The sequence below is a fragment of the Gordionus sp. m RMFG-2023 genome, chromosome 4 (genome assembly GCF_954871325.1).
Source record: "Gordionus sp. m RMFG-2023 chromosome 4, tfGorSpeb1-WG-v2, whole genome shotgun sequence".
NCBI classification, from domain to species: Eukaryota; Metazoa; Nematomorpha; class Gordioida; order Chordodea; family Parachordodidae; genus Gordionus; species Gordionus sp. m RMFG-2023.
In genome coordinates, this window is record NC_088778.1 from 20,152,850 (window position 1) to 20,224,938 (window position 72,089).

General features: G+C 25.6%; 2 protein-coding genes across 2 annotated transcripts in view; both read left to right on the forward strand.

Annotated features, from left to right (window-relative positions):
* Window positions 1-18,694: 18,694 nt before the first annotated feature.
* LOC135928699 (uncharacterized) lies at window positions 18,695-35,118 on the forward strand. The gene is made up of 7 exons (XM_065465156.1): window positions 18,695-18,754; window positions 18,795-18,891; window positions 18,943-19,278; window positions 29,704-29,823; window positions 33,923-34,061; window positions 34,732-34,806; window positions 34,852-35,118. The coding sequence occupies exons 1-7, from the start codon at window positions 18,695-18,697 to the stop codon at window positions 34,937-34,939; spliced, it is 915 nt and encodes a 304-aa protein (XP_065321228.1). The 3' UTR covers window positions 34,940-35,118.
* Window positions 35,119-68,932: 33,814 nt separating this feature from the next.
* Window positions 68,933-72,089, forward strand: part of LOC135929129 (putative lipid scramblase CLPTM1) — a 20,433-nt gene continuing 17,276 nt past the window's right edge. Inside the window, exons 1-6 of the mRNA XM_065465644.1 lie at window positions 68,933-68,977; window positions 69,022-69,252; window positions 69,407-69,565; window positions 70,013-70,127; window positions 70,170-70,252; window positions 70,293-70,413. Of these exons, the coding sequence (XP_065321716.1) occupies window positions 68,969-68,977; window positions 69,022-69,252; window positions 69,407-69,565; window positions 70,013-70,127; window positions 70,170-70,252; window positions 70,293-70,413 (718 nt within the window). The 5' untranslated portion in view covers window positions 68,933-68,968. The remainder of the gene's footprint in view (window positions 68,978-69,021; window positions 69,253-69,406; window positions 69,566-70,012; window positions 70,128-70,169; window positions 70,253-70,292; window positions 70,414-72,089) is intronic.

The window sequence follows — 72,089 nt, forward strand, 5'->3', positions numbered from 1 at the left end:
TTTTTGTTCTGGTCCTACCCGAGCCCGACTAAAAGAAATAATTATCTTGTTTATTAAACGAATTTTTTCCATACTGTAGATTTTTCATTTGTATTTTCTCTGGTCTCAAATTCTTAAGTTCTAATCTTAAATATTTTTTTCAGCTCCTGTAGGTAGGATGTTTGTTCAGTCTAGGAAAGGTTATTTTTGGAGAAAAATGAGCGCTCTTTTATATAAAAATTTTGAAATTTTTTGCTAAAGACAAATAAAAATTTATTAAGCTCTGAATTTCATGAAAAATAAATATGCATTTTTCAGTGTAAATATATATTTCAATGTAAATTCTTATATTTTTTTCGGTGTATTTTGCAATTTGTATTTCCTATTTTAATATTAAATAAATGTTGTATAAAGTAATTTATATTATAATAAGTTATTTTTGAAATGTAACAAATTACGTTTCACAAGTAACTTTTAACAACAGTACTAATTTGAGCGTAAATAATTAATGTACAGCAAAGATAAATTAAAATAAAATATATTTAAACCATTTTATTTATTTATTACAAAATTTGGAATGTTGAACGAGAGTTGGGAGACTGAGATATTTTACCCATGACCGAAAAAAAAAAATTTGAAATTTTATACGGGGAAAAATTATTTAGTTTTCAAAAGGAATTAAATTATATTTGAAAATATATGTCTTATTGGGATATGGATTCATAAGAATTCAGAATCTCTCAATTTTATGAGAGTGAAAATCTGATTGATCGGAAATGTATTCCAGCATATTGAGCATCTACCCTATGAATTTCAGCTTATTCTTGCCATTAAATTTTGTGTATTAATCAATTTGTATAAAAATAAATATTAGTAAAGTGTGGATCAAATATTTACGGTAAAATTGTCTGAAATTGACAATGTGAGTATTCCATACATTCTGGAATACATTTGGGGCCAAATCTGATTTTCCAAATTTAAAAATCGTTATGATTTTTAATTTAAAAATTAAAATTTCCATGATTCACGGGAAATTTAATTCACGCCTGGCAAAAAATTTGAAAAAGCCCTTCACTTCTAATAATTTAAAATTTATTTAATTTACTCCGTAACACATCGTATCACGCGTAATTTACTAGTGTTGTTAAACAGCTTGTTTTGAGCCGATTTTTAAAAACGGCTAACTCAGTATTTTAGCCAGAAAAATTTTACCTAAGCCTCAAGATTTCGATATGTCTAGACCTTTGTTTCTTCTTGAGCAAAATCTTCAGGCTTAGGTAATATTTTACTGGAGGAAGTATTGAGTTAGCCGTTTTTAGAAATCGGCTCAAAAAGTCGTTTCAATACTATAATTTACGGCTTGCGTCCCACCTCAAATCTGGAAAACAGTAATAGAGAACAAGAAGAAAAAGAAATTCTAGAGGATACTGGCACTAGATGGTCTAGAAGAGTAGCAGAGACCTGATTTATTGGGTATAAAATGGAGTCTTAAAAAAGGATATATGTTGAGGTGATGATAAAACTCAAGCCTTAATACTTAGTAAATCATTATTATTATTATTTATTTCACAATAATTATCTTAAATACTTATTATCTATTTAGTTATTATTAATATACGTTTAATTGTTAATTTGTTTAAATTGATTTTGTTACTTTATACGCTTAAACTATACTTTGCAGGGGCACTGGCCATAAGACCAGATGGGAATTTTGCCCACAAAGCCACGAGAAAATGTCGATTTTTGAGGCCGATCAGAGGAAAATATCAAAAAAGAAGCTGATTAGAAAAAAAAAATTATTGTGTTCACATTATGTTCTTTTATCATTTATTTATTTTTGATGATAATATCACATTCCTTGACAATTGTCATGTCGTTTACTATAATTTAATGCATAAAATACCAGTAACGTCGCTTGACGCTATACATCATTACCACATTATTTCCTTTGTTTTTTTCCAAATGAAGTAAAAACGCTGTTTCAGTAGAGTGAAAGCTAAATTTTGATTAATTCATTATATAACATTTTTATACATTGATTTATTGTAGAAAAAATATAGCCAACATTTCTTGTTCTTAATTCATTGAAATCAAATAAAATCCAGGTCGGTGAATCAGATAAAAAGATGGATGCTTGAGTGAAACAGAATAATTCATCTGGCCAAAATAAGTTGAGAAAGCTGCAAAAAATAGGTTAGATAAGGTGGTAGGAACGTGAAAAAGCCCTTAGGAGGATATATGATAAAGAGAGCTTGCTCCCAATAACGATAAATGCACTTCAATTTATAATAGATAATAAATCATTTGAGACAAAAACTTGATAATTTAAGTAAATTTAACACTCTAAGTATAGCTATAGTATATTTGGAAATTTTTGAAATAATTGGGCCACTGTCATATCTTCAAACTAAAAAATTAGGTACTTTGTCAGCATGGGAAATGATTCAAAATAAAGCAATAAAATGGCTTCTAATTTAAATGAAACACTTTAACATTTAAAGCTCTCGGAGAGTGTCATACAGAATGCTCTGCCAAGAAATCGAATAGGACGAGCGAAGAGAATATATAGTGACAAATGCCAAGATAAATCAAATCGATTGATCTTTATAGGTTCGGAGTATTTCGTCGTATAATTGATCAAATTATAGGCAGCTTGTCGGAACGGCTCTCTGCGAATTTAAAGCTTATTTTGAATGTGCAATATTTATATCCTAGACATTTTGATGAAATAAATAGTAAAGATATATATATTGAGTGTTAAATTACGTAACGAATAATGTTCATTTGCCAGTGTAATCAAAGATTTGGTAGAATTAAATGAAACGGACGGTAATCATATGTACAAGTGAGGAGTCAAATGAAGAAGATGAAATATTACAATATGATAATAACTCAAAGTATCATAATAAATGTAACAAGTGTTTAATATGCGTGTTTGAAATTTTTAAAAGATGCAATATGCATACAAGTGACATTAATTTATTTTTGGCATATGAATGCATTTTAACTTTGTCTACGCAGATTAATTGCGAGAAAACATTTAGTAAATTAAAAATTATAAAAATAAGCTGAGAGCTAATATTGACAAGAAAAATTAGAAGCGTTTTTAATTATGTCAGTTGAATGAGAACCATTAGCGCAGATTGAACTAGAAGATATTCTTGTATATTTGCGCAAAGGTTCAAAGTTAATGAGAGATTTATATATATTTCCTTAATTCTTTTTTTTGAATTTTATTAATATCTATTTACAATATGATCGGTACCTGATTTTATAAGTGCAGCAATTTTATACGCTGTAATATTGTATAATAGCAATAATTTTATATGTGTAATTAATTGATTTGATATATTGAGTACGTTTTTTTTTATATTTAACATGTGATGTATGATTTGATTTTATAGTGCAATATCGATATAAATCTAATATAAAATATATAGGTGCAATGAATTTTATTTTATATTGGTAGTGAATATGATTTTAGATGTGCATTTTTTAAAAATAAAATATATGATTATCGTATAATACTATTCTCTTTTTACTAAAAATGTAAATCTTTTGAACTTACTTTCAAAAATAAGAAGTAATAAATATCATGTAAATCGAAGAAGCCATATAAAGAAAAAAATTGGAGTATGGGGGCGAAGCCCCCATATAAATGAGGCCGCTATAAAAAATGCCCACGAGGCCGTAGCGTCGCCAGTCCGCCCCTGGTACTTTGTATTAATCTAAATCGTTTTAAACATATATATATGTATAAATAAACTATTATAAAAACGGATAACTATTTTTGTTCAATAAAATAAACTTTAAAACTTTTAACATTCAATTAAATTTTTGTTTTAAAAAACCTATTAAAAATTTTTATGGCGCCAAATTTTAAAGGTTAATTTCTGAAAAACGTCAATAAATCGAGTTATTTAATAAATGTGAAAATTCACGTATTTTAAAATTAAAGTTTGATTTTAGAATAATCTAATGATAAAAATGAATTCACAGCATCATTAGTAAAGAGGAAAGGTTTTCTATCACTTGCTTTTAAAATAAAACTTTTAAAATTTTGGCGCCAAAATTTTAAAAGTCAATATTTAAGCGGCAATGGTCATATCTAAATGAAAACAGTACACTCAATTGAACTATATACTTGAAAATTCAAATATTGCAAGGCTATTGTAAAGCTGACTCCCCACATTTTCTTTGAATATGTCAAAAACGGTGATGGTACAAATCGAACTGAAAACGATATAAATCCGTCCTCTAGATAAGCCATCAAAAATTCAATTCCCGGTTGTTAAGACAATGTGATAATTTGTATAAAAAAAATAACTAAACTACATTAAAAAAATTTCTAAATAGTTTATATTTTTTAATATTAGTAATTTCTCAAATTATTTACCTGACAATCTATGTCTATTTGGCCTATTGAGAAGATTTGCAAAGCTGGCGTTTAACTGGAGCCGAAGAGGGTAAAATACTAATCTATTTTCTATTTAAAAAAAATTCTTTAATATACTTATATTTTTAAATTAAGGGAATCAAAACCATCGCCTTTAATTTAATACCTTCGTCAAATTTCATTAGCTTCATTATTTTTAGTAGGCATGTTATTAAAAACAAAATATTTATGCTCTTCAATAAAAGTGGATAAATTTGTCACTGGTTAAATGCATTAACCTTGTCCTTTAAAATAGTATGTACTTCACCAAGTAATAACATTATTTTTATCATCCTTATCTACCCATCTAAATTTATAACAAGGATTTAAAATGTTGGCTAAAAAGATTATTTATATTCATAACTATGATTAAAATCTTTACAAATCTTTTATTCAACCCTATTTCGATGACTTTAACAAGTGGTAGGCAAAAATGTAAGTCGGTAAATCATGTACACTTCTTTTTGTAGAAAATATAATTTGGACCAAATCCCCATAATAACAATAATTATAGCCTTGCAGCTTATTAACTATTGCTCAGGTATACGTTTCTTTAGTATATTCCTCAGCTTAGGCTATTATTGGTGTTGTATTGAAGCAGAAAAATACTATTGAAATCTATTTATATTATATATTCATTACATACAAGTTTGTTAATCGAAATCCCGATCATGAACTTTTCACATAAAAAGGATCAAAATCCAGGATCGAGATTTTTATAAAAAAAAGATCATGTTCCTTTTCTTATTTTATAAATTTCTGAAAAATATTTATATTCTATGCAAAATTAACTAATATAAAAATAAATTATATATCGTGCAAATTTATTGTAATAGATTAAAATACATTATTAATATATTAATTCAAAATTAGTCTTATAAAAATTTATAAATTGATTTCATTCATATATTTAGCTTTACTAAAAAAGGGCTCCACAGGAGTGCTTGATGGCAAAGTATTATATATTTTTATTTATATCAATAAACAATCATCATTTGAATAAAAATAATTATTAAGGGAAAGCGCCTTTTTCGAAGAATTTTTCCCAATCAGTTTTTTCTATACAATCATTTGAATTGTAGTTAAATTTGCAGATTTCCTTAATGGGTAATTAACCTACAAACAGATTTTTGCAGATTGATATGAGGCCAATTAAGGTTAAATTGGGTGAATTAATGCAACTATCCTCACAGAGTAAAGGAAATCTCTATTTTTAAGAAATGATAATTAACATTATTATCGGAGCTAAGGAAAAGGTAAAAGGTTCTCATTTCTATCTATCACTTCAATAACTGTATGTGCATTTTCTTCTAGATATATAATAGCATAGGCGTAGCCAGGATTTTCAAAAGGGGGGATTACAAAATTACTGGGGGCTTCGCCCCCAGACCCCCTTTTGAACGGGCCTTCGGCCGGGTTACTTTAGTCTATATATAGTCATAAAATATTTTTACAAATTTTAATAAAAATAAGCCTGGAACAAATATGAAATATATTTTTATTAGTTTATATAAAATAAAAATATAATAAATTACTTGTATTGTATATACATTAATATAAAAGCATGGTAATAATAAGAAATTTATTTATAAAAAGTAAGTAGACATATAGTTGATTTTACTCTATTATATAAAATAGCAGGCTTGGGCGGGAAGGGCAACGCTGGCATCCCCTCCCTTGAAGGATCTATTGTGGCAGATATTATGCTCAAAAGTTAAGATTTTGATAAACCTATTTTGGTCTTTAGATTTGGTCCTTTTCGAATTTGTGCTGACCCAAGGATCCTTATAAAACTATCGAATCCCGATCACGATCTTTTCAAAAAAAGAGGATTGAAATCCAGGATCGACCTTTTTTTCTATTTAAATTTCTGAAGGAAATTTCTGACCGATGAATTAACTAATATATGTTATAAATTTATTGTAATTTAATAATAATATAATATAACCGATGCAAAATTAACTAATATAAAAATAAATTAAATATGGTAGAAATTTATTGTAATTGAATAATAAATATAACAATTATAATATATTTATTTATAATTAAAATTAGCTTTTAATAATAAAATTTTTTCTAAATTATTATCATTTAAACATCAGCGTCTTTCATTTAGAACATGTTTAACTTTACTAAACAAGCGCTCCACAGGAGCGCTTGATGGCAAAGGTGTATTATATTCAATAAATATTTTTTTTAAATTAATATAAGTATTAAAAATATTTATGGAATCATCATTTTTTAACGGAACAAGCATTTTGTACAGTATTTTCCCCAAAAAAGCATCAATGTCATCCATACATTCATTTGAGGTGTCCGCATATGGTTGTTCCTGCATATTTTCCAAATAAGCAACTAATCTTTCTTTTACCATCATATTTTGTGGCAGATTAATATAAGGCCAATTAAGTTTATATTTAGGGTGAATCATGGCTGCCAAAATGTTACTGTCTTTATACAATGAAGGAAATCTATATTATGAAATGGTAATTAATTTATTATTGAATAAGTGTTCATTTTATTCATATAAATCAAATCAAGTGTCTGCAAAACTTAACCCTTTTAAATTTTACAGTCAAGTCTGGCACATCATCTGTATGGTATTTATTTATATTTGGGTTATATCATAAATAGTGATTAAATGTAAACTTAATACTTAATATACAAAGAAATTAACATTGTAATTTATTTACAAAAAATATTAATCAAAATATTAACTTAAAATTCAAATAATCTAATAAATTTTTAATGTCTTCAAAGGCCCATTAATATTTTACTAGATATCAGAGGTTTAGTAGAACTGGCCTGTTAAAAATATTTTACTAAATTTGCCAGATCTTTGCAATTTTTTAATATATTTTGCTGATATCTGATAATATAAAATAATTGCATAAAAAAATATTACCTTTTATCAATACCTCTAAGAACACTATCTACAAGGGGCTGACAATACCGCAGGCAGCTAAATATCGTTAATTTATCTATCAATATCGATAGAACGGGAGTTAGATATCCCTGCTCCATATTATCCTCCCGTTTCAAGATTTTTAACGAGATCGCCAAATGTTCCATAACCTATAAAATTTAAATTTATTTAGAGAATATCATTGTATTACTGTTGCATACTCTTTAACAAAAAAACATTCCTCTTGCCTAAACATTGCAAATCCAATTTGATCACATGCTTGTTCTACTTCTGAAAACTTTTCAGAAAGCATCTTATCTATTAATTTCATAAATTGGTAATAAAAATTCCATCTTGTCTTGTTGGGAGCTATTAAATATCTTCACAATTTCTCCAATAAAATATCCGCCATTTTTGACGACATATTTTGTTTATTAACTAAAGCAAAACATTTTGCAAAAGTGGATCTAGATATTCGTTTATAATTGAGATCACTATCTGCTGATAGTAGGAATAATTGGGTCATCAACGGATAATATGTCATCCAAATTTATCAATTCCATATCCTCACTACTATCTTCTTCATTTTCTCCAAAAACTCTAGAAAAAATAAATTTATTTAAATATTTTTTGCTAAATATAAATATTACTTAAATGCCTTGACAAAGTTGGTTCCATTGTCAGTCACCATCTTCACCATCTTCACCACCTAATTATGAATTTTATAGAACTTGTGGATACCCATGATTTCGCTGGCCAAAACATCATATGTTTGCCTCCCAATTATCCTCCTCAGTGCCAAAGCGGCTGACCTTCTCTTGAGGGTTAACGGATCCAGCCAATGTGCAGTAAGTCCAATAAAAGCCCTAATAAATAAACATTATAAAATTCATATAAATATAATATACCTTCGATGACCACTCCAACAATCAGCAATGGTGCATACATAAGAAACTTCAGATAAATCACTTATAAGATTTGTCGTCATATAGGAGAAGGAAGTAGATATCCTGTTGCCCAGTGTTTGGCGACAAATAATTTTTGTCGCAGGAGAAAAAGTTTTAATCATTTTTTCAAATGAAGGATCATCAACCAGAGACAGTGGTTGGAAGGTGTCAATAATAAAATCCATGATAACCTTGTCTGCTGTTTTTCGCGATACAGCTGGAATGTTTAGATTGTTAAAATTTAATTTAGATTGTCTGGATTTGCAACCAGAACCACTTTGGTTTTGCAGTGATATATTTTTTTGTGCAGAGAATTCGTTGAGGTGTTTGGTAATCTTTTAAATTCACTGTGCCTTTTCTTTATAAAAGAAAAAAATAGTATGTATCAAAGTTGGATGAAAATAACTTCTCCTGAATCAAATTTCATTTTTAAAATTTTATATGGAAATTTAAAGTTAAAAAAAACAATGTACAGGCTGAATGTAAAACCTATATAAACAAAAAAATGATAAAGGGTTCAACACAAGTTTTGTTAAACATATTAAAGTATATTATTTAATTTTATATATGGTTAAAAAGGTTCATATAGGTTATTTTAAATTTTAAGTTTACAATATTGTTTTTGTCTATCATTATTAAAAGTTGCCCAAGATGATATGGGCTAAAGATTTTGATAAAATATTTTCCTATATATGAATATAATTAGCCTTTTTGGCATTTAAGAACTATGGATTAAGGGTTCAACAAATTTTGTTAAACATATTAAAGTATGTTTTATTAGTGGTTAAAAGGGGGTAAGTTATCTTAAAAATTTAAGTTTACAATATTGTCTATCATTATTAAAAGTTGCCCAAGATGATATGGGCCAAAGATTTTGATATATTATGAATATAATGAGGCTTTTTGGCATTTAAGAACTTATGGATTGAGTCAAATGATACAAAAAATACTTTCAATTCAAAATATATTATTAAAAAAAGCCCTAAAAATGTTGTCAAGAGGATTATATAATCAAGCTCAAACTGAAACTATAATACTAATTGATTAGATTTAACATATTATAATAAAGAAATAATAAAATAGATATTTATTTTTCTTTTGGTGAAACATTGCTAAGTTCAATACAAATAACATTGAACTGGATATTTTAATTATATTAAAGAAAGTCAAAATACATTATAAAGGCTTAATTATTAGTTATTACACTTCCATTTATTATAAATACTCTTCTTTTGAAAATTAAACTAATATAATAGTAATATTAAAAAATAAATGCCTAATTATTATATATAAATAACAAAACCAAGATTAACTCTTCATCGAATATTTTATTAATTATACTGTATTTAATAATTCATTATTTTTATAAAGAATCTGTATCTAGATTCTATTTCTGTAGGACCTGCTCAACTCAGGAATGTAATAAATTAAATTTAAACATGTTGACATTAAGATTATCAAATAAAAAAAATTTAAAAGAATTACTTGTAAATGTCTCTTTAAGTTCGAGGATGATATTTTGGAAGATGAAATTATCTTCTTACAGAGACGGCATTTGGTGCTGATCATATTATAAGAGTTGCTTTCATCCATTTCACAAAAAGTAAAATACTTACGTAATTTCAAAAATGGTAAAAGATTCTCATTCTCACTTATATCTGCTGTTACATCAGTAGTAGAAGCAATAGAATCTTTTAAATCTATAATGGACATTTACATTTACCTATTAAAATAAATATTAATATATTATTATAAATTTATATTAAATAACTTGTAAGAGCTCTAAATCTCGTAAAATTTAGGAAATGAATAAATATATCTTATAAAATAAATGGTGGAATGGAAGTTGATAGAATATGAAGATAGATATTTTTTTTTAAATAATATTTTAATTTAATTTTCAAAATTTTTATTTTATTTTTAAGTAAAAAATTAATTTTTAAAAAGATCGGGATCGAATTTTAAACAAAATGATCTCGATCCTCAATTTAAGTCAGAATCATAAATCTCGTAAAATTGACAAATTTGCGATCGAATCCAGGATCGTCGATCTTTTGATTCGATCTTTTAACAACTCTGAGAATAAGTTATAAGATACTAGGTAAAATTCCACTTTTATAGACATATTTGACAGTTAAAGAATATATTACAATTATTTGCGTTCAATTATTTAACGCCATCTATTTATTTTAAGTAAAAATGATATTTAATTTTCATATTATTAATCCCACAATGTCTTTAAAAGATATTTTCTGATGTCCTTATCAATATTTTATAATTTTCTGTAAAATATATAATTCGCTATATTGGTAAAAATTACTTGATTGTCATTTGATAATTAGATATACTGTAAATCTACGACATATAATACTCCACTGTTTGTATTGTGCTTTAATATTTTTTTAATTTATGACTTAATTTTATCAATAGTTTTATAATTATATTTTACTTTTATTGAGATAAATAAATTAAAATTACTCACTTTATAAAAAAATATATTTGATATATTATATTATTTAGTAATTTTATGGAATAATTATAATACATTTCACTTCTGTCTTAAGACTTATTTTTGGCTTATATTCCATTTATTAAAAAACATTTTTGGTTCATTTTACATATTTATAAATTTATTTTCCCAAAAATCTATAAATTATGATGAATAGTTTTATAAAAAAATATCAACTTTTACATTCTTTCTTTTAAATTATTATTTAAGATATATGCATACATATTTGAGGGTCAGGGAGTGGGGGGAGGACTAAGGGGGATATTTTTTTATTAGCTAAAAATGATATTTACAAAAAGTGATAAAATTCTGAAGGGGGGGGATTTCCCCTTGCCCCCCCCCCCTTGGTTACGCCTATGTATAATAGACATTAACAAATATATACAAATAATTTATTTTATTTTTAATTAAATAAAAAAAAATTGAGGTTGTATATCAAATTTGTAAATGTTGTTTTCATAAAATTTATGAGGCAGTCTTTTGTCTTTTCTATTTTTGCAGGAGTTATACACTTTATACCACTAGTCTTAGGAGTTTCAACCCACATAAGTCTCCCTCAATTTTTCTTAACATTTATATGAGTAAATTTAACCTTTTCCCCCATCATTTCTTAGGGTTAGCTGGTATACCTCGACGATATATAGATTACCCTGGTAGATTTACATTCTGAAACAGCGTCTCATCATAGGTTCAATTATATAAACTATAGCCTTAATTATATTTATGTGAATTTTGCGGGATAGATCGAAAGGTATCTATCACTTCAGCTTATTCTACTCGTCTACTTTTAACTAACTTATTTATAGTTTAAAAATAAACCCCTGACGTGCTTTATTCTTACAAGATATATTCTCCTCCTCCTCAGAACTTTTAATTATTTTACACCATTTATTGTAGGTGTGACTGTGTCGCTGTAACAATCTCTAAAACCTGTGTGACTAAAACAACACATAAATATAACTGAATTTTTTGGACCACCACCCCCATGGTAGTTTTAATGACTATAGCATTACCCAAAGGTACTCTACTCTAATGAAGACTCCCATTGACCTGATCTTACCATTAAAGTTATAGGATCTCAATGGTATTGAACTTACAATTACTCCGACTTTATAAATTTAATTTGACTCCTATATAACACAAGAATCAATTTAACTCTTAATAGACAACGGCTCTTAGATTCCGATAATCACGTAATTATCCCTTATAAAATTATAACCCGGATAATAATCTATTCTAGAGACGTAATTCACTCTTTCGCTCCCATATCAGTAAAAATAGACGCAGTGCTAGGACGCCTCAACCAGATTTTTATTATACCTAAAAAACCCTTAATCACTTACGGGCAATGCTCAGAGATTTGCGGAGTAAATTATTCCTTTATACCTATTTGTTTAGAAGCTGTATCAACTAGAAATTTTATTAATTGGATTAATAAACAATAACCACAATTTTTACCCTGTTATTTTGAAATACTAAATAGCTTAACCAACTTATCAATCATCAACTTCTTAAGTTGAAGATGTCCCTTAAAAACTTTAGTAAAAAATTTCTTTTTTAAATATATATAGATATTTAATTATAGTTTGCTACTCAATAATTGCCTGCTGAGATCTATATATTCCTTATTCTTACCCAAATCTATTAATGATTTCCTTTTTTTTATTATAATATTTCTTATTTTATTCTAATTAACATTTGCTCTTACCAATAAGTAACTCATATGATAATAAATTTATTTTCCTCTTTCGATGCCTACAGTGTCAAATTCTATATGTATCTCATCTGTTTTCTCATAGCAGGATGGTTATTTATTATAAGACAAAACAGATGAGAAAATACATATAGAAATTGAATAAAAAAAAAATTTATTTTATTTATATACTTTTTAAATAAAAAATAAATTTTTCAAAGGATAGAATATATAACAAAATGATCTCGATCACAATCTTAAATTTAAGAAGAAATCATAAATTCGGGTAAATTGCTAATTTTAAGATCGAATCCAAGATCGTCGATCTTTTAACAACTCTGATTACATAGATATAAGAAAATTACTAGATCAAAAGTATCTTTTATTTAAAATACAAGTATTTCTGTTTCTGCCCAACCCTAAATATCATAACCAATAATATTCACAATAAATAAAATCAAAGGGAATAATAATATCAATTAAAAACTAGGATTAACATAATTGTTTAAATTTTATAATACTATTGAATTTGATAGCTATTAGATTAAATTAAGTAATATTAATTTTTTTAAGTATTCTATCTTTTTGAATTCAAATTTGATTAAGATACAGATATTTTAGAAATGTATATATTAGATATAAGATCTTTCGAAACATTCAAAATACAAATACCCGCAATACTGCCTAATCAAATTTTATTCGCAAAAAATTAAAGCAATATATTTTTCGCAAAATTCATTACATGGACATTTTATAATATATTTTTATTGTCTGATTAGCACAATTTAAATATTTGCTAAGACGTAGGCTTAATAAAAAATTACCCTCATAAGTTTTTAAATCATAAGCGAAATGTCTAGGGGTATTTTTATTATTAACTATTAAGTAAGTTGGCTAAATCCGAACCTTTTATGATGTGATGAAAAAATAACTTGGCGATTTCTTGGTCTCTCACTCAGGGTCATAAGTACGGATGGAGCATTTTGGGTTTAATGTTTTACCTCGATAAGTGTACCTCCCCCCGCCCCCCTTCTACATAAATTATGCCGATTAATGAAATACGTTCCATAGAGTTAAAAGTAAATACTAACAGATATCACATAGATTACTCTTTCAAATTAAAGACCATTTTTGATTTTTGGATTAAGCTTATTTTCCTATATTAAATTTTATGTCATATTAAAGGACTATATAAAAACATTTAAATTATGGTTAGCTAAAATTATTTTTTCAAATATTTAAAAATAAACGGAATTTTAGAATTTTTGCTCGTTTAAAGGTGGTCATCATATCCCAGGAAGTAAGCCGAGTTGGAAATGTATTTTTTTATTAGTTTAAAAAATTTAAGGTGGTCGGATTGAACTTTAGTTGATTTGGTATGGAATTCAACATAATATTTCTGATCAATATTTTGTTGATTCTACGAATAATTTAGTTGCTATATATATTAATTCTAGTTTATACAATATTTAATTAAAATCATCAGATATTGTAAAAATTAAAATTTTTATTATAATATCACAGATTACAATATATTAAATTTTTATAAATCGGCAAATATTATATTATTATAAATGAGCAAATATTATATATTTATAACATAATAAAATATATTTTAATTAATTAAATATATATAATTTAACAATGGTTTATTCATATATTCTACAGGAAAACAAATGTTTAATAATGAAATGAATGCAAATTTGATTAATAAATTAATCTAAATTTTTGTCAATTAGTGAAATCTTTATTTGAATATTATTAGAAAATTATTAAAATGCATAAATATAAATTATGAAATATATCTTGGAATCCTCATTCTTCTTGTATAACATCTCACGATCTATTCTTCCACTTATCAACTTGTTTTTTTCCAACGAAATTAAGGATAACATTTTACCAATTTTTCTTAAAGTCATTTTTATAGACTAAGTATTTAACTCGTTCCACGGGAAATATTATATCTTTCAAATAATTTTTTACACATTTTTCGATCAAATTATTCAAAATTATTTGGATAATTTAAAATTATTCATATGCGAAATTCTTCTAATATTTTGAAATTATTTTTTTAACATGTTTCTTTGCGGAACATTTTACTTTTTTTTCATATCCATGAATTACTTTTTTAAATTTTACTAATTTATTTTTGAAATATTAGTAGAGAATTTAATTTTCGAATTTAATAATGTTTTTATTCCTACGAATACGAACCAATTATTTGATTCGAAAATACTTTAAAATGTAATCTCATTACCTTTATGTTACTTTCTGAAAAAAGGAACAATACTTTAATCGTTACTCTTCAAAAAAAAAAGAAACGCATTTCGAAAAGTAATATTTATACTTTTAAAATAAAATGCTATAACAGCTTTTACCACTTATTTTTCCCCAGATATTTTGCATAAAAGGATATAAAATACACTATTATGATTAAAAAATATAATTATCCATAAAATATATTTAAAAAATTTAATTATTATATTACATTTACAATATATTTTCCAACCATTTTTGAATTTATTTTTAACAATTTTTTAAAATTTAATTTTTAGCATCTAACCAGTGGCGTAGCTAGAAATTTTCCTTAGAGGGGGTCCATACATATAAAAGCGGCCGGGTTTATCTTACAAATCATAACCATATCTTCGATAATATATAATAAATATATTTTTTAAATGCATCAATAATATGTTATTATAATTTATTAGATTATTCTCAATGACTTTATAATAATACTATCCAGAATAATTTCAATAGTAATATAATATCCTTCCACAAACATCAAAACCAGAAAAATATAATTCATATAAAATCACTTTTAAGTCTTTTGAACGTATAATCTAAAAAAATTTTTTGCTCTGGGAGGGGTCCAAACCCGATAACCACCCCCTTAGCTACGCCACTGCATCTAACAGTTTTTCATATGCTAAAGACTGGTGTATATAGAATATATTTAATTATTGTTGTGTTTTGACCCTGGTTTGTGAATTCCATGAACGAGAGATTAGAGAATAGATCGAAGAAGGTCGATGTTCCCTGAATTTCATAGGTGAGGGCATGGAGAACCGAGTTAGTCAGATTTTATTCATTTGTCACGTACTAAAATCAAAAGAACAAACATAATAATTCGCGGGCGGTTTCAAAGGACGGCCCGGAGTCCGACTATTTTTATTTAAGCTAAGTTAATAAATTTATAGTTCAAAACTTCTTACCTTTAATTCTAATTCTTTTAAGTCAATTACATAATACCTATTTATAAAATAATTAATAAAATGACTTTATTTCTGCAATATTGCAGGCACCGCATCTCTGGATATGAGGGGATTTAGGTTAATTCTAATTTAAACGTAAAGGTTTACACCGCATCACTCTATAAGAGTGGATTTAAATTTAAGAAAAATATTACTGGTTATACCACACTACTGTATAATAATGAGTTAGTTTTTATGTGAAGTTTTACATCGTACCACTATAAGAGTGAATTTAGTCTAGGTTATTATTTTTTTAAGCCAAGTATATACCGCATCACTGAATAAGAATGGATTTCCAGGGAGACAAGTTTTAGATTTTCAATCCATTTTATTAATAATAAAGTTTCATGATAAAAATGTATCCAAATTGCCAAATTAAAAATTATAGTTGCACAATATATCATGTTAAATTTTTTTACCTATTTGAAATGAAAATACAAAGACAACACATAGTATAAAAATTTTTTGAGTGACAGTGCATAATTCTAATTCGGGACGTAACCTAGATGATGATACCATAAAATAAAAATTACTATTGATTCTTTAACAATATTTATGCATTTCAATATTTCTTATAATTTTATACAATAGATGGGAGATAATAACTAACAAAATATTATTTCGAGAACTTTTTATGACAAATTTACCATACTTGGTATAAACTTATATCGATACAAAAAAAACTTGGAATAATATATAAAATGTTATGAAATCATTAAAAACAAATGTGAAATATTACACAGAAAAAAATAAGATTATTATTTCCAGTGCTATTTATAACAACCCTATAGATTACAATATTTATTAGGATCTCTAGATTTTAATGATATTTTCCTAAAAATTTAATAGCTTCAGTATCAGAATTTCCTAAAATTTAACATGAGGGGAATCATTCAATATCAAACTGTAAATTCTCTATTTAAGATTCTCAATAAAGCAGGGTGCCATCTACTAGAACTTGTAGGACTGAACGTAGCCAACGGAAAAAGACCAGATATAACACTAATTTTATTCAAGAGTCTACATGACAGGATTTCCTAGATGCATACCATCTCAAAACCCTATGCCTACCTTCCTAAAAAATCCGCCTTTGCAGCGGCGACCCCTAAAAAATCCGCCTTTGAAGCGGCGATATTTCCACATTAATAATTACCCTTTGTAAATTGTAATGATTCCTTTAATAAATTTTAAAAATAATTAATTATTTTAGCTCTACTACCAACTAACAAAATATCGTGAATATAAAAGAGTTATCTTTTAGATAGTGAATTCATTTAAAAAACCCGCTCATTTACAATGAACGCATTATTAAAGTATATTTCTTGACAGAATATGAGTTTAGCTGAGAATGTCTAACCCTTTGAAAGTTTAATTTATAAAAATGTCTATGATTGTTTGCAATATATAGATTTGGTTGATGATTAGCGAATGATAGTATTATACTAGGTCTATAAATAAAAGTATTGATTTACAGCAATATATCATTCCCTATTTCATCTAAAAATTTAATAGGTAACCCCCAAATAAATTTTTCCAACATTAGGCTCTTACTTCCTTCGAAAAATTTAATGCTAAATTTTTATACCCCCCCCCCTTACCCCCACTCGCTCATATAGATGGAAGGAAAAGAATTAGCTTCGGGATAAATTAGGTATTTTGATGCCTGCCCTTTCAGGAATGTATTATTCAAAAGGAGACGCGAAAATTTAATAAATACACTTTTTTCTTCAATGTTATTTTAATTCCCTTGGTAACGACCAGTTTAATTATAATCTTTTAATTTGATCTAACATTCTGTTAAAGTTAATACTTAATTTAAAATAATTTATAAATTCAATTTTAGATAATAGCTGAAATCAAAAATAAATTTTAATAAAGTTAATAAATTAAGAGAAATTGCTTAGATTAGTTGAAATTTAGAGAAATACTACTTGACTCATCAGTAAGCGCGTCGTTAACTTTTCATAGGGGGTGTATTTTGTTTTTAAAAAATGTGCCTGTAATTTTTTTCCTTCCATTTAAAATTTATATACTAAAATTAATTTTAATTATAGTATTGCATGAAATCACTAATCAAAATAATATCTAGCATAAATGTAGAATAAAATAAAACAAATGCTCTACCCACATAACCAAAAAATAATCCCAATCAAAAAGCATATCGATTTTAGTAACAAGATATTAGAAACACTACTTTGAATATTTAATTATTATTTGGTTTAATTAAATATGAAAAAAAATAAGTTAATAAAATTAATTTATAAAATAATCATTATAAATAGAAGTATTTTTTAATGATTACAAATTGGTATAAAATTAGGAATCCCCTTTTTAAATAAAACGGAAGATTGAAAGGCACTTAAATGAAAGATAAAAAAATCAGATTAAAATTTTTACTAATTATGATAATAAATGAGGAACTTTGAATAATTAAATTATTACTTGTATTGGGTTTTATTTTATTTTGATGTGTAAAATCTTAAAATAAATATATGTATCTAGATTATATATTATTTTTTTTAAAATATCTCAACTGTGTAAGGCAAAAAAAATTCTAAAAATTAAGTCATTTCAATATTACAGAAGTATAATTATTTAAAAATTAATTATATAAAAATAGTTTATATGCTCCTTAATGGGACCACTTATTATTTACGAATAAGGAAAGTCACCCGTTTATATATAAAAAAATAAGAATTTACATTGTTTAGACAATTGCTACATGGACTGTCTTTATTCTTTAATCTCTTTTATATTTAATCCGAGAAGATTCGATGGAAAACCCAACTTAAGGGAATTTTTTTGGATAAAATATCTTTGAAGTTAAACAAGTAGGATTAAAGGTTATTTAGATAGATTAAGGTTATTTATATGTTTAAGAGATATTGTTTTAAAAATGATTTTTTTGTCAAATCTGACAAGTCATGTGATTGAAAATTCTTTGATTTGGATGATTTTATCTTAACTATGATATGGATTACCTAGAGGTGCTAGCTATTGCTGAAAAAAATAAACGAGAAAATTTAAGAAATGTTTTAAATTTTGATATTTAGAGTCTACATATTTATTTAGACCAAAAAAGAGCTTTCTCACAACCCTATTAAACAACATAATTTTTTTTTAACGCGTAATATAGATGAATTTCAAAAATCTATTTCAAAAAGAAAAGGTTAGTCTTTTTTATGAATTTCAATATAATGTCTATTGTCATAAAATTTAGCACATTTTTCAAATAATGATTGTAAATTAAAATCTACATTTCTAACTGCTTCAAAAGAAAAATGCAAAAATATTCAACAAAACTCTTCAAAATTAATATCGAAAAAACAATTTCCCATTAATACTATTAAGGAACTGAATAAAAATATTAAGAATTCAAAAATTATTCCTAATAAATCTTTTAAGTATGACGAACTTTTGAAATTAGCTGATCTTAATAAAAAAGAAATTGGTATATCTAGCCCAAAAATCTCCAAAAATTACCAATTTAATCAAAAAAGCATCAATTTAGATTATCTTACAAAAAAAATAGAACAAAAGAATGCCAATAAGCCAAGTAAATACATACATTTAAATATTTTGTGTTATTAGATACACTTTTTAAAGAGAATATGCCTCTTTTGAGATGTTTAAAAATATATATTTCCATTTTTCTTAAAACAAAACTATCAAGATTTTTTAAAAATTATATATTAGTGTGTCCATTTCTTGATATATGTGTTTGATGGAAATTAAATCAGCTGCTATTTGAGAAAGGTAATAATTTAGTTATTGAAAGGTTAAACTATAAAATCACATCATAGCAATTTGTTAACAAAAGGAAAAATCAAAATTTTATTCTATTCTATATAAAGTAAGAACAATATTTGAAACAAATATTAGAATTAGACACATAAATCAAGTAGATTCAATCAAAAATAATTTATCAAATAGATATATACATTGTATGAACTATTTTTGTTCAGAACTTTAAGAATTGGAATGTTTTCAATGAATTTAAAAATGTCATGTGCAAATCTATAAAACATTTGTAGAGTAAAAATATGACATACAGACCTAGACTAAATATCAGCCCAGGTATACTGGCCAGTATAATTTTTACAAATAAACATGGGTCGGGCTTGGATTTTTTTCATCAACTAGGGACAGGACAATTATAAAATTCAGGGGACTGAATATTTTAAACTCAACTATAATATTATGGCTATAATTTTTTTGGGCAGTAAATAATCAAAATAAGCAGTATTTTTATTATCAACATTAATCTTTTAGGCAATTTTTTTTTATAAAAAAATAACCAATTTGTGCTATATAATATTGAGCAGTAAATAAAATTAAGTTGAATTATAACTAAAATTGTATTGCACAATATTTATTTGAAAGTTGTTTAGTATTTATTCAAATATCTTTTTATTATGAGCTACCAAGTATGGTTTATGAAAATGTTAAAAGATTGCAGCTTTTATTGAAATAATTTTTATATCTAAATTAATTAAAACTTACATGTTATTGTACAACAAGAGTCTTTTAGGTTATTACAAATTTTTTATGAAAATTAACATATCAAATATATATAAAAATTAGTAAATTATCAAATATATAAAAATTAGTAAATTAACAAATATATTATATTAGATCATTGTGCATTGTGTCATTTGAGCAAATCTAAAAAATAATTTATAAATGTTTATATCTAAATAATAATTAAAACTTACTTGTTATTGTATAAGAGCCTTTTTAGCTTTTGAATTTATTGAAGGTAATATTATTATTTTTTTTAAAAATTTCCATAATCATTTTAGGTTTGAGGCCCATTTTAAATAAAGTATCTATCTCTAATTTTACATCAGACACTTTGAGAATTTTAGTTTCACTAAGTTCATGAGTATGATATTGAGATGTCTATGCTAGATTATCATCATTAGAATTATTAAGGAAATTAAGTAAAAGTTATGAATAAATCAGGCTTACCATATTTTAAAATAGTTGTCATAGCATCATGATATCGTCTTGCATATTCCTAGGAGAGCCTTGAAATGAAGAAGGTAGAATAATTGGGCTGCTCATTGGAGATTATATTGAAGTAGAACATGCAGATATTAAATAATTAGTGCTGTAAACATTTCTAAAAAAATCAAACACGTTCACTTTCAAAAAAAATGGAACGCGTTCACGTTCGATCAAAATTTTATGATAAATTTTATATATTAGCCATGTTAAAAAATAATATAATTTTATTTTGATAATATAATTATAAATACAATATAATATAGCAAATAAAAGATATCTTATTTATTAAAAAAAAATTCTTATTAATTTTTATTAACATTTGTTTTAAAAATTTTCATCTGATAGAGAAGAACGCTTGGCAATTAATATGGCATTAGCTATACTAAAAACGCGCTCTACAGGAGCGAGGGGATTGTGGTATTATACTTAATAAACAACGCTTTTAGGGATTTTATTAAAAACATTTATTGTTTTGTCCTTTGCTTCAAAAAATTGAGATAAGTTATCCTCCTCCAATCCATCTTTTAATTTCTCGTCAAAAAAGGATATCGAAATTAACAGTTCTTGCATTATCATTTCTAGGGTTTTCAATGCATTTTTATAAAAGGCTATAAGTTTATTTTTTATAGATTCGTTCTGTGGAAGTTTTATCCATGGGCATTGAAATGTGAATACTGTATGTATAATTGCAGAAAGAACATATTGATCTTCATATGTGTTCAAATCTTTAAAAAAATAAAATATATGTAATTTATTTGAGTGATAGGTTTAGTACATTTTATTAATCCCATTTAATACTGCGTCTATCAATGGTTGACCATATTTTAGGCCACTATTTTTTTTAATTTTTAAATAACTATCGTTATTGTTGGGTTCCAAATGCTTTTTTCTACAAATTTAATGATTACATAGTTATATTATATAAAATAAAATAATTAATATTACAATCAAATGTCGTTTTAAAATGGAACTTGAAGATTTTGAAATTGATAATACTTTTTGTGCACATTTTACATTTGGTAAGTAATGAATTAGTTCCTTCAATATAAAATTTTGCTGTAAAATATTTATCAAATTTTGGCCATGGTAATGTTAATTCATCTGATTTTGAATTTTCAGAATCAGATGATGAAATAGTAATATCCATGTTTATTTTAATCTATTCTAGAATAATAGCGTGTTAAAAAAATTGATTGAAAAAGAAAAAACAGATGATTATAAATAAAATATAAGACTTTTTCCTTAAAAAATTAGGATTAATATTAAATTTTTCAAATAAAATAAAAAGTGATTTTAAAATTGAACGAACGTTAAATTCGAACGCATTCACGTTTAAAGTTCCTCAAAAATAAAAGGAACGCCGTTCATCATTTTTTTCAAAAAAAATAATCTTCGTTCACTAACGTTTTCGTTAGCAACACTAAAAAATACATAAATTGACTAAATATTTAAGAACTATATTAACAAAACCCAAATAAATTATTAAAAATTACATTAAATTATAAATAAATTTCATTTATTAAAATGCGCCACTGCGATAAAAATTTATTAGTCGCAAATTCGGCGCAAAACAACCACTAATAACAATTAAATAAACAGCTACCAATTTATATCTCGGCAAACACGTCTAATCAGAACTGACACTGACACAAATTTAAAAAAAAGCCCATCACAAAAATACTTTCCTCAAATGTCTTTGATACAGATACATTAAAAATACCGATACATTTCACGTTTAATTTAATCATTAACAAATACATGTATATTAAAATATGAAAAAAAAACAAGCTACATTTATAAAATAACATTTTAAAGTTTATATCAATGAGCCTTCTTATCACAAATTATAATCTTGTATTTTATAAATAGTTGTTAATATTTCGAAAATTATTAAAAACAGGGAAATCCATTTAAATTTTCACCATGCTTCTTTTATGGAGAACTGGGAAAGGTGACAGTTCCTTAACTACCTCCGATATCAACTCTTTTTTTTTCTTTCTCTATTTTAAGTATTGTATTTGTTGTTTTGTGTTTTTGTTATATATAATGATATATATAAAATGTCAATCAAAAGTGATCTTTGGAAGTTAGTTTTTGTTAATGGATGATTATGGGAGGAAAATGATCACGTTGATTTTTGGTGTAATTTTTACAAGATGTATTGCTGATTTGATATATATAGATGATAATAAAGTTCTTGATATAACTAAAGTTCTTAATATAATAGTATTCAACCCTATTCAAGCTTGAAATGTGGGTGGAGCATTGCAGCCATTATATTTTCGTCATCATTAATGTAAATCTCGACACAGAAGAAATTATTGTAATTGAAACATAAAATTCGAAATATCTTTTATAAGAAATAAGGAGATAATAATATTAATAAAAAAATGTAACATAATTTCCAGTAGGACTATGTTGATCCATAATTTTTTTATCGATCCGATATTCATACAAACCTTATGCGATATTTTATGCAAAAAAGGAAATAAACTACATTATACTATGGGCAACAATAAACACTTTGGAATTTTTCGTTTCTCATATCCAATGCGATGTGTGGATTATAGCGAATTATTAAGCAATTTAATTTTTATTTCCCAAATTTCAAAAATATGTGCAATATTTATGGAATGTGACTCGCTTTAAAATACGATTTTTTAAAACATTATAAATGAATATTTCATTTATTCAAACTGATAATTTTGGCGGTTATTTTGAAAATATTGGTTCGGCCCGACTTTTTTAAACGATAAATATTGGTCCTGATCCGATATTATCGATACAGTTCTAATTTCATGTTTGAATTAGTATAAACTTTAAAATAATAATTTATATGTTTAATAATATAAAATAAATTATATATTTTTTTTCTGAGCTCGGCAATTGATTAAATCACAAAATAATTTTTGGAATAATGCTTAATAAATAAATGTACACGTATGAACCAGAAATAAAGAATTTCGCATGGATAATGCCAGCAATGCAATATTTAGTCATTGGATCGCAAATCGGTTATCGGTCAAATCACGATATTTTTAAAATATTTTTTGGGATATTACACATATAGATAAATAAAACAAAAATGAACATTTTTCAATTGATATTTCTAGAAAATTTGGTCAATCGAATATTTAGTAATTGGTCGGTTTTGAGCTCGGCATTCGGTCAAATCATAATATTAATATTTTTAGGATAATGCTTAACACCCAAATGTACACTTATAACCCAAAAATAAAGAATGTTCCACGGATAACGCCAGCGATGCAGTATTTCAGTTTCAAATCGGTTATCGGTCAAATCACGATATTTTTAAAATATTTTTTGGGATGATGTTTTACACGTAGTTATAAATATATAAAACAAAAATGAACATTTTTCTATTGATATTACTAGCAAATTTGGTCAATCGAATATTCAGTAAGTTGTCCGTTTTGAGCTCGGCATTCGGTGATAATGCTTAACACCTAAATGTACAAATATCAACCAAAAATGAAGAGATTTTGATCATAACGCCAACAATTTGTGCCTTACAAGCTCTCTATTATTTTTCGATTCTAACCCTACTCATATAGTAAATGTCAAAGAAACCTTTTTTTTAATTTTAAGTTTTTCACATGTATTTACATTCACATATAAAAAAAGCGCTAGCCAATAATCATTCTGGTTTCCTAAGATGATATTTCCATATTTATGCATTTAACGCTCTCTTGTGGATATATTTGCTAAATTTTAAAATTGAAAAATAAATTTTGAGTTGTAATAAGCTAGTAGTAAAAATCGAATTATATTTGATATTTAATCTCAATTTTTTATTTAATAAAAAAATTGATTTATGTATATTTAAAAAAATGTACAAAAAAAGTAAAAAGATCGGATCGGTTTTTTACAGCTTTAGGCCCGATCCGATATTTTTGGAAAACGCTAAATATCGTTGCCGATCCGATATTTAATATCGGACAGCCCTAATTATTATAATTATAGATAAATAATCTCTTGTTTTTGCATTACTTTTAATAAAATTGAGAAGGTTATGACCTGCATTGCTAAAAAGCAATTAATCATCCATCTAAATATTATTATATAATCTTATTTTTATAAAATTTTCAGATCTTATCTATATTTATTTTACATTAATAATTTTTTCTAAATAATTTTTTAACAATGCAAATGCACAACTTCCCTTAAATTTTATTAATTTTTTTAAATAGATTTATAGTATTTTAACTATTTTTTTATAAAAATAGAAAGGAACACCCAAAGTTTTATTTATTTTGAATCTTTTTAAATAATAACGCCAATTTTATTATTTATAATTTAAATAAAAGAATTTTTTAAAATATGGTATCTGTATGGAAATATTTTACAAAAGACAAAGATAATTTTGCAAAATGCGTTATTTGCGGAATTCTAATTTCACGGGGAGGAATAATGAAAAATTCATTTAATACTACCAATATCCGTAAACTTTTTTAAATTATTGTATAAATAAAGAAATTAAATTAAATGCATAATTCGATTTTTTGCATAAAAATATTGATTTCTTAATTATATTTACTTCTAAGGGGGATGGTAAAATCAATATAATATCGAACCGGGTTTGAGTCAATATTGGATCGGATCGGTGAGAAATATGTGGATCGGCACAGCCCTAATAATAATTAATATTTTATTTAAATAATAAAAATGTTTTAAAAGTGATAATAATTATTTTAGATTGAAAAAGAAAAAAAAATAATTGTTACTCTCTCATTCTTATAAAAATAGTTATTATTTTTTTAATTAAAATGTATGCCAAATATATTTATTAGACAAAACGTTCTCTCAAAGCGTTTTCCGAGGCACATTTTCGCAAATTTTTTTACTTCTAAACAACAAACAATTTTTATATTATAAATTTAATAAATAATTTTTGTAAAAAAGTATTATATCCCCAGAAAAGGGATCAATGTTACTTAAAGCTAATATTTTTTACTTATTAAAATATAAAAATCATATAAAGTACTTACAATACCAAATTATTTTCTAAAAGCCTATACAAGCAGAATAAGCAAACTGATTATTTAGAGGGATAAGTTATCTAAGAGAAAAATACGATTTAATTCTTATAAATACATTACTTTTATTAAAATATTATTCATCAGATAAGTTTGTATATTTTTATTATTTAGGATTTTCCTAAGGGGGGATTAAAGCCCCCATACCCTATTTTAAGCGGACCTTCGGCCAGGTATCCATATATAGTTATAAAATATTTTTACAAGATAGGAGGTTAATTTATATCCAAAAATAATTCTGGAACAAATAGGAAATATATTTTTATTAGTTTATATAAAATATAATAAATTACAAATACATTAATACAAAAACTGGTAATAATTTATGTTAGATCTAATTTTCTTTTAGAATTTGGGAATTAATTAATTGTTTCAGAATTAACTGGTGTTAATTCCCTATGAATATTTATGAGCGCTTAGCTATTTAATCTATTTTGCGAGGTAGTATTTTGCAAATATGTTTTTAGCCTTCGTAAATTCGAGAAAGTACTTTCATTTACATGTTGTAATAGGGAAACATGCTACAATTTGAGATAATTTTGTTATGTTTGGAAAGTTTATTAATAGGCTTAACCATTCTTTTTAAGCTTGCATACCAATATTTAAATTTAAATTTCTTCTATGTCCCTACCATATCTTGCAAATAAAACGTGTATAAATAGTGAATTTTATCTCTAATCTCATCCGAGATGCTCACTGATGGATTAGAGAATAACAAAATTTGAAAGTTATTGAGCAAGAGTTTATGATTCAATAAGTATTCTCTAATTTGAGTTTAAAATATATCCATAAGTGGTATGAAAATCGTAATTCTGTGATACTTTTCAACTGATTATGTGGAAATATTATTCCCATGTACTTGTCTTGATACAATTCCTGGCATGTTTATTATGAAAGAACCTTTTTTCAACCATGTTAAAAATCTTGCTAAATTCACAATCAGCATTCTTTCTTAAGTTCTAAATTAATTTTATACATATTTTTAAAATAAAGCAAATTTATCCAGATTGCAAATTTTGTAATTTACTTTTGAATGTACTATCTATAAGATAGTATTGTTGATCAATAAATTATAATAAAATTTACTGCAGATCTTTCATCAACATTAACTTAAAAAAATATAAATATAATGTTGAAATACAGTACCTATTAGGACTATCTGAATGGGATCATTTTTCTCTAGCATAATCACTATTGTTTAATCACCAAGAGCAAAACCTACTTAAATGCCCATCCCATGGGAAATAAAAGGAGAGGTAAATAGCCCATGCCCGATTAAATAAAAACTTGATTATAGAATGGTTATGGTGGCTATCAAGTACAAATACAATCTCATATCAGTTAAACTAGTTCTTTATATCAAACTTTGAAAATAATCAATAATCCATTCCATATTCAATATCCATCGTACCCACTTAGAATTTACATTGATAAATAATAGTAATAAAGATAATTGATATTGGTTGAACTAAAATTTTAAGGCTGCATTCAAAGTGAAGACGGATCCGTTCCGTCAAAGGTCAATCTCATTAAAAATGATATTTATGCTCAAAGTGCGTCCGTTCCGATACCTTCCGTCAAAACGGATCCGGCACATTTTGAAGTCCAAACATTTTGACCTTTTGATCCAGCAAATTTTATAGAGCGTTATAATGTTACTTATAATTTTTTAAAAATGAAAATCAATATATATATATATATATCATTTTTAATGAGATTGACTTTTGGCGGAACGGATGTAAAAAACGGATCCGTCTCCACTTTGAATGCAGCCTAAAAGTTATAATTCATATGTTTAAATGAATGTAACAATATTTAGTTCTGGTAGAAAATTAAATATTAATAGATATGTTTATTAATTTAACAAATATAGAATTATTTTTTTCATTTACTTTCTTTAAAAGATATTTTATTATGTCCATATCAATATTTTATAATCTTCTGTAAAATATTTAATTCACTATTGGTAAAAATAACTTAATTGTCATACGATATTAGATAAAATTATATCTACGACACGCTTTTTGTATTGTGCAATAATTTTTTTTACATAATTTATAAATTAAAGTTATTCAGTTTATAAAAATTTTTTATTATATTATTTAGTAATTTTATGGATCTATTAATAATAATTAATATAAATTTCACTTTAGTCTTAAGACTTTTCTCTGGCTTATATTTCATTTCTTAAAAAACATTTTAGGTTTCACTTTTTTTATATAAAAATGCTTTTTTCCAAATATGAATTATAGTCAATGGTTTTATAGTTTAAAAAAATATTAAATTTTACATTCTTTCTAAAATTATTGTTTAAGGGGGACAGGGGGTAGAGAGAGGACTAAGGAGATTTTTTTATTAGCTTAAAATGATATTCACAAAAAGTAATATATTTTTGAAGGGAGGAATTTCCCCTTGCTCCCTCCTTGGTTACACCTATGATTTACAATAATAAATGTAATGACATAAAAAATGTAGGCAATGAATTTCTTAAATGTATAATACTAGTTTCTAACCTGTCAAAAATGACAGGTCATCCAGATATTTCTCCTTATGAATGAGATATTTGAATTTTTTTATTTATTGTGGTAGTTTGCATACCTATTTTTGAATGCATTCCTTAATTCTGATTTTGTTACACATGATTATTTGTTGATATAAATAAAATAAAATTTTTGATTCATAATTAGTATTTCAATCATAAATCTTCATAGATTGGGCTTACCCACGTGAGGCTGGATATACTATTTTCTAGTAGGCCTGGGGTTTTGGGAAATTTTTTAAATAGTAATTTCGTCTAAAATTTTTAAATTAAATTTGGATTATTTAAAAAAAGTCGCTACTATTAAAAAATATTTTATTTTGTTACTAATATTAATAAATTTTAGTATTGCAAACAATATAATTGCTTAAATACATTAAAATATTGTTTGTTTACTAATTCAGGCAGAAACTATAAAAAGATTAACAAATACAAAAATTTTAACAACTTCAAATTCACTCCAATAGTGACTTACACAGATGGCTATTTTTCGCCATTGACATACAAGTTTTAAAAAAATCTAGGCATTAAAATAAGGCTTTTTACAAACGAAGCCAGAGAATTTTTATATATGCTCCAAAAAAATCAAATATAAATTTTTATGGTTCCTTTTTGGGAATTCAATTATATAATTGTATTTTTAATTTTTATAATCGGTCGGCCTGGCGGATAGGTAAATTTAACATTATGGGTATATAATATCTGTCACTTTTATAACTTTAAGATGATAGGAAAGTTGATAGAAAAATAAGATTAACAATATGATTATATGAAAACTTTCACTTCTTGATTATAGATATTTTTTACATTATCGAATTAAGAGATACATTTAAAAAAAATATGGAATAAAGATAGAAGATCTATTCATGCTGCATGACATTGCACATAACTGATAAATAATTTGCAAGATTTTTATTTTTAAATATATTCATATAATATTAAAAAAACAAGTTGTTCACTTCAATCATAACAGGCGCCATTTAAACTAGTTTGATATTTAAAAAAACGCAAAATCGCGTGCATTAAAAATAAATTGTATTAGGAAGGATACATCTATTAAGAACTATATTTGTTTTTTCTTGTGCTTTGACAAAATATTGTGACCGAGGGCCTTAGACAATATTTAATTTTATTTTTCCAAAAAATATAATTTTTTTAGTTCAAAATTTCATCGGAAAATTATTTTACTAACTTCTAGATGGTTTAATAATTTGGTAATGTATCATAGTATCGGGAATGAAAAGAATCGTCCGATACCTAGAATATCTGGTCTATTATACTTTGTATCGTTGCATCTAGGATATATTACTATGTTTAAAAAAATTTTGTTGATATTATATCAGCAATACATTTACTTTCATTATATATATCACAGATAACAATCCACAAATATCTCCTAAAATTGAATATGCCCATCATAAAATTGGAAAAAAAATCGGAAATATAGAATTTAAATATAACATATTGAATACAAGATGTTTAGACAAAAAATCAAGTACTATTATAAATATTTAAATAAATATGTGATATTCTTTTTAAGAATTTTTTATCGGATATATTCAGGAATATGTAAATTATACAAAAAGTGTTATTTTACAGGCATAATTTTATCATTTTGAAGATGTAACGAATTTATCTTTAGCCAAGAGTTTTGAACCGAAGACTGAATCGAACCTATCAAATTTTTTTTTGATAAACCTGAGTCAAACATCTATTAAAAATAAAAGGAGCTATCCAAACCTATATAAACAGGTGTTTATAAAGGTTTTATAAATTTTTAGTGTCAAATAATATAATAAAAAAATACATAATATGTTATATTTATTTTGTTATCTTATTTTGCATATTTTCTGAAGAAAGAAAACTAGAAACTAACTCCCTATTAGCATCAATATAAATGTCTGCCCCAGTTCGACAGATTTCTTTTGAAAGATAATTTTGAAGATTAAAAATTCTATTATCATTTAGAGCATAAATTGCAGGGTTGATCTGTCAAATTCAGTCAATTAACTGGAGGAGTATTTTCCTGGTGAAATACTCTTAAAATAAATCTGAAGAATAAAATAAAAATATATTGAAAAAAGATAAAACGATATAAATAAATGTGATCACAATAATGCTTGATTTTTTGGCACCCAGTGTTAAGGGGAGCATCTCACTAGTATTGAATTTAATGGAGCATTTGATATAATACAAGAATTAGGCATTTTACAGGGTAATGATAATCAAAATATTTCAAGTCATATCATAAATTTCAGAAGTAAAAGCGGCATGTTTAATAGCAAATTGTGAAAGCAATAACTTCCATCAGATTCCGACCTCAAGTTAATGGAATAAACTTTTCCCATCATGCCCATTAAGAGAAGTTTTACTAACAATTCATAGTTCTATTCGGAAAGAAATTGTTCGATTTGGATTAATATTTTTACTAAAAGAGAAATCGATTGAAGATCTCGACAACAGGAAAATTGATTAAAAAATAATAAAGAAAATGATAATATTGAATATGAATCAGAACAAGACATTGCCACGGAGAGCTAAACATTAGTTATTGAATGATAATGAATTAAAAAAATATTATAAAATTAATATTACAGATTCATTTTATTATAATATACAAAATAAAGTTAATATTGACTTAAAAAAACATTTATTAGGATTTGACCATATTTGACTGGTCAAATATCGGTGAATTAATCGAAACATATTTGACCGGTGGAATACACAATCCTAGTAAATTGTGTTCAATTATTAAAATATAAAACGATAAAAACGTAAAATAATAACAAAATTTCAAATAATCACACTAAAAATAAATAAATTAAAGATCTTAACTATTTTATATCTATATAATATTTAATGATTTTTATTTTATGTATCTATTATAATAATCAATATACACGGGCCGGGCCTGAAAATATTTTTAAAAAAAAATCCGGGCCCGGCCGTATATTTTAAAACCAAATATTTGAATCGCCATTATTAGCTATAAAAAATAAAAATAATATATTTTGAAAAAATCCGGGCCGAGCCGTGCAAATTGTACTTCTACAGATCTCTGATAATAATCAAAATAATTTTAATAAGCCTATAAAATACAACAATCTAAAATAAATTATTAACAGGATATTTATAGTTATGTTATATAAAATAATAATAATAACAATTCGTATCTTTTAAAATTAGAACTTGAAGATTTTGAAACTGATTATTGAGTATATAATGTTACTGTAAAGTATTTATTATATTTGAGCCATATTATGATGATGAAATAACAACATCCATTCTTACGTTAATCTATGAATAATAATATTTAAATTAAGAAGCTCTCTATAGGACAGAAATAGTGATTGTTTAAAAAAATTCAAATATTATAAAGGAAACAACTGATTAAAAAATAATCCTTTTTTCTTAAAAAATTTGGATTAATATTAAACTTATATTTTTTATATTCAAATGAATAAAAATAAAGATTTTATGAAATTGAACGAACGTAAAAATCGAACACGTTCATCAAAAAGAAGGAATGCGTTAATCAAAAAAATGAAAGGAACGTCGTTCATCATTTTCTTGATAAAAACTAATTGAACGCGTTTGTTTACATTGCCTAAACATAACATAAACAGCTATAATTTTTTCTACTTAGATATAAAAAAGCTACACTCGGGAACAGGTTACCAGGTATTTCAACTTCGTCATATATGAAAACTCCCGTAGTTTTTTTTAAACGTATTAAACTAATTTCTCTGCAATTTCAATCTATCAAATCTTCTGCATTGAGAAATCATCAAGGATTGTAGTGTTCTATATCCACTGAATTATATTCTTTCGATAATTTATTTTTTTCAAGTTAAATTGATCTAAATCAATAATAATGTGAAAATATATCTAAGAATATTTATATTTACATTATTTTAATATTCTATGTCCAATTTTTAAATATAAAGCTTCATACTTAAACCAATCAGAATTATAAAAATCAAGTTTGCGTGATTTGTGAAATGCAATATTAAAGAAATATTGATTAATAATATTTCATTTAGTAATTCAATTTTAATATTTTATAAAAAAATAAATCAGAACTTAATTAATGCAGTTTAATCAAACAATTTTTAAATATTTTATATTCATAATTTAAAAAAATATATTTTCCAAAAGTCAATAAAAAATTGAAAATTAACTTATTAATATTACTGTCCATTTCTCATTAAAAAACTGATCAAATTGTTGTCACCAAAAAATGCATCAGAATAAAATTATAAAACTAATGTTTATTTATGATAAATCAACGAAAAATAATCATGTCGCGAGAGAAAAAAATGTTCTCTTAAAACTAGGAATGTACCGATATTTTTAATGGGATCGGATTTGGCTGATATTTCATCTTTTTTTAAACTATAGGCGAATGTAAAATTATCCGATCCGATAAAATGGCGTCTTTATTTTTAAAAATTTTATTTCAAATTTCATAATATATTTGTTTATTTCTTATTATGCAAATATATTAATGTTATTAATAAATAAGTGATTTATCAATAAAAATATTTTGTATACTTTTAGTTTCATGAATACAAACTATAACTTATGATATATTTAAATGGCTTATATTATGGTATAGTTATAGATGTTATACTATTAAAAAGTATATGAGATGAGTAGTCATTTGTAGTAATACAAAATCGCTCCATTTGAGACGATTTTTAAAAGCGCCTAACTCAATATTTTAGCCAAAAAATATTCCCTAAGACATTTCGCCAATAGTTGTCCCACCTATGAGTAAAATCTTCTGGCCTACGTAATATTTTCTGAATAAAATGGTGAGTTAGCTGTTTTTAAAAATAAACTAAATGGAGCGATTTTGCAACACTAGATATATGTATTAAAAGTTAGAACGGTTAATGTTTTTACAGAATACAAAATCAGGTATGATATCGGAACGGTAATCGACCTATATCAATTTAATATTGATCAAATGGTCTCTAAAAAGTGGTATTGGTACACCCCTAATTAAGACGTATTTAGGCAATCATTTTGTTCGCCATACTGAAATTTTTTATTATTTGAATAAAACGAGTGCAATTTTTTTTAAGTTAGCAACTGTTAAGCTAACAGGCCCGCTAGAAAATATAATATTAGATCCATCCGCGGGCCAGCTCGGCCCATAAAGGTCTCTGATTTAGATCTCTATTTTATGTGTAAACCAACTATCACATATAGGTGTCCCAATGTACACCGAGTATGGCATGATTTGACACAAAAGTAAAATCAGATTAAATTTTCTAAAAAAGAATAGTTTTTATAAAATGTATATTTACTATTTCAAATAGCTTTTTAAAATTCAGTAGGTGTCTTATTTATTCAGATTAGTTTAATATTATTGAATTTATTCAAGTTTGAACGAAAAATGTCTCAACCATCAAATAGAGAACTGCAGTGGGCCCGAGCCTGAGGTCTCCAAATTTTAAGGAAATTTAGGCCAAACTCGGTCTATAAATTTAAAAACTGGCCTGGCCAGGTTCGAGCTTAAAAAAAATATAGAAATTAAAACTACTACCTGATTTTATATATTAAAGTAATTTAAATCAATATTTTAGACATTAATTATAAAGATCATAAGAATGGAAATGACGAAGAAAGTGATCATGATTCTTTTGTAGATGATAACACTATAGATGATGAATATGGAAATTATTCTGATCACATAAAGGCAATATTTGGATATGATAAAAAAAGGTTTATCTTGTTACAATTACTTAAATTTTGTTATAAGGGCAAGTTGATGTTAATTTTCTAATATTTATTTAAATTTAGATCTATTTTTATCATTTCTTAATTTTCTTAAATTTTTTCTTCTCATTTTTATTATTATTTTTTTTGTCTTTTTTAAAAGAATTTCTTTATTTTCCATGTCATCTTTTATTAATTCTCCATTTTGTTCATATTAACCATTTTTTTTCCCTTTTCACCTTTTTCTCTTTACAATTGTAGAGTTAAATTACATTTCATCGTAATAATAAGAAATTGTACACCAAAATGAAGACTGAGGACTTTAAGCATAAATAAAGTCTGAGGACTGTTGACATAAATAGAGGCTGTATAATTCATATTCTTTATTTCTTCAAAAACAAATTATATATATTTTATTTTCTAAACACACTAAAACGCCAATATATTTTAATAATTTTATAATACATAATTTTTTTTATATATAAATAAAATATATTCTTAAAAACATTCTACATAAAATTCAATTAACCCAAAAAAACATAAAAGTAATCAACAAAATCATATATTATTACAACATAAAGGTCAGCCCATTGTTAACAGTTTTTAATCAACTGATATTAATACTTTTCGTCAATATTTAATCGATATTCTTAAAAAAATTAAAAACTATTACTAGATATGCAAACGAAATTGAAATTGATGATGTAAGAGAAACTTCATTCAAAGATCAAATGAAAGAAGAAGCTAGGAGGTTTTATATTATTTTATATTTCATTTCCTATATCGATATGAATAGTACAAGAATCGGAAAATTCGAAGATTTGGAAGACATAAAATTAGAAAATGAACATATATTTAGGAAAAGAAAAAGGAAAATTATATAATTAATTTTTAGAACTGTAAAATATTTTTTTCATTTCTGAAATTTTATTAAAACAAGTTACGAAAAGTTATAAACATATGTATTCAGTTTATTAATTGGGAAATATATTTTGCTTTATATATTTAAAATGATTTATATTGTTAATTTATTTATTCGTATATTTTAATTTTCATGATCACTTTTGAGGGTAATTCCTTATAAAATCGATAAATCTAGAATCCGGCCTTTTTAATTTACTTGAGAACATTAGCAAACATCGACAAAATTATAGTCTCTTAAGACCAGAAGATCCCTAAAAATTTTGAAATTGACCTTTTTTAATATTAAGATAAGTTAAAAAATATTGATGCAAAAAAGTAAAAATAAAAACTGAATTTATTTCTAGCTCTACCAAGAACTTAATAAATATTGAGATTTCATTATATATTTTTTTGAAACTGAAATTTCTATGTTTTGCTATCTGATTTGTAAATTTAATTATTTATATATCTATTTTTAAAGAAAAATTAAGGACAGCCGGGGTTTTTATATAGTTATTGTGATTTTTTTAAGTTGGAAAGCATAAAATGTGAGATCTACCAGATTCAATATACTATATTATTTAGGGTTCCACGTCTTTATAGAGAAACCATTATAGAGAATGTATTTTATAGAGAAACAATTATAGAGAATGCATTTATAGAGAATTGTTTTATAGAGAATGTAATTTATAGAGAATGATTTTAAAGAGAATTATTTTATAGAGAATGTCCTTTATAGAGAATGACTTCAAAGAGAATGATTTTATAGAGAATGCCGTTTATAGAGAATGGTTTTATAGAGAATGTCGATTATAGAGAATGATTTTAAAGAGAATTATTTTATAGAGAAGGTCCTTAATAGAGAATGACTTCAAAGAGAATGCTTTTATAGAGAATGTTGTTTATAGAGAAGGATTTTAAAGAGAATTACTTTTATAGAGAATTATTTTGTAGAGAATTACATTGTAGAGAATTATTTTGTAGAGAATTACATTGTAGAGAATTATTTTGTAGAGAATTATTTTCTAGATCTTGATTTTATAGAGAAATATTATATATGGGACAACTAGAGAGTTCAAAAAATTTATGCGGGATTTGAAAAATATATCAAAATTAACATTTTAATAATACAATTCAGTTTATTTGTTGTATTTTTTCGATGATTTTATTTGTTTCAACAATGGTTTTTTTGTAAAATCTTTTTAGTTCATATCAAGGTTTATCTTAATTATTAACTCAGCTAAACCAACCTGAAACCATTTGTTAAATATGTATTAACCGTTATTAAAGAGAATCTAAACTTAACCAACCATTTTTAAAATTTTTATATATTGCATTTATATGTCAGCTATCTAAATTAGCCTTTAGAAGGGTTCTTAACTTTACCCTGATGGATATATGACGGACGAGAATCTTATTCTAATTTTAATTAAGAAAAGGTTTTAACCAGTTGTTTGGGTAAAAAATATGTCACATTCCCATTCGTTCTGCGTTTCGGAACACGTTTGGTTTCTATATAAGATATTATAGCGAATGCACTATCGCGAATGTATTATAAAAAAATCGAAAGATGGAAAATATCTCTTTTTTACATTTTCTATGCCTTCATATTTTTTTAAATGTGTATTCTTCAAGACTAAAAGAGGTTTAGAAAGATTTAAAATAAAAGTTTTAAAAGCAAGCATTGATGGATATTAAAATTAATTAAACAAGCTGAAGCGATCATTTATGACTCCCCTTTTTACAGTAGAAAGCAAGGCCCTATAAAAAATATATAAGAAAAGTAAGATATCTGTCTCATGAAGCGTTGATAATGAAAATTATTATGTTATGCTGGAAAATAAAAATATTGCTTTAATCATAAAAAATTTTTTATTAAGAAACACCCACCCCCCCCCCCCTCCCCCCACCTCCAAACAGAAAAGTTTGAATAAATAATTAGCCCTAATGATACGAAGTTAAATATTAATGATTATTATACTTGCTTATAACCAGATCTATAGACCGACTACCAATAATAAAAAGACGCTTAACCATTCAAACAATGTTAAACAGGACCTTTTACCACAGGAGAAGGGGTTATAACTCAAGATTGGCATTGAATTTAAAATGGGTAGTTTGTATTTGGTCCGTTGTTCTAATTTTGATGTGGTATAGGAAATGAGTGAAGTGGGGGAAGAAGGTGGTAGTATTATAATATATGATGCAAAATCTTTTGATTATTAGGTATTTAAAATATCTTCTAAGTGTAAAAGAGTTAGTAAAATATTGTGCAATCTGCTGCAAATATCAAGCTTAGATATTTGCTAAAGAAAGACATTACAATGCGATGGAAATCAGTGTATATCATGATACAAAACTTCTTATAATCATATGATGAAATTCAAGTTTGTCTGTGAACCAACCATATTTAAACAAATTGGTATCAATAAATATAATCCCTATATGTAAATAAAAAATTTCTTATAAATATTAAAAGTCTGATCTTCGGAAAGTTTAACAAGTGCAAAAAACCTATAAAACATTTTAAAATTTTGATTCATCTTTCTCTACACTGCTAAGGAGTTTAGGCTTGTAATAAGAAATTTCCATTTTACTAAAATCAATTTAGAGAAAAAAGTGTATTATTTTAAATTTTGTCGGTGTATAATTTTTAGGTAAGGGTTTGAACTATCATCTTGTAAATTCAGATACAATTATTTTCGGACCTTTGACGATTTTGACAGAAATGATCCAACCACCCCCTGGTCTTCCTTGTCTACCCTGTGAATATTAGACAGCTCTAGTGATCTTTTAACTAAACTTAATTTTGGTAAGGCTATAGTTTGATGGGTATTGTTTTTTTTTGTTATTATTTGCATTTAAAATCATTAATTGAGTGCGTTTTATTAAATTTAAAAATCTGATTTTGTCAGAAATGCACCTGAATAAGTGTAGAATGCCCATCCTTAATGTTGCGCAATCGGTTAATTTTAGGCAATTCCAAAACGGTTAGCCAAGTTTTTAGGTTAAAAAATCGGCTAAGCATAATTAGGCATCGCATAAAAATAGGCGAAAACTAATTATTCAAAAATTAGGCATCGGCTAAGGAGCTCGGTTAATCGCCCGTAATATATCTTTACATAATAAATATATTAAATAATTTTAATAAAGGCTAGGCTTAGTGATGCGTAACGCTGACGGGCGATTAGCCTAGCTTCTAGTCCCTACATTTTGTCTAATTAGTTTTAGGCGATTTTTCGGTTAAGCCAAATTAGGTTTAGTTGATTTTTAGGCTACTAACATTACTGATAAATTTCAGATTAATGTAAATTAAAATTTCTTCAGAGGTTCAATATAAGATCTTCTGAAATTTATAGGGTAGGTATTCTATACATATTATAATGCATTTTCAGCGAAATCAAATTTAAAATTTAATAAAACGCGCTCAATTTATGATTTTAAATAAAAAAATAAAACAAAATAAAATTATTAAATACAAAAAAATATTGGCGCAATCGTATGAAATTCCCAGGGTAGATTCTCTTCGGAATTGGTAAAATTAGATTTATTAGGGAAATTATAAAAGCGCACTATAAATCAGAGACCTGGCCAGACCTTAAGCCCGGGCAGTATTTTAATTTTTTTAAATATACCCGGGCCGAGCCTAAAATTTTATTTTTTTAAATACACGGGCCGGGTCAAAAAAAGCTTTTTTTGAAAAAACTAGGGCCGGGCCATATATTTTAAAACCAAATATTTTAAATCACCATTATTATCTAGGCAAATTAAAAATATATAATATATTTTTAAAAAATCGGGGCCGGGCTAAGCAGATTAAAATAATGCACAAAGCAACTAAATATTGACAAAATTTTCTAAAACAATTGGTGTAAGGCTGGCTTTGTTGCTAATAGTTTTTTTTAATGGCTACTCTACTAGTTAAAGCAAAGCACTAATAGAAACTGATAAAGAAGGAAACATTTTCATAATTTAAGCATTACTACTTCTAATTGTTTAGCGTATTTTAAAAAAAATAACAACAGGAAACTCAAAAATATTATCATAATTATTCATAAGCAATACAAATCAGGAACGTGAATAATTTCTTTTAAGATTATTTTTTCCCTTTTTTTATTCAAGGGTTCCGAGAATTTATATGAAGGCATATGGCTTGTTTTTTTTTGAGAAAATTTATTTCTAAAATAATACTTAATTCATTTTCTGTAAAATCATTCTCTATAAAATTCTATAAAATTATTCTCTATAAAATCCTTCTCTATGAAATAATTCTCTCTAAAACAATTGTCTGTAAAATATTCTCTAAAAAATAATTCTCTGTAAAACAATTCTCTGTAAAATATTCTCTATAAAATCATTCTCTATAAACGAGATTCTCTATAAACGACATTCAAATATAATTGTTTTCTCTATATAAAAGTTTCTCAATAAAATAAATTCTCTATAAAATCATTCTCTATAAACGACATTCTATATAATTGTTTTCTCTTTAAAAGTTTCTCTATATAATAAATTATAAAATCATTCTCTATAAACGAGATTCTCTATAAAATCATTCTCTATAAATGAGATTCTCTATAAATGAGATTCTCTATAATTGTTTTATTCTTTATAAAATCCTTCTCTATAAAATAATTCTCTCTAAAACAATTCTCTGTAAAATATTCTCTATAAAATAATTCTCTGTAAAACAATTCTCTGTAAAATATTCTCTATAAAATCATTCTCTATAAACGAGATTCTCTATAAACGACATTTAAATATAATTGTTTTCTATATAAAAGTTTCTCTATAAAATAAATTCTCTATAAAATCATTCTCTATAAAATCATTCTCTATAAAATCATTCTCTATAAAATCATTCTCTATAAAATCATTCTCTATAAAATCATTCTCTATAAAATCATTCTCTATAAAATCATTCTCTATAAAATCATTCTCTATAAAATCATTCTCTATAAAATCATTCTCTATAAAATCATTCTCTATAAAATCATTCTCTATAAAATCATTCTCTATAAAATCATTCTCTATAAAATCATTCTCTATAAAATCATTCTCTATAAAATCATTCTCTATAAAATCATTCTCTATAAAATCATTCTCTATAAAATCATTCTCTATAAAATCATTCTCTATAAAATCATTCTCTATAAAATCATTCTCTATAAAATCATTCTCTATAAAATCATTCTCTATAAAATCATTCTCTATAAAATCATTCTCTATAAAATCATTCTCTATAAAATCATTCTCTATAAAATCATTCTCTATAAAATCATTCTCTATAAAATCATTCTCTATAAAATCATTCTCTATAAAATCATTCTCTATAAAATCATTCTCTATAAAATCATTCTCTATAAAATCATTCTCTATAAAATCATTCTCTATAAAATCATTCTCTATAAAATCATTCTCTATAAAATCATTCTCTATAAAATCATTCTCTATAAAATCATTCTCTATAAAATCATTCTCTATAAACGACATTCTATATAATTGTTTTCTCTTTAAAATAAATTCTCTATAAAATCATTCTCTATAAACGAGATTCTCTATAAAATCATTCTCTATAAATGAGATTCTCTATAATTGTTTTCTCTTTAAAAGTTTCTCTATAAAATAAATTCTCTATAAAATCATTCTCTATAAACGAGATTCTCTACGAAATCATTCTCTATAAATGAGATTCTCTATAAACGACATTCTCTATAATTGTTTTCTCTTTAAAAGTTTCTCTATAAAATAAATTCTCTATAAAATCATTCTCTATAAACGAGATTCTCTACAAAATCATTCTCTATAAATGAGATTCTCTATAAACGACATTCTCTATAATTGTTTTCTCTTTAAAAGTTTCTCTATAAAATAAATTCTCTATAAAATCATTCTCTATAAACGATGTTCTTTATAAACGACATTCTCTACAATTGTTTTCTCTATAAAAGTTTCTCTATATTTGCATTCTCTATAAAAGATTCTCTGTAAAGACGGGATACCATTATTTAGCAATATATTCCTTTTTCACCTTTTTTTTTTATAAATATAACATGTAAAAGATAAAATGTAAGGAGAAATAAATCATAAAAAGTCGAAAAATTGTTTTTTAGGATAAAAAAAGAGGAAAGAATTTTTTGGAGTAGAGAAGTGAAGAAAAATAACATGGAAAATTAATAAATTGTTTTTAAAAAGACAAATGAATTATCAAAAATGAGAAGATAAATAAATTGAGAAAAAATAAGAAAAATAAAGATTAAAAATGACTTTGAGAAATCGCAAAAAGTTAAAAATAAAATTAGAAGAAAAATTTTTTGAAAATTGACAAGTTTTTAAAAATAACCCCTTTTTGAAATAAGAATTTTTTTTTTAATTAAAACTTTTCCTTTCCTTTGGGACTCTTCCTTTTTTGATCGAACAGTTTCCTCTTTTGGAACTATTTCCTTTTATGATTGACTATTTTCCTTTTTTGATCGAACTTTTTCCTTTAATGATTTACATTTCCCTTTTTTGAATGGGAAACCCTGTATTTTAAAAATCGTAATTTTTGGAAAGCTATTGTGGGCCTATCGATAATAGCTTTTCTTGCCAATCTTATAGTTTTGGGTTCGAATCTAAGGACAATATTTTTCCTGAAGCCAACTTAGTGGTTCCATCCAGGGATGTAAACCCTGACCAGTACCCTGAACTAGTGTTGTTAAACGGCTAACTCAATATTTTAGCTAAAAAAATATAGCCTAAGGCTCCAGATTTCGCTAATAGATGTCTAAACCTTTGTGCTATCTATGAGCAAAATCTTCAGACTTGAGTAATATTTTTCTGGATAAAATATTGAGTTAGCCGTTTTTAAAAATCCGACTCAAATCGAGCCATTTAACAACACTACCCTGAACCCTCCAGAACCTTCAAATATTGGCTGTATCCGCTGGCCTTTTTAAAAGTGGTGGGTTCTAGGTGTCACAAAAATTTTTTAAAGAATAATATAAATTTATATTAACTTTTTTTCGTGGAATCTTTTTTTTATCTTTACGTTTTTCTTTCAATTTTCTTCCTGGACTTCCATTTTATTTAGAGATTGATATAAATTATTTTCTAGTGTAGGTAATAATATTTTATTGTGTAAATTTATTAATATGCTATGTTATAAAATTACGTTGATCATTTTGAAAGTGAAATATTATGTAGTAAGTTATAATATTTTAATTTAAGATGATTGGTGCCAATTAAAGGACCTTACTAATGTAATAGTTCCTTTAAAAATAACATTAATATTACAATCTGAACAATTACGTTTATCTGATTTTATGGCATATGGATTAAATGCTGATTAGATTTAGAAAGATTTACTAGTCCATTTTCATACGAAATATTAGAAAACATGAGATTTCGAGACCAATAATATTTGCAAAATAGTGTTGTATACGCTTCTATATATTTAGACCCTCAATATCAAGTTTTATTGAGTATTTAGCAAAAACAGATGGCTAAAGACCATCTTAAGGATTTATGGCATACGTAAAACTCCATTATTTTCAACATATTGGAGGCTACGACAATACCTATTGGTTGTAGTGAAAATAATGATAATGATAGCAACATTGATGATCTTGAAATTTTACTTTTAGATAGAGAAAAAAAAATCAAATTATCATCAGATAGAAAGGAAGATCAAAATATGCCTTTTACATCTTTAATAGAAAAGTTCTCAGAAGTAAGAAAATAATTAAGAGGATACAAATATTTTAAAATTTTGAGACAAAATTTCTTCAATATATTTAGAATTATATATCTAGTCTAGAAGCGTCATAGTTATACCGGTGACACAAGTACAATAATTTATGTATTATAAAGATAACCATCTCTATTTTAGGTCAGCGTAGAACGTAGATTTTCATCTTTGAAATATATATTGTCCAATTTACGTGAAAATCTCAAGGAAGATATTATGAATGTGTGATTGAATAAAACATTTATATAAATTATTTCATTTTTATTTGTAAATTATTTTATAGATGAATGGATTTTGAGTTATTTTTTTATGTTCCCTGAATCCGAACCCTTTTATTAATTTTATTCCTGTACCCAGACCTGGACCTTTTTTTTGTTTAAGGGTTTCACATCCTCGGTTCATAGGAGGGATGATATGTAGTATAGATCACAGTAGTGATGCAAAATCACTCCATTTTAGCTTATTTTTAAAAACGGCTAACTCAATATTTTAGTCTAATATATTTATTTATAACTTATTATTAAAATGCATAAATAGACGTTACATATATTTTATTTGCTTAATGACAATTGTTATTTATTTTAATGATATTACATTATATTAATATTTTGTGTTCTTCATGTGTTATTTATATATTAAAATTTAATTTAAATGATCGAAGAAAAATTAGTATATTTACATGGTTCCATGTCAATTCAGCGAAACTTTTATCGCGAAACACTTTTTCGCGAAACTTTTATCGCGAATGTCGTTTATCGCGAATGGATTTTATAGCGAAACTTTTATCGCGAATCCATAATAGCGAATACTATTCCGCGAATGCAATATCGCGAAACAAATATCGCGAATTTTTCATAGCGAAACCTTTATAGCGAATACTTTACGCGAATACAATATCGCGAAACAAATATCGCGAATTTTTTATAACGAAACCTTTATCGCGAAACCTTTAATGCGAATACCTTACCGCGAAACTTTTATCGCGAATCAATAATCGCGAAAATTTTATAGCGAAATCTTTATCGCGAAACCTTTAAAGCGAATACATTACCGCGAAACTTTAATCGCGAAAATTTTATAACAAAGTTATTATCGCGAAACATATATCGCGAAGATATTATAGAGAATTTAATATCGCGATAATTGCTAATAATGACTAATTTATTTTGAATCACTTTTTTATAATTAAATTATTTGAATAATATTTTTTTAAAATAGGTTGAAGATTGATTCACAATGATAGTTTGTAATTTTCTTTTAATCTTAAAAAATTTATATAATGATTAATAAACTTAGATCTGGTTTATGAAATTTGTTATTGAAATACACTTTTTCGCTATCCTATCCTTTTCTTCGAAGTTCTTATTTTATAATAATCGCGCACAAGGAACTCAGCTTTATCAATATATTAATCATTGAGTTTATTAGTTAAATCTTGATATTTACTGGCGAAATTGATATCTGGGTAGCATTCCTATTTAATGTCTGATGACCTAATTAGTGTTGTTAAACGGCTCTTTTTGAGCCGATTTTTAAAAACGACTAACTCAATATTTCATCCTGAATAATATTAAGCAAGACTGAAGATTTTGTTCGTAGAAGGAACAAAGGTTTGAACATCTATTAAAAAATCTCAAGGCTTAGTCAATATTTTTCTGGCTAAAATATTGAGTTAGCCGTTTTTAAAAATCGGCTCAAAATAAGCCGTTTAACAACACTAGACCTAATATTTATAAATTTATCAATCAATTTTGGCCAGGGTTAGCAGTCAGTCAATTAACCAGTCAAATGACTAGATTTTGACGGGTCAATTAAACGGGGGAATATTTGACCTGGTCATATAGTCAAATATTCTATAAGATCTGAATATAAAAATATGTTTGAAAAAGAAAAAACGATATAAATACATGTGATCACAATACTGCTATTTATTGAGTTCCTAATATTAAGGAGAGCATTTTACTCATAGTGAATTTAATGAAGTATGTAATATAATAAGAGAATTAGGCATACTACAGGTGGTGATCAAAATATTTCAAGTTATATTTTACGATCTTTATAGATATCTTTTTATCTTTTCTGTTTATTTGGGAAGGGGGGGGGGCGTGATTTAGTATAATATCTCGGCATGAATCTCAATTAATTTAAATATAATATTTTGATTTGGGTTCTTATTGAATAAATAATTTTAAAATATAATAAAAATATAGCCACACTTATAAAAATTAACAAATAATTAATGACATAATTGATAAATTATAACTATTAAAAAAAAAGTATTGCCGAAATTTAAAAAAAAAAATTTCTCGTCTGGCTGGTGCCATTCCCTTGGTTATAAATTATAAATATTTTCGCCATTCTTTCCTCTTTATTTCAGAGTCTTATAAAATACAATAATAAAAATTTTGTTTGTTTTTATATTATAGGCTCAAATTTTTTATATTTGCATTATTTTTTGTGACAAAAATATAGGAAGGTCTACTTTGGTATAAAATTTAGCAAGCTACATACCGACTCATTCGTCAAGATACAGATTTTATGAGGATATTTACAAATTCTTTTATATGTGATCTTTCTCTACCACATCAATCCTACGATTAACATTTCAAAAATAACTACCTTTCGTCATGCATTATAAAATTATTTTAAATTTCATATTCCTACCCCTTGAGTCATATAGTTGTTTTCCCTTACAAATATGATCACTTTTGATGAGCAACATTATTAGTAAAATATTATTATAAATACTCAAGTATTACACTAAAGGGCAAAGTTTAAAATGAGGATTACATTTTCCTTTTATTCATTAAAGCATGTAAATTTTTTTATATTGGGATGTTTTTGTCCGATGTTTTTTCCCATGGTTATTTTTAACCAGTCTTTGTCCAAATCAGTGATTCTTTTAAAATTTTACACTTCAGTTATATATTTAACAAACAAACTATTGGCTTAGACGATATGATATGACAATGCTCTACTTTTTTCTTCACATATTCAATAAATAAAAAAATCATTTTTTAAAAAACTTTTTATAATTAAATTTATTTTGTAAGGATATTTATTCTAAATGTGAATTAGATATCAAAAAATATGGCCTAAAGGGATCTATTAAAATAAGATAATACGCTATACCATTTCCTATTTTAACTTAAGAAAAGGACTGTGGAGAATATAATCAGGGGCTTGTATACATATCTATAAATGATATCAACCCTCTCAAAACTTTTAACCACCTACCAAATAAAAATAATTAAAAAAAGAAAATACAATTCATCCCTTTCCAATTTTATTCAAATAATGATAATTATTTCATAACTAACTATCCCCCCTCTAATTTCAATGATGCTCCTCTAATGAGTTCGCAGTTCAAGTTACGATGGAAAAAAAATTGCTTGAATTAATTTTGTTATATTATAGCTCTAAAATTCCTTAAGGTTCATAATTATTTAAATATTGGCATTTTGTTAACTTTTTTAAATATACTATATTCTCATTTGATTTGATAACAATGTAATTGAGCTTAGGTGGCTTCATGTGCATGTCATTGAATAATAAAACTAAAATTAAAATACATTTTGGTTATATTTTTTTAAAAAATATTTTTATTTACCCGCGAAGAGTGGCATTAAAAATTAAAAAATCTCGCTGAATAATAATAAATCTAAATTTTTTTATGAAAACTAGATTTAAGAAATTTACTTAAGAAATGTATATGAGATGTCTTACCTTTTCACTTATTACAAAGAACTTATAGGAATTTTGAGTTATTTTCTCTAAAACATCCACCAATAATTTTAAAATCATTCTTCGCTAGGCTTTTTAATTGTATGCGGTTTTAGATGAAATAATTAAAATGCTAATGTAATTATAAACGATTTATTATTAATTATGGAGAATATGGTAAGAATAACTATTATCAGCTTGTATTTTACAGTTTATAAAATCGTTTTTAAATAAGTGTTCTAAACAGTGGCGTAGACAAAGGGGAAGAGCTAAACCTCCCTCACTGGGAAATATGATTAATGACAACTTTCTTGTAAATTGATAAAACTCCTTCCATAGTCTAAAGAAAATTCTTATTTAAAAAACAACATAAAAAAATCTTACAAATCTAGGAATAAACAATACCATCATTTTATTTTATAATCCATTTTCACAATTTTTTTTACAAAATATAATTATAAAACGGAACGCTTCTCAGAGAGGTTAAGCGCACTTAATATTACGTTATTAAACAATAGCTCAACCTATTCACTTGATGAAAATAATTAGCTATCCTAATTGTTTTAAATTTTACCATAACCAATCCTTCTCATTTTGATATAACATTTTCCAAAGTTGCCACAAGTTATGTCATCTGTCGGAAAAGTTTCCAAGCTTAATTTTCTTTTGGCTAAAATATCGAGTATCTTAAAATCCTCATATTTTGAAATAGGAAAAAAATTGATTTTATAAATAAATATAGTAATATTTTTTTAAGATATTTCATTTAATTTTTTTTATTATAATTGCCTTCTTTAGATTCTTTGTTTAATCTTATAATGTTTCAAATTTTTGAAATTCTAATACTTTTTGGTTCATACTTAAAGGTTTGCTATTGTCTATTTCGCTTATTAAAACTAGTTTTGTTTATTGACTGGAAAAACTGATTGATGTAATACTAAGTAATAATCTGGCATTTCATATAGTAGAGCTTACCTAAAAATATTTGTTTGTTTTCGCATGTTGTTAATCTTGGCAATTTTATCTTATTTTGTCAGTAAAAACTATCTACCAAATGAATTGAAGAATCAATGTAATAATTATTGATTTAAGTTCCAGATTAAATGCTTCCAGAAATTTGGTTGGTTTTACGCTTTAATGGGAGATATAGATTTTATTTCTCTTATAGTACGATTACCTTTTTGTGTGTGAAAAAAATGACTGAAGAATTAATAAATATTAGCGCAAACCAGCTATTTTCCATTCTATCAATAATGCCTGAATTAGGCACTTTTTCTTATTTTGCTAATAAACTTTTTCTTTATACTGTCTAAACGAATTAAATTATAATTAATAAGGAACATCGATGAAATTTTCGGAATAAATTATTTCAGTTGCTTAAATCATAGATTTGCCAAAATTTTGTTACTAATAGTTTTTTTCCTTTTACTAGCTATTATACTCGTTTAAGTACTCAATTGGTACTAATAAAGCAAGAAATATTGATATAATTTACAATTAGTTCGTAGAACTATACAGTCGCCAAATTTAACGGCGATGATATTAAGTATATAAATCCTGTCTATGCCACTGTTCTGATACACAAGTTGAAGCGATAAAGAAATTGCTCAGAATTATCAAATTATTATGGTAATTATAGATATAAATATCTTAAACATGATATTTAAAGAAGTTCGAATATTATGAAAGAATTAAATAAAAATGTAAATATAAGCCTTCCTGATATTGGAATATCTTTATTTTCTTGATTTGGAACATTTTCTATTTATTTTCAAAAAATCCTAATTTATTTTAATTCCATTTTATTAGAAAAAATGAGTAAAAGTGCTTACAAATTGAGAAGGAGCGTTTAGCGGTGCTTTCATAAAAACGCCTGATTTAAATTGAACTGGTATTATTTTATAAAATGATGAAAACTATTATACGTTTTTTTAATTTTTATATTGTTTAGTTAGACTTGTGAAATCAGCAAAAATAAAAAACTAAAATAACTGAAGATCTAATGATTTATTTCCATAATTTATTCTTCATAAATATTACAATGTAATCCAATAGAATATTTTGAATTTTTTTTTTGATAATCATAACTTTGCAGTTATTTCTATTTATTAAAATGCGAAAAGAAGAAAAAGGAGAGGTCAAAATATTCAAATAAATTAGTTACTATTATATCAGAAAGTTATATCGATGTGCATTATCTAAAAATTATAATTAGGAGGCATTAATTATCAGTAAAATCTTCTATAATTTTTAAAAATAATCTGAGAAAATCAATAAAAAATTCTTAGCTTTCTATATAATTTTTCATCTAGATTGGAAAAAAGGTATATCAGAAAATTTTCTTTTATGACATAAAGCACATGGGGGGGGGGGGTTAACTTATTCTGGTAAAAACTTAACCCAAAATGTCCCCTCCATACTTACAACCATGAGTGAGTGAGACCAGAAAGAGTAATGTATTTTGTATCACATCAGATAAATGTTACATGCTTATTAAATAAACAATACGTAATAAAATATTCTTAAAACATTCGCGTTTATGATTTAAGAAACTTCGGTTGGTAAATTGATATTGAATATATCAATTTCACTTAAAATGAATTCGTAATTTTCGAAGTCATGCGCTCGCTATAATAATTTCGTGCACATACATTCGCGGTAGAAAATTCGCTATAAAGAGTTGGCGATTAAAGTTTTGCTATAAGTTTCGCTAAAATTTATTAGCTCTAAAGTATTCGCGGTTTAGGTTTCGCGGAAATAAATTCGCGATAATGAGTTCGCGATCAAAGTTTCGCTATAATGTATTCGCGGTTAAAGTTTCGCGGAAATAAATTCGCTATAACGAGTTTGCGATCAAAGTTTCGCTAAAATGTATTCGCTATAAAGTATTCGCGGTTAAGGTTTCGCGGAAATAAATTCGCCATAACGAGTTCGCGATCAAAGTTTCGCTATAATGTATTCGCTATAAAGTATTCGCGGTCAAGGTTTCGCAGAAATAAATTCGCGATAATAAGTTCGCGATATTGTCTTCGCTATAAAAATTTCGCGGAAAAAAATTCGCGGAATTGGTTTCGCGATATTGCCTTCGCTATAAAATTCCTTCGCGATAAACGACATTCGCGATAAAAGTTTCGCGAAAAAGTGTTTCGCGATAAAAGTTTCGCTGAATTGACCTGATACATATTTACATAGACTAAGCCTCGAGATTTCGCTAATAGATGTCTAAACCTTTGTGCCATCTTTGAAAAAAAATCAGGCTTGCATAATATATAGCGTTTTTAAAATCGACTCAAATGCTATTTTGCATCACTAGATCGGAGACGACCGCATGATTCCATCACTTAATATATAAATATATTTTATTGAATTTAAAAAATAATTGGTAGTTGTTTAGTAAATTTGGTTTTTATAAAATTTATATATGTTTACTTGACAGTATTTAAATTAATTAAAACAAAAGGGTATCAAATAAAAGCAATTGTTTTGATTGTAATGTTAATTATTATTTTAAATGAGAAAGTTTAGATGATGAGGGTTCAGAATTTTTATAATCTATATATTTAATATGAAATTGTTTTTAAAAAGTAAATATCTAAAATTAAGGAATAAAAAGATCTCTTTTAAAAAATTGAAATAATATTTTATTATTTTTTTTGGAGAGGGGGGGGGTTTAATTAAATTAATTTATATTTATTTATAAATCATTTAAGGAAAAAACTGCCCAACATTATTCCAAATTTAACATTTCCCACGTCCTATTTTATAATTTTATCTTTTAAAAATTGTCATGATTAACTATTTTATTTAGAGATTCAAATTATGTGATTATTAAATATTTTGTTTTATTCATATATTAGATAAATAATTCTTTTTTGGTATATTAAGAATTTTGAATTTATGAATATAGTTTTTGTTATTATGTAAATTCGCCTGATAATGTTTTGTATTTTTATTAAATATGAATTTTGGACTCACTGAAACACAGGAAAATTTCTAATATTTATTTTTTTTAATATTTTTTTTATTTTAAAATAATAAATATGCGATCGTGTGGTGTGGATATGGGTGGAAATTTTTTGATGTAATAATAATTAAAAGTTTGATTACTCAAAAGTTTTAAGAATTCCATATTTTTTTCTTGTGAAAATTTCACAATTTTAATTTTACATTAAAAATGGAAAAGGTGTGTGCTATATTAAATGCTATTAAGTTAATCCAAATACTAGATAATTAAGAAATTTATTTGAATAAACATAATATATAAACTGATAATAAGGGTTGTCTCTTAATAACAACAAATGCGAATTTTATTCACCAGATGAAATCTTTACCGCTCCTCATAACTTCACACCCATTAACCTATCCGAGTTCACACATCTTGGATCTCCAATAGGCGGCAATAAAGCAATCGAATATTTCAAAAAAAATTTCTCCGTAATTTCCACCTTTTACATAAAATACTTCAAGTCCTTCCTTCCCATCAAGCTTTCTTCCTTCTCGTAAACTTTTTCTTTATTCCAAAAATCCATGCCTTCCGCTCTGCCCCACTTTTCTTATTCCCGGAAATTCTCACCCAAATAGAATTAACAATCAAAGACTCTTTAGAAGGCATCCTCAATATAAAATTCAGCCCTAATTCTTGGATGCAGGCCTCCTTACCCTCGAAATTTGGGGGTCTTGGTCTAAGATCACCCGTGTCACTCAGCCTTGCTTCAGAATCAAGCTGCCGCTTAATTATTCTATCACTTAACAATAACCCCACAGACCCCCACGCCCTAACAATCTGGAAAGAGAATTCCCTCTCCGCTCCAATCCCCACATCACGAAAGCAACATGACTGGGATCTTCCCTTAATACTCCACTCCGTTGAATATCTAATATCGAGTGCTGCTTCTAAGGGATCGCCATCAATTCTTTCACATTTGTTATCCCCCATTACAGTTGATGAATCCTTAAAAGTTGATCATCTCTCTCTACCACAACTGCAAGTTCCACAACTTTTGCCTTCCCTATCGGGCTATGAATGGTTAGAAGCTTTGCCCAGCTCAAACTTAGGACTCCTCTTGACAAACGTAGAATTACGCATAGCAATAGGTCTCCGTCTTGGTTAAAAAATACTTATGTTCCCAACCCGTTGATTGTTTCGGACATCATCCTCTTCATTGTCGATTCTCTAAAGGTAGACATTCTCGAAACAGTTCAGTTAACAGCACCTCCGTGCTCTACGCTCAGCTCAAATTCCCGCAACCCTTGAACCCTGTGGCCTCTCAACCGCGAATAGTATATGGCCAGATGGGCTGACCTTAATACCTTGGAGTAATGGGAACTCCATTAGCATGGGATTATACTTGCACCGACCGATTTGCTCCCTCGTTTAGTAACAACTCATTCGTGCGAGCGGAAAACTCTAAAATTAATAAATACACTTCCCTAACCATGCAATCTCATACCAATCGTATCCGACACAACCGGGTTTTTTGGCAATCATGCCCTAACCTTCTTCAAATCCCTTGGTAAAAAAAATTCGCGCCATCACTGGTGACCCACAAAAAGGCTTTTATCTCAGACAGCGCATATCTATTTATATATGCAGATCTAACTGCACCACGGCTCCTTTTTTTGACCTCCTCCCACCCAACATACAATTTATTATACTTATTTTTTTTATTATACAGTTTTTATATAGACAAATAGTTTACATGATATTTTTAATATATATTTATAAATTACGTATATATGTTTTACTTTTAACGTTCAATTTGACTAATAGAAATTATATAGAATTTAAAATAAAAAAAATATAGATAAATATATTCAAGGAAAAACATAAATAGTGCTATATAAATTTATATCATTAAAAATTTAATTAATTTACTTAAATTTGACATATTTTTAATATTACGAAAATAAGAATATTCACATATATAAAATGAGAAGAAGATTTTCTTCCAGTTCTGGGGATGCTCGCCTTAATTTCACCAATATCCAGACAATGGTTTATTATTTTTAATAAAAAAATATTCTAAAATTACATCTTGAACGAAAAAGTACGCAATTCTTAAAACTTTTGTGTAATGAAATTAAACTTTGATTTATTATTACATCAAAAAATTTCCACAAATATCCAGACGATGGCATATTTAAAAAAAAATAATATTAAAAATTTCCCCGAGTTGAGTTACCGATTTTTATTAAGTAGCATACGAGGAGAAAAAATTTTTTTTTTCATATTGCTCTGCAGATTTTTATAATTAATAAAATATCGGTTTTACTAAACTGCAAATGCTAAAGTAAATTGCAAATGCTAAGGTAAATTGCAAATGCTTACATAAAATTTTTTGTTATATTATCTATTATTTGTAGTGACTAGTGAGATTCATTTTCCTATGATATAAATAACTTATAAAAAATTAAATTATTAAATATATTTAATAATAAATAAATATACAATAATAGTTGAATCTTATTTATCTCATAATAAATAGATCCTTTAGGCTGCTTTCATAGTGGAGACTGATCCGATTTTTACATCCGTCCGTCAAAAGTCAATCTCATTAAAAATGATATATATGTTCATAGTGCCTCCGTTCCGATACCTTCAGTCTTAAAAACGGATCCGGCAAATTTTGAAGTCAAAACATTTTGACTTTTTGATCCAGCAAATCTTATAGAGCGTTATAACGTTACTTATAATTTTTTTATAGTTATAAATTATGGATAAATCTAGGTTTACAATTTGGTGAATCAGGTATTAAAACTTTATAAATATAACATAGAATTTTTTAAATAGTTAGTTTTTACAGATATTTTTTAGGTGATGAGTTAAATTTTACTCTTCCATATGTCTTCTCTATTTGTAACATACCTTGTTAAAAATAACTAAGCTTGTTTATGTTTTAATAATAAATCATCCTAAAAATATTAATGCTATCATTTGTTATATTGTATTAATACTATATCTCTATTTATCATAACTAAATAGAATCTTATTTTAATTCTAACATTATAATACATATATACATTATTAACTAATAGAATTTTTGGAATTAATTATAATAGCATTTTATCATAACTATTCCATTTATCTTCTCTTTTACTCTCATCTACCTTGTTAAAAATAACTAAATATAATTTTTTTTTTCTAATATTTTAGCTTGTTGATGTTAAAAATGAAAATTAATGTGTTAGATTTAATTGAAGCTGTAAGAGGATCTAAATTTATATATGATAAATTTGATGAAAGTTACAAGGTTTCAAGCAAAAAATCAGAATTTTGGATAAATTTAGGCCTACAATTTGGTGAATCAGGTATTAAAACTTTATAAATATAACATAAAATTTTTTGAATATATTTTATTAATTAAATTGAACACTTTCAATAATTATATATATATTTTGAATTGATCAAACAATATGATCATTCATTACCTCTGTTTTATATTTTTTAGGTGATCAGTTAAAATTTGTCTTCTCTATTTCTAGCATACGTTGTTAAAAATGACTAAGCTTGTTGATTTTTTAATAATAAATCATCCTAAAAATATTAATGCTATCATTTGTTATATTGTATTAATACTATATTATCTCATGTAAGTATTTGGATATAAAGATTAAGCTTACTATTTAATTCTTAAATTTGGTATTACAATGTTAATCAATATCTTTGAATAATCATTTAGGAGCAAACTTAATTTTTTAATTAAATTAAACACTAATAATTTAGCAAACAATATAATTATTTATCTGTTTTATATTTTTAGGTGATGAGTTAAAGACTAGATGGAACAATCAATTATATTTTGAATTTCAATAATATTTAATCCGCAAGTTGGCGTGTATTATTTTAAAATAAAATTATAAAAAAATAAAATCATTTGAAAATGTTATATATCCGAATTTACTCACTAAAACATATTTTAATAAGCTGAATTATCATGATACGCAGTGGAGGGCATATTTAAAACAGAGTCATTTGCCGAATATATTGTTAATATTACGATGTAAAAGATTATTTTGTGTCATATGATATCAATAGTACCAAGTGACTATTTAAATAAAAAAAATATTTAAATAATATTTATCTTGATTTATCTAACAGTTTTAAATGATTAATTTATATAATTAGAATCATATTTATATAAATATTTCGTAAACACGATGGCATTCATTCATTTGCCTATTTTTTACCTCATTTTATCAGAATATAACAAAATTATAATCACAGCAAGTACGCTAGAGCTAGGTGCCCCCATTTGTATTAGTGATAGATCACGTCATCTAACGTTTCCTATCATTTCATATTTATACGCTATATTTAAAAAATAGTTTAAAATAACTCAAATCTAATATAAAATTATAAATATTCTAAAATCTATAGATACTGCTACAACCTCATATCCATACCATCATGCTACCCCATCTTTACAGGAGAAAGTATCCGCAATTATACAAAATAATATTTTATCTTGATATAAAAAAATATATAACTTCATATAAGATATTGACATGATTTTGGAAAGAGACAAACAACAAAATATTATGAAAATATGACATTATTTGTAGTTCATTTTTGAATTTCTTTTATTAGTTTCCAATTTAAAATATGATCAAAAAATATTTTTTTCACTATTTTAGATAAAGTATGGAGAGCAAAATATGCAATCTAATGAATGAAAAGGCATGGCAGGCATAAAGAATCTGATCTAACAGTTATTGGATTGTCCAGAAAAAAGAAGAAAAATAATCTAATATCAGTAGAAAATATCAAAATAGGAGAAAGTACTATCTTTCATATAAATTATAAACAACCTAATTCTCGGGCAGAATTTATCAATTTCGTAATAACTAGCAATATAAATTTAGGTATTTATATATATTTTTTTTATTACCTTATTTTAATTTAACAAATAGAATTTTTTAAGAATTCAAAGAAAATTTTTTTTTTACCAGAAAATAAACCCATGGTTTATTCAATCTTTCTAAAAAGCAGTTTACATTTTATCAAGATTATCAAAAATTGAAAAACAGCGATTTCCATTTCCAAAATATTTTTAAAAAACCTTTGTGTAAATTGTTTTTAATGTAATGATTATATAAATTATATATTTCTAAAATATATATATTAATAAAGCTTATTCATGTTTGTCACAATATATTATATTATAAAATCAGATTTAAGACATAGTTTTAAAAAAACAAAGTTAGAATTTACAAGAAACAGAGTTAATTTTAAAAATACAATGTTAGAATTTATAAAAAAAACAAAATTAGTTTTAATCATTGGCGTACGCAGCAGGAAAAAAAACCAATAAATGCAGATGCCGGATATATTTTTCAAAAATATTATTGTTTATATTTGTTAATATTTATTCGTATCTCATAATAAATATATATTTTATTACATTTATTATCACATTCATAAGTTATTTTATCAATTAATTTCGATTTCAAGTTTTTCGGCGTAATATTTACTTATTATTTTCAAATTTTTAGTGGCGTAATATTTATTTACTATTTTCAAATTTCTAGTCAAATAATAATTATTTCTGAAACTTCTGGTCCATCAGGGAAATAGAAATTGCAACCTTGTCCAAGATAGAGCCTCTTCCATCAAGCACTAACAGCTATCAAGGAGTTAGAAGAGCCAATTATTTGCTAATACTGAAATATTACAATGGCCTGAAAGAAATATTTCCTCAGAAGCAAGAAAATTATTGGATTCAATGCTTATTCCAAATTTTATTTCTCATTAGAATGTATTATTTAATTATACAACTATTTTAAGTATTACTTTTCAAAAACATGACATTGATTTGATTAAGAAGATGAAAATAGCGGAGAGCATTTTATCAGAACTCAGGGAAATTAGGGCTAATGTTGATGAAGAATTTCATATTTTATATTTTATTGTTGAGTCAAAAGCAGAGCTATACGTGTTTAATATTTGTCTCCCTCGACTTGTAGCAAGGCAAGCTCATCGTTAAAACATTAATATAGGATCAGTAGAAGAGTATATCTTAGATGCAGTTACATTTATAACCCAAATAAATGAATTTTTAATATATCACGCAGCACTTACATCTGCAAATATTACTTCCACAAAAGCCTTCCCAACCTTTTTCAGATGGTGATAGAAAAAAAAATATTTGTTAGATTTTTATCATGAAGATGTTAAAGTATCTTATGATGCCTTACTAGCTGAATAACTATGTTTATAAGTTGATATAGTCCCAAAAAATGCTATGGATGCTCTGCATTATTTCAAACACATTTTAGATTAAATTCCCAATGTATTAAAAGGGTTTATAAACTCTTCCCATTAGTAAACTAATGAGAGAACACTCTTTTTTAAGAAGAATAACAGAGGCCTGCAGAAGTACCATTTGCAGGGCACGGCCCGGATTTTTTTTAAAGATTTTTTACGCTTTTTTTTAAAATTTTTTTAGGCCGCTCGGCTTTTTTTTAAAAATTTACAGACTCGGCGGCTTTTTTTTAAATAAAATTTTCAGGCCCGGCCCGGATTTTTTAAAAATAAATAATATTTATTTTTGATTTTTATAGCTAATAATAACGATTTCAAATATAGGCTGTTTTAAAAAATATAGCCCGGCTTGGGTGTTTTTTTTAAAAAAAATTAGGTCTGGCCGGGGTGTTTTTTTAAAAAAAAATCGGGCCCGGCCCGGGTATATTTAAAAAAATTTAAATACTGTCCGGCCCAGGGGCCGGGCCTGCAGGTCTTTGAAAAACATACCAAGAAGTACAACATGTGAAAGTAGATTGAAAGGTTTGGATTTTTTGAATATTCATAGGCATTTGACGACAAGCAAGGATGAGATAATTGAAAAATTAGCTCAATTCCAACGAAGATTGGATTTTACATTGTAAATATATAACACACAAAATACAATTATTCCTAAGAAACATTTTGTGTAAAGGCTCAAAAAAATCAAATTTCTATTTTGGGTCATTTAAGTGATTCTTTACATATAATTTATTTATAATTCACATTAATTTAAAATTGTGTATTAGGAATAGTTATTAGTCCTAATAAATTTATGCTTGATATTTTAAAAAAACAATAATATTTCTCAAAAAAATTTATTATCCCCCCCCCCAGACCTGTTAGAATTTACAAAAAAAAGTTAATTCTAAAAAAACAATGTTAGAATTTACAAAAAACATGGTTGATTTTAATAAAACAATGTTAGAATTTACAAAAAACAAGGTAAGTTTTAAAAAACAATGTTAGAATTTACAAAAAAAGGTTAGTTTTTAAAAAATAATGTTTGAATCTACAAAAAAAGGCTCCATTTGGGGGCACCTAGCCTATACTTTTATCCCAAGCCTATAATTTACTTATTTACCCCCATTTGGGGGCAAGCTGCCTAAAATTTTCAATTTACCTCCAAATGGGGGCGCGCAGCCTCTAATCTATATATAAATCCATTTCAACAAAATTATATTGATTTTTATAGGTTTTTTCTAACTCTCATATCTAATACATATATATATTCAATAAGAAGTGGACATTAAATATTCTATAGCTTACAAATAATAATCATGTAATAAAATATTTATAACTATATTACAATCAGATTTGGACATCCTCCGGAAAAAGAATCTAGATACAGATTCTTTGTAAAAAAATCAATTCTAGATAAAAGATACAAGATAAATAGAGTTTCTTAAATATGAGATACTTTTAAATTATCATTACCAATAAAACTAGAAATTTTCTTTATTAAATGTTAAATCTATTGGTGTTTATAGTTTGTACTTGATTATATATTCTGGTACTACATTTATGGTTTCTTTTATTTATATATTTTTAAACTATTTTTTCATCATCCGACTCAATCCATAGATTCTAAAATATGTATGTGATATTGATGTCAAAAAAACCTCATTATATTCAAATCATAGGAAAATATTTTCTTAAATTTGAACATACCATCTTTTGCAGCTTTTAATAAAAGTAGACAATATTGTAAGCTTGAATTTTTAAAATAACCTGTTCTTTTTAACCATATTGCAGCATAAACTCTTGACAATTTGTTTTATCTAGTCGTTTGTTTCCAACGTTATCTTGTAATTGGTTGCTTCTCGAATTCTTGTAACCATATCGATCTTTCAGACTTCCGAGTCTTCTACGACAGTTTGCCCTTGCCGAATTAATTTTGTCTTAAGGTCTCTTCATCCTCACTTGATCTTTGTCTTAAGGTCTAAGATAATCTCATCTAATCTACTTCTACCTAAAATAAACTATTGGATTGCCTAAATCCTTTCTTGATTTCCTAAAATATTTTTTTACTTTTTGTCTTAATTAAATCCTAAAATTATAATACTACATAGTCACCATATACTAAATAAATTATATAATTATGTAAAATTCTACCATCCCTTTACCCTTAATGAAGCCTATACCCATATTCTTAAGGATCATGCTTTTTTAAAGCTCGTCATTTTGTCGGGCCGAACAATGCTCTATTATCTCTGCTGATTATTTTGTATAACTCACGAATAAATATACATAGTATATTATTTTTATTTTAAAAATTGCATATGATTTTTAACTAAAAGGTAACATTAAAAGAACGAATAAAATTCCCATTCCCCGTCATTTTTGACGGCTATCTACTAGTATGGATAATGTGTTGATAACTGGGGTGATACCAGAACATAATCAGCGTCTGGAGTAGTTATCAAGAGAAATCCTGACAAAGGCGAGAGCCAGTAAAGAAATAAAGTGTTATTAGGATAACCGAAATTGTATATTTGGGTCAACAAATTAATGGGGTTAAAGTGAAACCACTAACAGAAATTGTATATTTGGGTCATCAAATTAATGGGGTTAAAGTGAAACCACTTTTAAAATTTAAAAATATTTTAAATATGAATCAGCCAAAGAGTAAGACTGAAGTGCAGTCCTTTTTGGACATGGTGAATTATTATCATCGTTTTGTGGAGAATTTTACAAAAGTGGCAGCTCCATTGTATAATTAATTAAAGAAAGGTGTTCATTTTGAGTGAAAAATTGAACAACAAAGTGCTTTTAAAATATTGAAGAAAAATGTGGCCATGAACCAATATTAGTGTATTTTAATAACGATTTAGAAATAATATTAGCTTTAAATGCATCTAATAAAGGTGTTAGAGGCGCATTATTACATCTAATTGATGGATTAGAGACAACGTCTACATGACAGGATTTTCACTGGATGAAAGCCCCTTCAAAAACCTTTGCCTACCCCCCTAAAAAATTTTCTATTTATTTTTTAGATAATAAATAAGATTAAATCCTCCATTATTTACAATGAATTTATTATTATAACTTTATGAGCTTGCTGAAATATCTACATTTTAAATGTAATTTAAAAGGATAGCAGAAAGTTTTATTTGGAAAACAATATGTATAATTGTTTGCAATATATAGATTTAACCAATGAATTGTATTATAATAGTTCTATAATAAAAGTATTAGTTTTTACAGCAATAAATTTCGTCCTATTTCATCTCAAAATTCAATAGATAATCCCCCCAAAAATTTATTCTACCCCCAGTAAAGCCGCCTACCCCCTCAAAAAATAGGATGCAAACTGTTCCTACCCCTCCCGCTCATGTAGACGTTGAAGAGAGACCAATTTTTTTTTCCAAGAATTTTTTATGAGGTGGAAACTCGGCATTCTGTTATTGAACAGGCAGCATTAGCGGTTATATTTGGCTTAACTAAGTGTGAATATTTAATTGGTAAAAAAATCCGGGATTTATACCTATCATAAGCCATTGATTCATTTGTTTAAAAAAGATAACAAAGAATATATGATATCCCCGAGATTACCACGTTGGCAGTGGCGTCACTAGGGGGCGCGCAGGGTCTGGAGCCCCATGAAAAATTTGAATAGCCCCCTGAAGCAAAATTTTTCTTTTAATGGCTCCTTAATATCCTATTGAACTAAAAATAAATATTTTTAATTGCTCCTGGACGATTTCTTTTATAATTCTATTGAGTAATATATAGATTTAATTTTATTATTTAAAAATTAATAAGACTATATAAATTTTATTAAATGAAACTATTTAAATTATTAGAATAGATTAATTCATATAAATTATATTTTCACTATGTCAGCTTGCAATCAAATTCTGTGTTAAAATATATCAATATCACTCACTAAATATTAATTTAGCATTAACAGTTGAAGTTTAATTGACTTTTATTATTTAAATTATTATATAACCCTAATTTAATAAATATAATCATTTATTAATTGTAAATTAACAAATTTAATATTGTAATTAGTCGAGTTCAAAATCACTAATCAACTATATTAAGGATTTTTAAATTTAATTATCATGTCTCTTCCTAAAATTATTTTCAAGGATTTATTTATAAAAAGTAAGTAGACATATAGTTTATAATCCTCTATTATATATAATTATTTATAAAATAATAGGTAAAATGCCACTTTTACAGACGTATTTAACAATTATATAATATATTACAGTTAATATTTTTAAGATTTTACTAATAAATGCTTTTGATAATAAATATAAGTAACAAATTGCTTTCAATTATTTAACGCCATCTATTTATTAAAAATTAAACATCTTATTTTTTATCTCACAGTGGGCTTATTAGATATCTATATTTCCTTCAATTTGTTTTACATATTTTTAGGAAAGCTATTTTTTTCTTCTTTGAAAAACAGCAGTTATGAGTTAAATTTTTAATACGAATATAATTTTGATATTATTACTAGTGTTGTTAAACGGCTAAGCCGAGTCGACTTAGCTACCACTCGAGCCTAGTTTCTAGTCGATAAAACAGCTCAGACTCGAGTCAACTAAATGAGCCGCATTAGTCGACTCATTTAGTCGGCTCACTTAGTCGGCTCGCTTAGTCGGCTCACTTAGTCGGCTCACTTAGTCGGCTCACTTAGTCGGCTCGCTTAGTCGGCTCACTTAGTCGGCTCGCTTAGTCGGCTCACTTAGTCGGCTCGCTTAGTCGGCTCACTTAGTCGGCTCGCTTAGTCGGCTCACTTAGTCGGCTCGCTTAGTCGGCTCACTTAGTGGACTCAGAGGTTAGCTTGAGTTTAATTTAAATTTAGAGTCAAAATTTATTTTTATGTTATTAGATATTTTAAATAATAATGTAGAATTTTATTTATTTATTTTTAGTGAAATAATTTATTTTATTTATATTTAATGTTAATATTTTATTATTAGCAAACAAAAAATTTTTTTAAATTTTATTTCAAATATGTTTTGATCTTATAATAAAAATGGATTTATTTATTTGATTTTTTTTAAATAAAAAAAAATTCATATTTTCGAGCTAAAAATTTTAAGCAAAAAATAATTTTTGAACAAAAATATTGAAACATATTTTGTTGATTTTTTTAATAAATTTTTAACTTTTTTAAGAAATACTTTTGTTAATTTTTTCATAAATAAATAATCTTTTAGGTCAAATCTTCTATAGTTTTTTTATATTATTTTTATAAATATATCTATATTTTAAGTTTATTTTATTATAAGAGGTGGTTTTTCTAAATAATTTTTTTATTAATATATCTATATTTTAAGAATATATACTGGTTTTTCTTTTTCTAAATAATTTTTTTTATAAATATATCTATATTTTAAGTATATTAAAAGAGGTGGTTTTTCTAAATTATTTTTTTATTAATATTTATGTCAAACTTTTTTTAATGCGACAATTGTCATATGCGTTATTTTTTTAGATTTTTGAAATTTTTGGACACAAAAGGGTTATTATATAATTTATATTGTAAAGATATTATATTATAAATTCAATGAAGATGTTCCCTGGAAAAATGATAATTATCATAATAGGTAGGTATTTTTGAACATATAAGATTTTTTTGTGACGCTAATGGGTAAAAATATGTTTCTTTAACAGGTAAAATTTAATGTAGATGTACCCTAGATAAAAGACAATTGTCATAATAGTTATTTTTAAAGTTTTTCGAATTTTTTTGACGTAAATTGGCTAAAATAAGCTTTGCTAACATGTTTAAATAAAATTTTAGTGAAGATGTAAGATAGATAAGTGACAATTGTCATAATCGTTGTTTTTAAAGTTTTTCGAATTTTTTTGACGTAAATGGGCTAAAATAAGCATTGCTAACATGATTAAATAAAATTTTAGTGGAGATGTACCATAGATAAGTGACGATTGTCATAATCGTTGTTTTTAAAGTTTTTCGAATTTTTTTGACGTAAATGGACTAAAATAAGCATTGCTAACATGATTAAATAAAATTTTAGTGGAGATGTACCATAGATAAGTGACAATTGTCATAATCGTTGTTTTTAAAGTTTTTCGAATTTTTTTGACGTAAATGGGCTAAAATAAGCATTGCTAACATGATTAAATAAAATTTTAGTGGAGATGTACCATAGATAAGTGACAATTGTCATAATCGTTGTTTTTAAAGTTTTTCGAATTTTTTTGACGTAAATGGGCTAAAATAAGCTTTGCTAACATGTTTAAATAAAATTTTAGTGAAGATGTACGATAGATAAGTGACAATTGTCATAATCGTTGTTTTTAAAGCTTTTCGAATTTTTTTGACGTAAATGGGCTAAAATAAGCATTGCTAACATGATTAAATAAAATTTTAGTGGAGATGTACCATAGATAAGTGACAATTGTCATAATAGTTATTTTTAAAGTTTTTTGACGTAAATAGACTAAAATAAGTATTGCTAACATGTCTAAATATAATTTCAGTGAAGATGTACCCTAGAAAAGTAACAATTGTCATAATAATTATTTTTAAAGTTTTTTTAATTTTTTTGACTTAAATAGGCTAAAATAAGTATTGCTAACATATCTAAATAAACCTTCAGTGAAGATGTACCCTAGATAAGTGACAATTGTCATAATCATTATTTTATAATTTTATTGATGCAAATCGATAAAAATATAGATTTTAATCATGTTAATTTAAGCTCGCGTGTTGTTATTATGGCATTTATATATCAAATTGTTTAATTAATTAAAAAGTAAATGTTTAGCATGAATTATAATTTTATTCATATAAATAAAACTTATATTCTATATATTAGTTTGTTTAAATCAATTTATTTTATATTAACCTATTAAACAATTAATTTAAGAATGTATATAAATTACAACGATTATGACAATTGTCACTTATCTATGGTACATCTCCACTAAAATTTTATTTAAACATGTTAGCAATGCTTATTTTAGCCCATTTACGTCAAAAAAATTTGGAAAACTTTAAAAACAACGATTATGACAATTGTCACTTATCTATGGTACATCTTCACTAAAATTTTATTTAAACATGTTAGCAAAGCTTATTTTAGCCCATTTACGTCAAAAAAATTCGAAAAACTTTAAAAACAACGATTATGACAATTGTCACTTATCTATCGTACATCTTCACTTAAATTTTATTTTAACATGTTAGCAATGCTTATTTTAGCCCATTTACGTCTAAAAAATTCGGAAAACTTTAAAAACAACGATTATGACAATTGTCACTTATCTAGGGTACATCTCCACTAAAATATTATTTAAACATGTTAGCAATGCTTATTTTAGCCCATTTACGTCAAAAAAATTTGAAAAACTTTAAAAACAACGATTATGACAATTGTCACTTATCTAGCGTACATCTTCACTTAATTTTATTTAAACATGTTAGCAATGCTTATTTTAGCCCATTTACGTCAAAAAAATTCGAAAAACTTTAAAAACAACGATTATGACAATTGTCACTTATCTAGGGTACATCTCCACTAAAATATTATTTAAACATGTTAGCAATGCTTATTTTAGCCCATTTACGTCAAAAAAATTCGAAAAACTTTAAAAACAACGATTATGACAATTGTCACTTATCTAGGGTACATCTTCACTAAAGTTTTATTTAGACATGTTAGCAATGTTTATTTTAGCCTATTTACGTCAAAAAAATTTAAAAAACTTTAAAAACAATGATTATGACAATTGTCATTTATCTAGGGTACATCTACATTAAATTTTATCTGTTAAAGAAACATATTTTTGCCCATTAGCGTCACAAAAAAATCTTATATGTTCAAAAATATACCTACCTATTATGATAATTATCATTTTTCCAGGGAACATCTTCATTGAATTTATAATATAATATCTTTACAATATAAATTATATTATAACCCTTTTGTGTCCAAAAATTTCAAAAATCTTAAAAAATAACGCATATGACAATTGTCGCATTAAAAAAAAGTTTGACATAAATATTAATAAAAAAATAATTTAGAAAAACCACCTCTTTTAATATACTTAAAATATAGATATATTTTTAAAAAAAATTATTTAGAAAAAGAAAAACCACCTCTTTTAATATTCATAAAATATAAATATATTTATTAAAAAAATATTTAGAAAAAGCCACCTCTAATAATAAACTTAAAATATAGATATATTTATAAAAATAATATAAAAAAACTATAGAAGATTTGACCTAAAAGATTATTTATTTATGATATAATTAAAAAAAGAATAAAATTTTATGATAAAACAAAAGAATAAAATTTTTTAAAAAAATCAGCAAAATATGTTTCAAAAATATTTTTTGCTTAAAATTTTTAGCTCAAAAATATTAATTTTTTTTTATTTAAAAAAAAATCAAATAAATAAATCCATTTTTTTATAATCAAATCTAAACATATTATTTGCATTAAATAAAATATAAATAAAATAAATTATTTTACTAAAAATAAATAAATAAAATTCTACATTATTATTTAAAATTTCTCAATAACATAAAAATAATTTTTGGCTCTAAATTTAAAATAAACTCAAGCTACCCTCTGAGCCCACTAAGTGAGCCGACTAAGTGAGCCGACTAAGCGAGCCGACTGTGAGCCGACTAAGCGAGCCGACTAAGTGAGCCGACTAAGCGAGCCGACTAAGTGAGCCGACTAAGCGAGCCGACTAGTGAGCCGACTCATGCGGCTCCTTGATCGGCTTGAGTCGGAGCCGTTTTTTACGACTACGACTCGAGTCGCAAGTCGTAAGAACTCGACTTTTTAACAACACTAATTATTACAAACTACTATTATTTTAAGATATAATATACCAACTTGAGGTGATACGACAATAATATATAAAATCTTAATTGCTTTCATTATATCACTCTGGTTCTTATTCTATAGTTACAAATTGTTTCATTTCTCTATGACATACTTGCTGTGTAAATAATTTGCATAATTTCTTCTAAAGATTTTTAGTGTTTTTGTTTTATCAATTTGTCTAACATAATAAATTCTTATATGGGTTACCATCGTGAGTGTCATGGCTATGACCGAAAATTAACCAGCATCTATTATTTGTGTGGCAATTAAGTTAAGATCATTACTACAGCTGCTGAGATCTTATGATTGCATATTTTATATAAGTAATAATGGTCAACTGTGTAGTCGTTTATATATTATTAAAAATGGAAGATAATCTTTTAGAAATTTAATATATTACAATAATTTTCTCTATTACTTATCTAGCTTCCATCATGTCATCTAAGAAGAAGCTCTAACCACTATGTAGTTTTATGATGTGGATTGGTCGTTTATATTCTCTTCTTCAAGTATTGTTCATTTGGTAAGGCTAATAAATTTTTCCTTATTAGTCCATTCTATAAAACATTGTCTAAAATGGTAACATTATATTAGTTATGTGGTTTTTAAAACCATTATCAATTGAGGCATATGTATGAATTAATTAACCTTTTTTATCACTTGTAATTCTTTAGGCGCAAATTATTTTTATATCAACAATCGAAAATATTTTATACTGTAATAAATAGATATTGTATTAAGAAATATTATTTTTAGAAATGTCTTGTATTTTAATTATTTATATGCTAGTTTATTTTGTAAAAATATAATAAATTTCAAAATATGAAATTCAGAATAATTGTTTAGAGTTTGCAAATTTTAAAAAAGTATATTATATTAATATAAAACCCTTTAAAAATTTTTAAATAAATGTATTCCATATAATATCAGTGTGACCAAAGTCAAATCAACCGTTGGAACGTGTCCACATTGATTTTTTTGATTTGGATAAAAAAAAAGGTATTTTTAATTGTGGATTCATATTCTAAGTGGATTGAATATGAAGAAGTTCATGGGTTAACGACCAATTTGTCATAATAAAAATTATGGACTAAATTTGGGATTCCAAAAATGATTGTGTTGATAAAGGTCCGGCCTTTATATGTAAAAATTTTAGACTTTTTGTACTTCGTTACAAATAGAACACGGGCTCCACCATATTATTCTACTCTAATGGCCAGGCTCAGAGGATGGTTGTTATGGTAAAAATTTGGATTAAAAAGACCAAACAAGAAAATGTGATGTAAGATGGCCCATTTATATTATAATAATTTAGGAACGGTGAAGATGTAACGCCTGCTGAATTATTTTTGAGTAGAAGGACCAGTATGCCCTTGGATTTTTTTAAATCAAAAGGCAGTGATTATATCACCATTTGAAAGAATAACATAAAATTTTCAGTGGGACAAATTATATGGTCTCGTTTATTCTATAATAAGAAAAAATAATGAGGAAAAGGTTATAAAAAAAAATGTGGGTGCGAAATTGAATCGCATAGCTTTCGAGGAAGGGACCATTGTGATTCGTCACAATGACCATATTATTAAACGAGAATAATAATAAGAGTGTAAATATTATTAAATATAAAAACCAATTATAGAATATAGGATATATTTTTAATATCTAAGTTGGTCTATCATAGGCGTAGCCAGGGGGGGGGGGGCAAGGGGAAATTCCCCCCCTCTTCAGAAATTTATCACTTTTTGTAAATATCATTTATAGCTAATAAAAAATATCCCCCTTAGTCCTCTCCCCACTCCCTGACCCTCATATATGTATGCATATATCTTAAATAATAATTTAAAAGAAAGAATGTAAAAGTAGATATTTTTTTATAAAACTATTCATCATAATTTATAGATTTTTGAGAAAATAAATTTATAAATATATAAAATGAACCAAAAATGTTTTTTAATAAATGGAATATAGGCCAAGGATAAGTCTTAAGACAGAAGTGAAATGTATTATAATTATTAATAATAGATCTATAAAATTACTAAATAATATAATATATCAAATATAATTTTTTATAAAGTGAGTAATTTTAATTTATTTATCTCAATAAAAGTAAAATATAATTATAAAACTATTGATAAAATTAAATCATAAATTAAAAAAATATTAAAGCACAATATAAACAGTGGAATATTATATGTCGTCGATTTACAATATATCTAATTATCAAATGACAATCAATTTTACCAATATAGCGTATATATTTTACAGAAAACTATAAAATATTGATAAGGACATCAGAAAATATATTTTAAAGACATTGTGGGATGAATAATATGAAGATTAAATTTATATATACTTAAATAAAATAGATGGCGTTAAATAATTGTATGCATATTGTTGCTATATTTAATATTAAGAGCATTGATTAGTAAATTTTGTCAGATTATTAACTGTAATATATTCTCTAACTGTCAAATATGTCTGTAAAATTGGAATTTTACCTAGTATTTTATAACTAATTCTATATAATAGGGTAAAATCAACTATATGTCTACTTACTTATTATAAATAAATTTCTTATAATTGTTTGGAATAAATTATTACCATGCTTTTATATTAAGGTATATACAATACAAGTAATTTATTATATTTTTATTTTATATAAACTAATAAAAATATATTTCATATTTGTTCCAGGCTTATTTTTTTTATTAAAATTTGTAAAAATATTTTATGACTATATATAGGTTACCAAAAGGGGATCTGGGGGCAAAGCCCCCAGTATTTTTTTGATTCCTCCCCCCCCTTATGAAAATCCTGGCTACGCCTATGTGGTCTATGATATCTAAATTTATATAAAAATTTATGCACAAATCAATGTATAAACCTATGTATGTGACAATAGGGGTATTTAAAAGAAAAATCGAACGATTATTTTAGTTTGAAATAAATATAAGACTTTCTGTAAATTAATTATATGACTAAAATGCCTGCCAAATCCTGCCCCCCCCACCCCCTTCTCCGACAATCCCTGACCTACGAACTCCGTCGAACTCTTCCCCTCCCCGATGGTTGGACTCGAATGTTCAAATACAACAGCAACGATTGACGGAAATGCCTTAACTTTTATTCAAGATAAACAAAAATTATAACGAGTTATATTTTTTGTAGTAATGCTCCTTTTTGAATTTTATAGCATTAATATTAATTTAAAGTTTTAAATTTAATAAACTAACTTAATTTTAAGATATATAGAATAAAATATGAATATTGGTAATATATTTATAGTTTTTAAAAAGAAACTAAATATGTTAAGAAATGAATACTCATAGCAAGTATACTAGATAATAAGATATAAGTTTATAATTAGTATTAAACCGCCATCTATATGTAAATACGATTTCATAAACATTTCCTAGTGGCCTTCATATCATAACTAGTAATGACTCAAGTATAATTACGATATTTTTTCTTTGATTATAATAATTTTTTTAGAATAATCCTATATCTCCTTCCGACAATATATTGTCATCTAGTTCAAATAATATAACTCCTATTTCGCCTCGTGCTAATTATAAATCAATTATAAAATCGTTCATATCTCGTCTTGTCATAATATATGCAGTATCAACCTTTTTTAAAAATCCCAAAGAATCGCAAAATAATTTAAATACAACAGCGTTGAAGTGTAGACCATCAAATATTTTACTTTTAGGGGAAATTATTGTAATTAATTATTTTAAATTCAAAAGGGTAATATTAAGGCTGATAGATCTTTAAATTATTTTATTTAATGATAGATAAGAACTTTTAAATATTGTTTATATATAGATACACTCTATTTAAGATTAATATATTTTGTTATCATTTTAATTTCAAGGATTTTTATGTTTACACATCTGAAAATGGAGAGCTTAACTCATTTGATAATTTATCAACTCTAATTTGGAATGAGAATGGCATTGAATATGGAAATTGGTATCAAGGTTCTCATCATGATAGTTCTTATATATTTTCTACTAAGCTACCTGTCACATCAGTAAATAAAATAATATTTTTTTCCTCAAATATTGGTTATTTTGTATTAATGGTTTATAAGATTAATTATTGATTTAACTGGCTATAAAAATTTACCTTTTTTTTTACCTAAAACTAAATCTAATTAAAATAAGTTTTATTATAAATAATACTTTATTTTGTCTTAATATATATCTTATTTATCATATTGACAAAACAGTTGAAGAAACATTTAATTTTGGAGTCTTTATTTATTTCCAAAAGAAAATATTTTGACTTTTTTTCTCAATTAACTTTTAACAGACCTATTTATTATTAACAGATACTTCTTTTGATGGGTTGGATTTTTATCATTTTTCCTCCTATTTTTTTCTTCTTTATCACTTATTTAAACTTTGATTTAGCAATCAATTAAATTATAAGATATATTATTTTAATAATCTATAAATAATGATGTTCTATTTAATAGGCTTTGAATAATAATGGTTCATTATATGCATATTTTTACGTGGTCAAAAATGGGAAATCTCCTAATCCCAAAAGCTCAGATTTTGACCCAAAGTTTACATTCTATGCCAAAAAAAGTTCAAATAAATGATGAAACTTTTATTTTTACTACATGTTAGGACTGAATAAATATAAAAGAAAATTCTATAAAAAAACACACAACTTATTATCAGGAGAAACTGATGATGTGGAGGGAAAACTGGTAATAATAATTTTTTTATTTGTATAATTAATGTAAATAGAAAGTTGAAAATGGAACAAAGTCAGAAATCCTTTCTCACTGGCATTCCAATTTAACCATCAACTTATTAGTAGACAACACAACTTGGGTTCAAGGACATATACCTCATCCAATTGATGAATGTAACAATTTATATAACAGTTTTATTTCCAATATGATAAAATATAATGAATATTATTTTTATATATGGCTCAGAAAGAGATCTAACCATTCAGGAATATTATTATAGTAACTTTATGACAAGTGTATGTAGTATATAGGAGATATAGATAATCCTCAAGAGGCAATGTGAGAAAAAGCTAACGAGTGCTATTGCCTCTTTCTTACCTCTAAATTTAATTGCATATATGTCAATTTGCTATTAAGCCTAAAAATTTGCTGATACACACCAATAGTGTTATTAAACACCTCAATTTGAGTCGATTTTTAAAAATGGTTAACTCACTATTTTATCTAGAAAATTATTATGCACTGAAATTTTGATCATAGATGGCACAAAGGTTTGGAAATCTATTCACAAAATCTCGAGGCTTAGGCAATATTTATCTGGCTACAATATTGAGTTAGTTTTTTTAAAAATCGTCTAAAATCAAGGCATTAAACAACACTACACTATCTTCAGAGAATAATATAAAATAAATTTCCTTAATTATATTATAACAGAAATTTTATGATTTTCCATAGATGCTTCTATACCATTATTTTATTCTATACTGATACTGAAACAAGATTTGTCTTAAAAAGAATCTAGATACCAATTATTTAGAAAAATATATCATAAATATTGATACAAGTATCTTATTTAAATATGCAAGATATAAGATACTTATATCTTTTCCTGAATAAAAGTATCTTCAATACAAGATACTTTTTATTGAAAAGTTTTTTTCTTCTTTATACCCAGCAAGCTATAAAGTAGATTACGAGATCAACATAATTTTGTGGTTCACAAAAAATCTTAAGAGTATTAGTCTTCACAAAAAGTTTAAATATTTTTGGAATTGATAGATTAAACATTTTGGTATACATGGTGGTTAAGGCATTGTAAATGTTACTGTTTATAACTTAGAAACCTTTAAGATGTATGGGTCTGATATTTTTAGGATATCTTAATAGAGTCATGAGTTAATAAAATCAAAAAATTTTATACCTGGCATAAATGGGTTACAAAATGCCCATCATTCATCTAAAAACAAATGTAAACTTTAATTTTGGCCTAAAATAGGAAATGTCAGAAAAACCATGCTAAAATATACTCAATTTAATTCTATATTGGTATAAAAAATTTGGAGATTTTTATTTCTCGTCACCTCTCGAGGGTTAAAAAATCCAAAATAAATCAAGATAAATAAAATAAGATATAAATTGTTTAAAATAACCTTAAATTTATCTCAAATCATAATAAAACTCAAATTTTATTTTATTAAGGCTAAAATCTATTACATTTATCAAATATGGAAAGATTTAATTACGTAATTTTCTCATAATCATTTTTGCTATAATTAACTAAACTTTAACTATACTTTTAAAATGCATCTAAACAAAACAAATTATTTTAATATATTATGAATTATCATAGTCAAGTACTCAATTAGAATAATAAAAACTAATTTTACAGCACCCCTTTGCTTAAGATTGATCCTTACCCCTATTGTTCATTAGCGTGGGATTCCTCTTTCCTTCCACTTCATCTTCCTGCACTGCTAAAAAAGTATCATTATTGGCCAAAATAATTGTTGGACAACACCTCATTACATGATCACTGCCACATGACCAGCATGACATTCTTCGTCTTTTA

Bases quoted from the DNA above. Each gene is read 5' to 3' on its own strand.
- LOC135928699 (XM_065465156.1), top strand. From the start codon at position 18,695: ATGGATTACCTAGAGGTGCTAGCTATTGCTGAAAAAAATAAACGAGAA. The intron at 18,755-18,794 runs GTTTTAAATTTT...ATATTTATTTAG, and splicing joins AACGAGAAAATTTAAGAAAT to ACCAAAAAAGAGCTTTCTCA. The intron at 18,892-18,942 runs GTTAGTCTTTTT...CATAAAATTTAG, and splicing joins ATCTATTTCAAAAAGAAAAG to CACATTTTTCAAATAATGAT.